Source organism: Rhea pennata, chromosome 9, assembly GCF_028389875.1.
Source record: "Rhea pennata isolate bPtePen1 chromosome 9, bPtePen1.pri, whole genome shotgun sequence".
In the NCBI taxonomy this organism is placed as follows: Eukaryota; Metazoa; Chordata; class Aves; order Rheiformes; family Rheidae; genus Rhea; species Rhea pennata.
In genome coordinates this window covers 15,717,285-15,789,373 of record NC_084671.1, presented here as the reverse complement: position 1 = coordinate 15,789,373, position 72,089 = coordinate 15,717,285, and positions in this window count along the sequence as shown.

The window sequence follows — 72,089 nt, the reverse complement described above, 5'->3', positions numbered from 1 at the left end:
CTGTTATGAGCAAATTAAAAGTAAACAATCCACTCTAGACCTACACTATGTCAGACTGCTTGTAAGGTCACACAAGAAAAGTAAAGCATTAAATAGCTGGTTCCAGGAGTCTTAAGATATTTGTCTGACTTTCAAACTGAACTGTGATTTTAACTGGGAAAGCACAAAGCATAACAAGAGGTAAAGAATAAAATAAAAAACTTTTAAAATAAATTTTTTTTACACTAATTAGGACCTGAACAGCCCAAGCTTAATCTGAGGGGACAACTTTGCTTTCAGCAACGATATGGGCCCCAAACTCACCATTCTGGCTCTGCATCCTCGCAGACGGAGCCTGACTTCTCTCCGAGGGGCGCTTGGTGAGGGAAGGGAGCCCAGCAGCTATTCAGGCACTGAACGATTTCATCTAGGGACAGAGAATATGCATCATTATAAAGCAGGAAAAAGGAGAAAACACTCATGTTCGCACATGGTTTGGGAGGCTCTGGTGTCATCACGTGAGGGATGGGTGTCCCTGAGATTTCATGAGCGTAAGCTCTATCCTGCCATCAGTTGTCAGGCACTGGGTGGGTAGATTCAGAAAGAATTTGATCCAGAGAGACCATTTATTTCAAGAGTCCAAATGTAACTGTACATACTCATATTCAATTACTATTTAGGAAAAAGATACAAGGTCAAAGTCAAACCACCCATCTTTAAAATATGATAGCAATTCAGGATGCAATTTTTTCTTGCAAGACTGCAGTTCACAGACACCGCAGAGCCTGTGACTGCTGTGATGTGGGAAGACCTCTGACCAAAGTGGAGCAGGAGGACCCTGATGATGACTGTCTGGTGATCATATCTCAACGTAGGAGTCCTGAATAGTCCACATCCAATGTGTCCTCTGCAATATTACACTCTATCAGGTGTCTGGAATTGGGAATGCTGTTTTTGTTATATCAGATGACCACAAATGAAGTGAATCTGGTGCAAGTTTGTCATCAAATGCAAATCCTGAAAACTTTCCCCACTCTCTCTGGCCATTTCCTGCTTCCTTGTATAATTGTCCTTCTATAAAATGGCCTTAGACAGCCTAAACATTTGTTTGGAACTTTTTTCTTTCTTTTTTTCTTTTCTTTTTTTTTTTTTTTTTTTTATGGTATACCTAATAATGCTATAACTTATGGGTATACATCTTTAGAGACAATTCAAACATTTAAAACTGGAATGGAGTATAATGCAAGCCACTACAGCGCTGATACCAAGCCTTGAAGTGCTTTTAGGAATACATACACCACATTTTAATTTCAGCTCCTATTATTATACTAACTAGTCACAAAATGGCTTCCTATTTATGCAATATGTTATCTGTAATGTCACTTAAATTGAATAGATGAGAACCTTCTAATAATGTATGTTTACTTCATGAACTTGTGAGCAATTACATTGTAATTATGTCTTTTGTAGGTCCTTTTTTTGCTGACACATAGAGCTCCAGTGCATTTTAAGTGTAATTGCAGTTCTCCCTAGCATTTAGGAAAGCTGAACATTGTTGAAGGTTGATAAATTACCTACACTTAGGCCATAAGCAGCCAGGCAAATTAAATGGCAGTATCAGTAATATTACAATGCAAATTGGTGACAAGCATAAGCCAAGGTAGAAGCACTTTACAGTAGAATAGTGTTTATGTAGCACCTCTAAAAAGCAACAGAAAACACAGATAAAGCCAAACTTGCAAATGTGCATATCCCTGATACCTGAAAATTTAGGCTATACTTGCACATACACAATATGGTTCACACAGCCACCAGCTATTCAAATAGGTGAATATATTTTTACATAAATATTTTGAGCAGAAGGGGAATGTATACCCCAATGCTACATCAAAATGCCATCCTTTCTGCTTTCTCTGTGATCATGCTTCACTGTAGAAGCAAGAAAATATTTTCTCTTGTAGCCTGTGATGCCTCTGGGGCAGGAGGCACTTAGACCATCCTGGTAGTCAAAAGTGGGTCTTCCCGATTCCCCTCCTGCAAGACCTTGTTCTCATCAGTAGGAAGGAAGCAACCAGCCTCTTGGACCATACTTGTTCCTCCCTTTTTCCTCAGGACAAAGGTGTAGCACCACGGGGACTGACAGTAGCCTGAGGCAGAAGGGTAACTGCATGTTGCTGGCACAATTTTAGCTTCTTGACGAATCTGTAGAGCAGATCTGCTAGTAAACCTAAGTTTGGGACCCAGCGATATCTGACCTTGCTCCTTGCAGCAAGAGGAATCTTTTAAGTCTAGTGAAGAGGGAGGAATCTCTTTTCTCTATCCTTACTTCTGCTGAGCAGTTAGCTGTATCCCCCCAGGTGACTTGAAGAGGGCAAGTGGAAAGAAAGCCTTCCCTCGGCGATGCAGTAAAGGCATGTCATCTCCTGCTGGAGCCCTTAGACTGCTTTATTGGGGTGTGAAATTTTAAAACGATGTTAATACATTTTCAGCCTAATGCTTTAAACCTATTCTCTGTATATTGCATCATTATTTTCAATGTCTGGATCACATTTCACTCCCATATTTTCCTCACTTTATACAGTTATGAATAAAACAGAAATTTCAAAGCAGGGAATATTTTTTACTTGCCTAACTTCTGCAGAGATTCATGAAGTACAGTTATAAGAATACAACTTTTTAATTACAGTCTGGTTATACTGGTATTTTTTTCAAGAACAGAAACTTGAGGAGTTGAGATGTTTTTTACTATAGGAGTTTGAACTATCATCATATGCATAGACATGTCACTACAGAAATTTTTTTTAATGTAGATTTATGTCGCCCTATGGGGCTTAAGGGGATAGTGATTATTATACACTGAGAAATGTGCATTTAGCTTACAAAACCAATGTCCCACAGAGGTGACCACTCTAGAAAGACCAGCAACATCACTTAAGTAAATTAATTTTGAAGTACTGTCCTGTCACTTCATGCCTCTAGGCCAATCACTCACTGGTGGAGACATCCCAGTTTTGGATTAAACCAGCTCAACCATGCAAACTGTGGCCACTGCATGGGAATGAGCATCTGGGATTGACAGCTCACAGATCTTGGCAATAGAGGCCACAAGTCCAATGACATAATTTTTTGTTTAGAGTAAAATCTTAGTGGCATTTTGGTAGAATTCAATCTTCAGTAAATATTTATCACAATAAATGCAGGTCTGCAACTCGGAAGTAGCAATAGAATTATACTAGTGCAAATCAGAATATATCCTACAGCTGGATATACAGTATGTATTATACATACAAGAGTATGTATAATAAAATAGAAATTATTATATCGCCAGGCCCAGCAAATATATCCATAGTAAACTGTGTCTCGTTTTGCACACTCAGAGCTTCCAGGAATTTTAAATTCTTCTCTTTGTATTTCTAACTACGGGTGAGAACTGCGAAATATGTAGTATAAAACAAAACCACTGAGTGGCTGGTAGCCATTTCTCCATGGATAGGTTGCTTAGAAAAAAAGAGGCTTGCAAAGCAGTGGCAGAACATGGATATGCTCAGATTTGAATTGTGCCTGGCCTTACAATGGTCAGCAGAGAAAAGGCACAACTCCCAGTTGCCTTCTACAGACACCTTTAGCTGTGGTATATCCCTTCTCTTCTTTTTTTCCTTTTTAAATGTGTGATCAGCAGCAGGACATATTGCTTAAATTAAAAGATCCTTATAGTCTTATTAGGGGCTTCCTGTGTGATCAGCTGATTCAGATCAGCCAGCCCTTGCTCCATCTCCTGTAAAGCCTATTTGGCTGGAATATACCTACTAGTGCTATAACTTTTAAAGAAGTCAATTGTATTTTTGAAATCTGACAATTGTCACAGGCACAATAATGTTCATGTACTCACAGGCCTCCCTGCACCTCTCCTAGACCACTGTTCACCTTTTAACACTAAACACAAAAGGTTTATCAGTAAACATCAGTGCTAACTGTTATTCCATTTAAATGAACATAAATTATTCAACTACTGCAATTATTGCAAAAATGTAACTTTTAATTTGAAGAGAAAAAAAAATTAATTGCTACATTTGGTAACTATTCTTCCATACTCACAGTGGACCAAGATGAGAACGGCAAAGTAGCATGGAATCCTATTGTCAAACACAAACCCTAAATTACTGCCATCCTATGGAGCTTTATCTGTTAATGCACTTACAGGGGAATAGCTCGTCATTAATGATTTGGAGATACAGGATCACATGGATCCTCACTTCAAAGTTGAATGGTAACATTACTTTAAAAAATACATTATTTCTCCTCCCCTCACATTTTAACAAATGTTAAAAAAAAATAGTATTAATAACATCAAAATACCACGCGAAGCGCAATGGTTTCCCTACAAACTCTATCACCTGTTTATCTCTCACCCATAGTACTAACACTAAATTGGGCCTCATGACTTATTCATGAGGGGCCCTTTAATGGGATCATTTTTCCTGGATAGCACTGACACTAATGCTAAGAAAAATCTCTTGACATTAATCTTAGGTTGAAGAAAGCCCCAAATACCTAGTTTTCTTCTGAATGTTCCCTTTCCTCCCATTTAACACATTGCAGAAAACCAGCCATTCTGCAGCTCTGTTTTGCATGAGTATGAGCATGGGAGAGTAGAAGGGAAGATATGAGGCTGGAGAGGGAATTTGTGGCATTAGGATTCTTGCTTTGGAGACTCAAGGATCTAGTCCAGCTCACATTAAATTTAAATGAAAGTTTTCCATTCCTAGTACTGGGTAGCTGACTCAAATCCCAAGCTCTGCTCTCTTTGCACACATGCATAATCTCACTGAAGGAAATGTGAATATCTGCTTAAAAAGACAAGATATGAATCTGTAACTACATTATTTTAGACAAACTGTCTAGAGTTGATTAAAGTTCCTTCTTCTTTTTTTTCTTTCTTTCTTGCCTTTTTTTTTTTTTTTTTTTTTTTTATTTCATTAGTTTATAGCTATTCTGAGGATGAAGTGATCCAGGGTGTTTTCTAGGACTTATTACAAGCATAATGGGTTCTAGTCTTGCAATTGCAAATATAACCATTGACAGAGGTATGAGAAGCCAAAAGAAGGTTTTAGAATGTCCTAAAGACAGAGTTGTTTTAAATTTATGTACAAAGAAGATTCCTGTAAAATATTTGCCAAATTATAGCCTCCTCCCCCAAAGAAAAATCTCTTTAAGGTGTCCTGAGATTAAAAAGAAGCAATATTAGAGCATTGTGAATTACAGGCTAAAAGATAGCTTGCTAGCTAGTGGCGTATGATAGGGATCTCCCCCCAACACATATACACTCCTTTGGTCACAGTGATAAAACTCCTGACTTTTCTAGTTTTTCTAAAATAAAATACCTAAAAAGCAATACATTTATTTTTTCAGTTGTAGCTTTTTGACATCTATAATGGTTTTGTGTCTAAATTTGACAACATTTGTAACAAACCGAAGTGACTGTTACTGCTGGAATGTGTCCTGGAGGCTTTTTCTGTCGGAGGAGATGACAGTAACTTTTCCCATGCAGATTAAGCTGGTGTTTACAGATTTGCCCTGGGTGTGCATTTTTATCCAGCTGTGATCAAGTAACACTGCCTGATGAGTGCCAGACAGATCTCCTGATACAAAAGGCTTACATGCCCATCACTTCTGCAGAGAGCATGGTTCTAATCTGGATACCCTGGCAAAGATCATTTATTATACAATTTTTATTTTTCCTTCATTTGTATTCCAGGGATTAGTACTCACGTGAGAATGCAAAAAGCTTAATCACTTAAAAAGTCTCCTTGCTATTTTACACAAAATAGCACAACATGAATTTAAAAATATTTCTCTTCAGCCTTTCAGTTCCCACCACAAAGCCAGGAGTGAGAATTTTAAAATAATAAGCAGGAGGTTAGGTGGTTTCACATTTCAGAATTTAGGATTTCTCTTTTTTTCTGCTGAATAGACATATCTTTAACTTGCATGCTGCACATAGTAATCTATGATATGGCAAACTATAGCTTTAGTAGCGTATAACCTTTTTCCAAGTCAATGAAGGCGTGAGTTCAGCAGGCTGTTAGCCTTTGTGGGACCTGAAATTTATGTAAATACCACAGATACCTCGAAAGTTGCACGTTGCTTTTTAAGAATTCCTAGCTGTTCAAGTTGAGAGGGAAGAAGTTCCGTTTCTTAACAGCTGATTCCTTATTTGGAATCTTTAATTCATGAAAGGACGAGGGAAAAAAAAATACCTATGCCAATATTAGCATTACCTTAAACATTAGCAACTTGTGTCACAATCACTATATGGCTTGAAACTGATACTAAAAATGCACAGAGATGCCAAAGTAACTCCCTTACAAAAAGTGCTTGCACTAACGGATCATTTTCTGCTATTTTACCAGTATTTCCACTACTTCCAAACCATAATTATATTGATGTGTGTGAAAACAACACTTGCCATTCAGTTTACTATTTGTTTCAAAATGCCATACAAATCTTCATACATGTTCTTTTTTTTTTTAATTCCATTCTTAACAGGCAAATGTTAAGAAACTGATCCCCTCTGCCATGCAACAGCTAGTTCTACATCATCTCTTTACCCTTTTTAATTTAAAAGGCAGCTTTTCCCCAAAAACTAGCAGTGAGGAGGAACACACACCAAAAAAAAAAAAAAAAAAAAAAAAAAGAAAAAAAAATCAGTGGCTTCTACCCAAAGCTGGGGTAGCTAATTTTTGTACTGGTTATACATGAATTTATATTTGTACTGACGGTATTGAAGCTGCAGAAAACAGTGGAAAAGCTGGCTCCAGAGTCTGATTCATAAAACTGGCATTGTCTGCAGAGTGTTTTTTAGTCTTTTCTGACTTGATTCATCAAAGTGTGAACCAGTGAGGTACTGGGTGGCTCAGGGGAGTGCTGAGTTGTACAGAACCTTTCACCTCTAGGTCACAGGTTCAAATCTGGACAGGTCCTTAGTGACTGAAAGTCATTACCATCTGATGGCTGACTGGTGACCTACATGAAACATGTTGGTGGGCTCATCCAGATTTAGTGGACAGATGTTCACGTCACAAAGCACACCACTACAATTTGTTCTCTTCTTGGCAGCTGTAGCAGAGAAACCAAGGAATACATGGGCATAGCCTCCCTGACACCAAAGTACTTACTTTCATTCAACTGGCAGGCTGTTTCAGAGGAACTTGCACTTGGAAATTGCAAGAAGAAAGAATATACTACAATTTTACTCGGTATCAAGTTCATTGTTCACAACACAAGCAGCTGGCAATGCCAGTTGCAGGTTGTTCTTTGGAAGGCACAGTCTGAAGCCAAACCATCACTGGGGAGGAAAAGAGCCCTGCTACCTCACAGGGCTCCTGACATGGGGCTTCAAGGCCCTTGTGCAGAAGAGTAGTGCTACTAGGACTTCTCTAAATGCATGCGTGAGCTCTGAAGGCCACTGGGTGGGGATAAGGTCCATGGCTCTTCTCCCACATACTAGCTCACCCCAGAATCCCTCCCCAGGCCTAGACTGTGAAGAACAAGGAGAGCATGGGCACAGGGCGGTGTTTCTCACTAGACTTCGGAGTCATATAATGGGGAAACATGCACAGCCCCAGAAATCTATAGGAGCCTTCTTCCGTTACCAGCCAAAGCTGTACCTATGTACAGCTCTTGTATATGTTCTCTATATAATGCACCTGTATTATGTTTGCTCACTGAATTTCACATGATTCATGAAACCCTGCTGATGATTGTCTTTTTTGCCTGTTGTGTTGGTATATTGTAGGTTAAATCCTAAAAATTCAAAGTCTCAAGCTTTTGCTCTAGACTTTTGCACTGCTCCCATTCAGGAAGCTAATAGTGTCCCTTCTTCACTATTTTCTGAAACCTGATGGAAAGCCCTAAATGTAGAATCTCATTAGCTGACAATAATTTGGCTGTTGCATAAAACTGGAAACCAAGGTGTTGCTTGCATTTTGTCAACTTATAAATAGCTCATGAAAAGCCTATCAATTTTTGATAATGAGTTAATAACTAACTCGTAAAATTCATAATATTCATTGAACCTACAAAGAAGAAAAAAACCTCAACTTGTTTGAATTCTAACCAGACATGAATTAATTTGTTCTTTGACTACAGTCATAAATATGGAAACTTGGAAGGCTGCTTTCCTCTGGATTGTTTTGTTGGCTGTACTGAAAGCTCAGTATCGTGTGATCATACGATCATGAGCAATTCTTTAAATAGATAGTAAAACACTTACAGACCAGATTTTAAATGAACTGTGACTAGTTACCCAAATAGTTTAAAAGCTGGCTTTAAATCATATTAGTATCAGATTTTATTTTACCGGAGGGCAATGATGTCTAGAAATCTGCTCAGACAACCTTGTGTTCATTTCAGAGCTTTACTTCTGTTATGACTGAACCCATCTAGCTCCCAATTCATGTAAAAATCAGATGAATCTTTTTTTGAGCCACACACTCAGCTAATGTAATAAATGAGACTGGATTAATGACAGATTTAGACTGCCCTGTAAAACAAGAGTATATTTCGCTACTTTATTTACTGCAGAAAACACGCATTGGAGCTAATCAGATGGGCCATTCAGCTAAGAATTTGGCCCAGAATCATTGTTATTGTTTCAAAAGGCAAGAGGAACACATAAATACATATATTTAATTCATTTAGTTCCCCACGCATCTCAACAAATAATGGATTTTATCCTTTAGTGCACAAAAAAATAAATCTCTATAGAGATTTTTATAGCACTTACTGATTTCAAAGGATTTTCTGTACTATTTAATGTTTGATTTGCAAGGGAAAATGTATTTTTAACAGTCACCTGTCTATTATTCATTTAGCTAGGTGCTTCTATGAGTTTTGCACTTTTTAAAATCCTTTTTAGAAGACTTAATTTTCACCTGCGTATATGCTAGTTGACAGCTCCCTGTTCTTCTTCCCTGTACTGACAAATAAACTGAGAATCCCTGTACTCATTTCATTATAAACATTTTATAAGCACCCCATAAAGATTACTTCTGAACACAATGGTTGAAGTTAGATATGAGCTGCTTTTCCCTGTGATGAAAGGCCAGTGACTGATCAAATGAGCCACCCAGGCCCTAAAATGGCTTTAAAAAAATAGTTTTAATCTCTCATTGTCTGACTTCACGGCATGGTAGTGCTGCCCTTAAATAGAACTTACATGAAAATGGTTAGTACAGCTGGTCAGAAAATGTGCTTGAAGTTTAAAATCACATATCATTGTTTATACAGATGACTATTTGGGATAGACTTCAATAGAATCTGACTTTGCTAGCAAAGGAGAAGGCTTTGGCAATAGCATAGGGTGATCAGCAACAGCAACTCATATTTTCCAACTGAGATCAATGTAGACTTTAATCCATTAATGCAGACCTAAATATCACCAGAGAGATATGAATAGATGACAGTGAAAATGTGAGGAAGAAAAGTGTGGAGTAGTCAGATTTAAGAGACTTGTTTCATATTCCAATTCATTTTAGTACTCTACAGGAAAGCAGCCTGATTCTAGATTTTCAATTAGCATACCCTAGATATGAACTGAAAATACTTCTTTTCTGCTAACACAGATGCTTTTTTGTTCATCCATTTTGAGCCTGTCTTTACAGAATTGGATTCTTACAAAATCCTTGGAAGCATGTTAGCAATGCATCTTTTTGAAATGTCAGAGAATGGGCTTGTTTGGAACGGAAAGTTGCCGACAATCACTCCAAGTCATTCAGATGCCAATTTAGATATTTAAATACTAATGCCAAGCTGGGGGAAAGAGAGAGGAAAACCCCAAAACAACAGAAACACAGCCCAAACTGAAAAAGCTCCCAGCTTTCCGCATACTAAATTAAACTAAAAATAAAGATGACGGCAGTATCTGCAAGCAATTTGGGTGGTCAGAAAACAATGGTACCCTCTGGTTTGAAAACAGTGTTTAGTGTTTGCACTGTTCTGTCTTGTCACAATAAATTTGGACAGGGTTCCTGTTTCCTGAATTGACTAAAGCTTTTCATTCTTTAAATTTCTAATGTGTTATGTCACATCTTATTGTATTTCATGGTGTCACATTGCATTATTTTGCATCATTGTCTCTGAAGTTGATGAAACACAACACAACAGCACATGGCAAAAATGAATAAGCTGTTGGTCTCATGAAGTAAGTATTGTAATTCAATATTTGTTAGATGTGATAGACATTGGAAATAATCTCAAACTTCAAATAGTTGTAACAACTCCTCAATCAGAGAGCGAGAACTCTGTTCAAATTACTGGCTTACCATAAAGGACAGTCCCTCTCCTGGGAAACACAGGGTTGTCATTATTTACTTCATATCAGAGTATGCTGCTGCTGGTTATCAACCTCTACTTTGCTAATTTATAATGATTAGAATGAGATTTGAGACATACTAGGGTAGAGAATATCTCAGAATGCAATAATGAGAGTATCCATTTGAGACAGCATTAAAGGCACAATATGACTGTTTTGATTTTACAGCACAAATACTGTACCTATCCCTGGGACTATTTCCATTCATTATGATTAAGCCATGCCATTCAACAGAGGGAGCGAAAGAGAGCACGAGCAGGGCACTTCCTTATCCTCTCCCCCCCAACAATTATCACTCTTCTTGATAGCAATGCCATAAAACAGAGAAATTCTAACTTAACAATTGTGGTCCTGTTAAGAAAGAGAATATTTATATTTCAAGAAACTAACTAACTTTTTATTAAAGATTAGCATCTGTAATCCTCACAGAAAAAAATCCCTAGTGCCTCGAAAGTATAATTTTTCTCTGAGAAGGAACTACATGAATATAAGAACGTAATAATAAACATAATGGGTCATCATGAAAATTGTTTCGTCTATGTGCTGTGAAAATTTTGAAATATGGAAAGCACTGGAGGCCTTTCCAAAAATTTGGAGGATTGTGCAAGTATGCAGAAAGGAAACAAAAGCTTTCAGAGAATTTGGTTGTACTTTTGAATGTGCTTTTGCACTGAATGTGACTCAAAATGTTTATTTTCTCCTCTACATTCTGACTTTAGATTTTTTTGCTGCAGTATAACAAATTTTTTGCAAAAAAATATAGCACTTTTATTTCTGTTTCATTCCACTGTTCTGGTCATTATTGCAAGATGTGAGCTGCTATTGCTGTTTGCCTCTGAGAAAAGAGAATAGTTACGTAATACACAAAAAGATATTATGTAATATCTGTATTATATTAAGGAAGTTTTCATGTAAAATATCTACAGTTACAACCAGCAATGTACAAGAAAATATAATAAGCCATGCAAAGGGAAGGGGAAGCAAGATTCCTTAAAAAAATAGGGCACAGAACTGGAAGGGACTAGGAGTCATCAAGTTCAAACTTCTGCCACCATCTGAATCACATCACGGAAACTCACTTAAAAAAAAATCTGCCTAGCTCTGAGTTTTCTCCCACATTCCTATTCTTACAGCTTTGGTGTTTAGAAACGTTCTTCTAGTTTCTGGTCCAAATGTATTCATAGCCAATTTATGCCTATTTGTTCTCATGTCAAAATTATCATTTAATTTCAAGAGTTTTTTTTTTTTTTTTTCTCCCTGGGGTTTACCTCATTGTGTATCTATAGACAGTAATTGCATCTCCTTGCAACCTCTGCTCTGCTGGGCTGAGCTTCTTTTCAGACAAGTCATCCTTTCCCCTAGTCACTATACTAATCACTCTTTGGACCTGTTAAAAAAAAAAAAAAAAGGCATTTGCACCCCAACCACAAGGGTGAGGTCTGAAAAGTACCGTATTCAGTGGCACAAATACTTACTTCCCATGCGCCGTTAAAAATATTCTACTCACTGTATCTTCAGAATGCATTTTTTTTTCATGGTCTATCTGCACTGGTATTTCATAGTAATTCTATGATTGACTATTCAACTAGATGGTTTTCCTGTCTGACATTTCCCACTGATGAGCCTACAGCTCATAGCACATACTTTTCATTAGTCCCTAAGTGTGTGACCTTGCAGTGCACGACCTTAAATTCCATCCCATTTCTATTACCCAGTCTTCAAGGTCATTTAATTCTTCCTGTATAATATTCCAATTCTCCTCTGTATTCATGACATCTCCCAGTTTTGTATCATCAGCAAATTAATTAGTACACTCCTACTTTTTCTGCCTAGGTCATTAAGGAAAATATTAAATAAAATTAATCCCCAGACCAATCCTAAAGGAACTCTGCTTGTAACTTTCCTCCGGGGAGAGAAACAAATCCTTTCAGCAAAACCCACTCCTGTCTCCTTTTCAGTCAATTCTTTACTTGCAGTGCTGATACTTGTCTTTATCTTTTCCAATTTAACTAATAATTCCCCATGTAGTAATGTATTTAAATGCTTTACTGAAGACCAGCTAGGTTGAATCTATTGCGTTTGTTTTATCTCAAAAATCTAGTTGTTATTAAAATAAAGCAGATGAGATAGTAAGTTTATCTGCATAATATATATATATTTTTTGATAAACCCACGCTTCATTTAATCCCATTTCCTCATTTGGAGGCTTTTTTCTGATTTCAAAATACAGTCAAAGTCTTCATTTAATTTTTGTGTCAGACCTGGATTATCTTTAATTTCTGCTGTGTCCTCAGTGTGTAGTGATTCTTTGGCTTTTTTCTTTTCTTTTTTTTTTCTTTTTTTTTTGTTTTTGCTTTGACAATTCTATGTTACGCAGTCCTTACTGAATTCCAAGATACATGTTTTTTTCCTAATCTGTCTTCTTCCTATCTCTATATTTTATTAAGCTCTGCTTATTTCTTATATACTGCCTAAGTATATAAGAATAATATAATATAATCTATCTATCTGCCAAGGCAGCGAGTCCCACCTGTTAGCCCTCCTGGCTCAGGACATGTTGGTTAGCAATCATCTGACGTGGAAGCCACTTGTCTACCAGAGTGAGAAATATCTGGATATATTGCTACTATTGCCCAGCTTAGTGTTGCCTAGGCTGGGCAAAAAAAGGTCTTCCACAAAAAAAACAAAAACAAAAAAAAAACAAAAACAAAAACAAAAAAAAACCACACACACAGATAGACTTTATCACGTATTTCAGAGCCTGCTTTGCCAAACTAAGTGCATTCCTGGTGCTCTGCAGTGCTTGTCCCAGCAGAATCTCTTATGCACTCCTTGTGATGGCAAATCAATTTACCACATTACCATGTTTTTTTTTTTTTTTTTTTTTTTTTTTTTTTTTTTTAGCTATCACCAATTTATAGTTCACTGAACCATTGCTGCATATCGGTACCATATTGTGTCTATCTTTGCTTCTAGATTTACACAGAGATTTAAAACCCGAAACCTAGCAAAGCCTGAGTGCCAAAAATGGCAAAGGGCTTGTCAGCAGGCAAGGCTGCTGCTGCAGTTCTCCCAGTGTGCCCTCAAAGCTCTCATTAAGGAAGAAGATCCAGTTTCATTGCTGTGGGATTCACATACAATTACAAGTGCATCAATTACACCATTGACACATATTTCCCTAGCTCAGGCAAGACAAAATAAATAAAGAAAAAATTACATGCCTATATACTTATATAGGTGTGTGTGTATGTGTGTATGTGTGTGTATGTGTGTGTGTGTATACATGCAAATATATATGCACAATTGTTTGAAAATTTAAAATACTTTTACTGACATTTATTAGTAAAGAGATCAATAGCTTTTACAGTAGAAACGAATCAAGATTTTTCTAGGAAACAGTCATACCAAAATATTAGGAGCCTACTTTATTCTGTGACTTGTTTGCTTATGGTTCACATTAGGATTTTGGCTGTGACAGTAACATCACCTTGAGTTGTCATGATTTTTAATTTGGGCGCTGGCATGGTGTGTCCTCAGTGGCACACTAAGCCAGAGCTGCAGCACTAAAGACTGTCAGTTGATGTCACTCCCTTTTGCAAGCAGGCTCCTATTTACCTGGATGAGGAAAAGCTCAGAACAATCATCTCAGATGGCAGGAAACATCTAGTAGGCCAGTCAGGGAAAGCTGGTTTCTCGTAAAGCCTTCCTAGTGGCATTTGATTTGACACGAGCCCTGTACAGCTCACTCGATGAGCCAGACTGCACAGATGCTTCCTCCAGTGGGACCTGGAATATAGCTGAATTCAAGACAACTGCCTTAAGCAGCCTCTAGCGAGTAAGAACAAGTTGCAGATGTCCCTGGCTTGATGGAAAAGGCTGCAGAGGCGTCTGAGCAGGGCAAGCACAACGCTGCAGAGCAGCGTAGAAAGGCACGTGTTTTTGTATGAGAGGGTTTCAGGCACCAAGTGGAAGTAAGAGTTATAAAATAAACCAACAGTAACTCTGGCCATAAAAATCTATGAAGATTTTAGTCTTGGGAATTGTTAGTTTCTGTTATCCCTGTGGTCTAGACTACCCTCTGTATATTCAAATTCAGTATGTGCACCTACATCAGTCATAGTTCCCCTCACATAGCAGCTGTCCTGAACGGTTGTGTAAAGTTTCTGTCACTGCTCAAAAGCTGCTGTCTTCCAGAAGTAGCTCTAATTCAGTGAAGATTTCAGGCTGTTTCTGCAGTCAAAGCTATGAATATAAGGTCTGCTAAATATGTTCTCTGATTCAAAGTTGATTCAGCGTGCAAATATGAGACAATAAAATTTTTTCAGGCCTCTTAGGAGGTTCCTTTGTTTCTCTTAACAAGTTTTGATGTGTTAAAATTTATTCTTATTTCAACTGTATACATGTGGAAGAAGAGACCCTGCATATTAATTCAACAATCTTAAGCTATGGAGAAGCCAGTGCACTAAAATTCAAGGTGAGGGATCTCATAATAGAAGCACAGAACTTGTCATGATGGTTAGACTAAATTTTCTGTAACTGGGCTTCTTTGCTCCAGCATCAGTGAGTGGCTAGAGAAAAGCAGAGACAGCTGCATGCATGAATGAAGTGATTTTTCCTTCGGTTCTCTGACTTAGAAACTAACTGCAGCAGGCATTGCCTCCAGGTTAGCTCGTGTAAAAACCACTGATGGACCAGAACTCCATGATGCTGCCTTGTTGCTTGCTTTTCAGCCCATTTATACTTACAGTCTCGATAGCTTTTGGTTTAAATGATGTCCACAACTGACAGTGTTTTCTCCATTTTAAACCTAAAAGGCATTCATTTGCTTTGGGTGCTCTACATCTTGTGTTGTTAGAAATAGTGAAAAATTATTCCATTAATATTCTGATATTATTCATGTTTTTTACAGTTTTCTGTCTTATCTCCCTTCTGACATGGCTTTTGCAAGCTGAAGAGTCCTAATCTACTTAAATTTAGACAAAAGCAGTTCCATTTTCCAGTCTTCCCTAAAATCCTTTCCTACACCTTTTTTGAAGGTGGGGTGATCAAAACTGAATAAAATATTCATGACATGGTTTTATAGCAGGTTTCTGCAGGAGAAGAATCATTATTCTGACTTTATTCCTATTCCTTTGCTAATTATAATAGCAATTGATTTGCAGTTTTGACCGCTACTGTTGTTACAGAGTCCCATCCACACTGACTCCAAGACCTCTTACCTGAACATTTTGGAGGCCATCTTTGTTTAGGTTTATTTTCCTCCATACATACTACTATACATTAAGAGACACTGAGGACGGGATTCAGTTGCCCAAATATAGGCATCTAAAGTCATCGACAAGGAGAATCTTCCTGTCTCCGGTCTGCCAGCCTCATATGGATATGCCAAGTACCCTAGAGCCTCTAAAATGACTCTATAGTGTATATTCCAGCAACTGGAACTCATCCTGAATATCCTATACCATTTTATCATCCAGTCAGCTTGGAAACCCTATTGAAAGCCTTCACAATCAGCTATAAGGCTGACAGTCTTGAATAATTTTGTACCAGTTACAAACAGTGACATATTCTGAATCATTCCACTCCTTTAACAAAAATCATTTATGAATACACAGACTGCACAAATCCAAGTATAGAGACCTCTGTGATACTATTAACAATATATCTTCGTTGTGAAAATCGTTACTTTATTCCTGTTGTTTGCCTATCTTCAGTTATTAATCCAAGCCTTTGTCTGTTTTCTTCATATGAACTTATTTTCTTAAAGACCTTTTGGGAGAGGGACCCTCTGGAAGGCAGGGGGAAACTCAGCTACAGTATCTTGATCACTTGATCTTAATTCATATTGTTTATTAAGTTCCTATAGAGTTTTATTTATTTTCAAAGAGATTGTATTCATATTTCTTATTAACTCATTTGGTATAAAAGCTAAGCTTTAACAATTTCACATTTGAATTCCACCTAGAAAAACACCATCTGACCCTGACAGTTTGATCCTGTTGATTTTATCATATTTGTTCCAAAATCTCTTCTATTGACAATTCAGTCAAAATAGTTTCTCATGTTTGTGTTCTGTAAAAGAAAATCTGGAAGGGATGAATCTCCTGGTATCTTTAGTACTAGATGCAGACTCAAATGCTTAATTTCTCTTCCCTATTGAGACCTTTTACAGTACTTAAATGCTCCATTTATACTTCTCACATTGAGCCCTGGGAAATCCTTTCGGGAATTCCAGCAGACTCTGCTGCACCCCTGGTACTGATTCTGAGGAGGAACAGACCATAAGCTGAGTCTAGCACACCTACTCAATACCACAGTCCCAATCCACAAGACTCAAGTCACAATCCCCCAAACAAATCTTTCTTCTTCACAAACCACTCCCAGCATACACCTATCAGTGTATGTATTCAACCCAAGAAAAATTAGAAGTAGATATAGGGATAACAGGTAAACATTGTTTATTGATACAGAAACTTACTGACTCTTAATATAAGAGAGAAATAGATTTTAATTTTCAGTATTTCACCAACCTTAACATCCTTGATCTAACACTCTGTAAAACCTTTTTTTTCTTATGTAGCACCATTGTTTTCATATATATTCAATGCCATTCATCTGTTGCCTGTATAGCAAATTAAAAAGGGGGAAAATGTACACATCTGTGCTCTTCATAAAAATGTAAAATGCCTATTAATTATATATTAACCATGTCTCTGCAACTGCAGGTATAGACTTAAAAAGGAGTTTCATGATAGATGTATCATTTACTGCAGCGAATGGATATTTAAATCCCAGTTGTCTGAAGATGGGGGAATTGAGTGTCTAGTGTCTCTCTAATATCTTACTGAAATGAACAATACTGTTCACTTACTGAAGGAGAAAGAAAATTGCTTGGACAGGTAATATGAATTGCAGACATGTTAGCGATTGCTTTGCTTTGTCATTTCTGGAGTGTCAAGTTTTCTAATCAGCATGATTCACCTCTAATTAATAACATCAATACCCTAAACTCAAATTTTTCTTTAATTGCCTTTTTGTGTGTCCTTTCCATATGCTCTCATCCTAAGACAGTATGCAGGTTTGAAAGGCCTAAACCATTTATAGTTCAGCAAAGACCTTAAGCTGTTCTTTTCAAGTTTTATTAACAACAAGTTCCAGTTCCATACTGATTTTCCTGCTGTGCATACAAAAATGCCAAAAGCATTTTTGGTGGATGTTAACAAATTTCAACAGCACAAAACCAATCTTACATTTTGCAGATAATTAGACCATCTTAAATAATTTTGAAAAGGTGGTTTCTTTTGTGATCTGTGAGTAATTCACTTTCATGGACACATATCCCATCTTGGAACTGGCTGGGTAATTTACACATTACAAGGCTTCTAGAGATAGTTGGCCATTTATCCAGTGCTAATAAATTGAAAATGTGTGTGCATGATTTAACAGCGAAGGGAAGATGTGAATGTAATGCAGGTAATTGCTGAACCAAGCTCTGCTTCTGACAGCTAAAGAATACACGAATAGAGCTATCTGGAGGACACAAGTTACTTTGCATCAACTTTCAAAATGTTGATTTTTCTCTTAACTATTTGAAAACAATCACGACTAGTTTTGAAAAAATGGTTTGTGTCAAAATGTCTTTTTCCAGACAAAATTGTTCTAGATGTTCAAGTGTGAATTTGTACATGGGGAGGGAATGCAGGACCATATTTCTCTTTCAGCAATTAAAGCATCCATACTGGACTTTTTAGAGACTTATAAAAAACAAGCTTTGCTTCAAAAAAGTAGGCAGATTCTGATGCAAAATGTTTAACTTTCTACAAAAGTGTTTTATTGTTAAAAATATTTCTAGTGATATTATAATATTTCTCTATCTGTGCCATGTCTTGTAATTCTTTTCTGCCAGGCTTTTCATCTCACTGGCCACTGGCTAAACTGATATATTATTTCCAGTGCCTAACTTTACAAAATGCATCATGGATATTTGATTCCTGTTACTGGGAATGAACTTATGTATGTTCACAAAGAGCAGCTATTTTGAAGATCTTTCTCCTTCAAAGGGGAAACCCTGCCTTTCCTTACCAAGCTGCCATTCCTGTCTCTGCCAGCACCAGGTATTTTGAAAGTTATAAAGTTTATGGGAGAATAAGAAACCTGAGAGTTCTTTAGCAGAGGTAGAAATTTAGGAGAGAAAAGGAAACATGGTTGAAGAGCAAAGGAGTTCATAAAGTTTGTGTGTGCAGCATCCTGGTGCATTGATGATTCAAATTGAATGTTCCAGGAGCTCTAGGTATTTCAACTAACATTAGAAATGGCAAAAGGTAAAGTAGCAGAAGTGACACATTTTTTTTTTTTTGATGCAAGGTCTAACACATGACCTTGCAACGGCAACATCCTATGACAATATGACACTGACCTACTTACCCTTTCCACAATTAGCACAAATTATTTGATATTTTCTCTTCCTAAATTACACCAGTCATACTCAAAGAAAATATTTTCTTCATTTTTTTCTATGCTTTCTTTGCTCTTGCTCTATCTTTTTCATACACTATTTGGTGTTGAATTTCTCCCAGCTCAACCATTTTTAAACCAAGATGAATGAAAAAGTACAAAGCTTGAATTACAACTCCTAAGCAGGAAAAAGGAGAAAGAAACTGAGCTGTGAGGGGCAAATGTCATACTTAAGTAGTGATATCTTGTAAATTCTGTAACACTAAAACCAGCTTGAAATTGTGTCACAGTTACCATTACAGAAATTGAATTGTAATTATTCAGAGAGCGAGCAAGTATAAGCATTGCTGTTCTTATATACAAGCAACATTAGCCACAGTAAAGAGAACCAGGCAAAATACAAACCAGCTGCAGAAACACTGTTATCTCTAAGTTTTCTTAGGTAAGAAGTTTCCTAAAGTATGACCACAGGTTTTAGTCTCCACTCAAAATATGGAAATGAGGAGAAACGTCCCTGACGGTGGTCAGGTAACAAAGGCATGAAACAGGTGTAAAAAGATTGAGACTTAACTGAGCAGGTTATAAATTCCTGTTTAAAAGCAAAATAATCAGAGGAAAGATTTTTTTTTTGTTTGTTTGTTTGCTTGCTATTCAAAGTAATTTCCCTGAAGAATCATAGCACTAAAATTTCCAGTTGTTCACTTTCATTTCCCAGGTACTAGTAGCAGAAACACTATACACATACTTTGTACTGAGCAGACAAAACATTTCAAACACACCTCAACCTCTCCTATCTTCTTTCTTAATTCAGACATTCTGGAAACGGTGTCATTCTTACCACTCCAACTATTACTTCTGCTCCACATCTCATGTGGCTTCAGATCTTCCTGCCGCCCATCCAACATGGTCTTTGAATATCCCTCAACAACTCACACCATCCACCGGCATCAGAATCAGCCCTTAGCAGCCCAGCACTACTTTGGAAAGTGGATGTCACTGTTACCCTTGATCACCAGTGGAGCAGGAGATCTGTGTCTGCTGAAAAGACGCTTAACTCTTCAGTACAGCCTTAGTTCACGGTGGTTTCTTTTCTGTCTCCTGATATTTTATTACAGCAGAATAATTTTAATTGGCACATGCTGGTGGAAACAAAACTGCATCTGTTGAGGGCCAGATTCTAGCACTCTTGCTCAGGTGGTACAAGTCCCTTGTTCTGGAGCAGGCCCATGGAAATCAAGGGATCTGCCCAATTGTTAGAGGTTCATAGGAACACATTGTTCTGATAGGTATTCACTTTTATTCCATAATATGCTTTAAAAATACACACTGTACAAACCATTAAAAAAAAAAAACTTCTATTAAAGTAAGTTTTGCCATAATAGAGCAGAGAAGCAGCAGGAAGTGAACAAAGGGCTACCCAGCACGACACTTATGCTAGCAAACACCAATTCACACCTGTTAACTACTGTGAATAAAATCTTTGGAATCAGTTCCTCAAAAAAGTCAAAGAAAGAAAGTAAAACTGTTCACCATGAAAGAAAATGGGAACTTCAGGTGTGCTGCTGAAAGCTTAGGGAGTCAGATCAGCATTTATAATCAGTCACTTCTGAGACTACCTGAAGGAATGGAAGGAGAGGACTTGGCAGGTATACAAAGTATACATAAACATGTAAGAATTGATCCTCATAATTTTGAAGTGAAATGGAGGATAATCCCACCGGGTCCAGGCAAAGATACAATATTCTGAACTAAAAGTTCAGCAAGAGCTTTGGATCCGGGAGATAATTATAAGGCTGCCTGACCTAACTGACTCAATCTAATGAAATGAGTATGGCTAAACTGAAGAGAAAAGAAAAATATACAGTGAGAATCAAAACAGGGTTCCTGATCTGTGACTGCTATTCATATTCTTGTGAAAAGAGACATACTATTGTCAAAGGCTTTTCCATTAGTAGGAAATAATGGGAATTAGCTTTCTTGGCTATATACAGCCGAGTATAAAAATGTAACTGGACAAAGTCTGATCTCATTGATATCTCCACACATCTGGAGACAGTTACCTGAAACCTGTCAGTAAAGACTGAAGTTATTGTATGCAGGATATCTGCTTAAGATTCTATCGACATAAACTGAATGTTCAATCATTAGTGTTGTTTATCAATCTAAAGTTCAGTTATGCATTCTTACCTTTGTGGGGATCATACTCTTCATCAACCTGCATAAGTGGTACAAATCTGTCTCCTCATTATTAATAATATTTCACCATTTGGAAGAGAATGTAGAAAGACTTAGGATTACTGAAGGACCTATGGGCTTATATCTTACACATGTTAATCTGCTTTACATTAGCCCTGGACACAAAGTAAGCTTAAACTAGAAAATCTAGCTGTGGGAAGTTTGACTTGGTGAATTTTCTAGCAGCACGGGACTGCTTTTCCAACAACTGTTGCAGGAACATGCCACTGGAAAAGGATGATGTGGCTTGGATATCCACACTCTGACATTTCTTGGCTCCCCAAGCTGCCCAAAGGGCCTGCTTACAGCGTAAATCTGGGGACTGTATCCCATTCTCTGTCATTTTCACATAGAAGAATTCTTAAACAAGGGATATTTCAACAGGCAACAGCAAGGTATAGTACTTAATGTGCAAACTCAGTACAGAAGAACTCCAACTGAAGTGCATCAGCCTCAAGTGCTTTTCCCTCAAGCAGTGGTCCTAAGTTCTCCACAGAAGAAAACTTACTGAACTATATCTTTTTAAGCTTTCAAGAAGAGAGCCCCAAATCTAAACTGAATGAGGGTGTAAATAAACGAGCAGTAACTCCACCAAAAGCAAGCAGTTGCACTGCCCTAGGAGAGCTAGAGAGAATCTGAACAACACAGTCATGACAAAAAAGTTCCTATATTTTTTAGGTCTTTCGTTGTAAGACCATTATCCCTTCTCAGCGGCTTTATTCTCAGCAGCAAACTTAATATTGGTCTTTGAAGCTTCTCTTGAATAACTTCCAGTATGGACATATATGGAAACCAAACCAGAACAATCAAACTTCAGGTTTCCTTATTAACATATTTCTAAGCTATTTTTCTTATCCTCAGGCCCCCATTCATCCTTTTCCCAAGTCAGTTTCATTCCCGTCTTCTCCCTGGATGATTCCCTCCCAGCAGGCAGAAAGGGACCACTTTCAACCAGCTCCTGCTGTGCGTCACTTGTTCTTGTGCAGTCTTTTCCTTGAGGCTCCTTTGAGCGACTCAGCCTATCCATATCTAAAAGAACATTTTCTCCTGCCACACAATTGCTTCCACTTTAATTTCCATAATTCCATGTCATTTGGTGGCTGGATTTGGTGAAAATTCATTTTGTTGGAAGCTGATCTGGTGCCTATTCTAAATAATTTTGGACTCAGTTCTTGGATCTCATTGGGATCTTGTGTTTTCCAAATGCCTTGTGAGGTACATCATAAGGTGCTTTGGTTTTTCCAAAAAAAATCCATAAGAATTTGTCAATATTTAACTGTTGGATATCTCCATATTTCCTTTTTACTTCTTTGAAACTATGAGCATCTAGGAAGGTATGGTGATCTCACTCTGGTACAGCAGAACCTTGATGGACTCCTGTAATCAGACAACTTTGATTTTCAAGTATGAAACTCACAAGAGCTCTTGATTGTGGTAAATAAATAAAAATAATAATAATAATAATAATAATAATAAAAACACAGAACCCTCTTGCATTTTAGAACTTCAGTTACTACAACCTCCTGCAGATGACTCTGGGGGACTGCAGGTGAGGAAAGGAATGAAGTTCAGCAGGTGATGCATCAAGTGCCAGGCTTTGGCATTGTTATTTATTAGATACTATAGAGCATTCCCACAGGCTAGTTCTGATTCAGTTCATTTAAGCCAACGTTATTCGTAATCTCCGCCTTATTCAGCTCCTGGTCTTTCCTGACTACAACCACATATAACACACACACTTTCCTCTTGTGGAAACATTTGCTAAGGGAGGAATAAACTTATTACTGGAGGCCTCTTGGAAAACAATCCGGGACAGTGGTGAAATAGGAGATGAGTAGAAAGGGTCCCAGTAGAAGGGGGACAAAAGAACTGTAGTCACACATCTGTATGCCAGCACGAGTGGTGTAAAGTGGCTGCGTTTTCTCAGGCTCTATTCAGATGCAGTGTCTAAGTCGGGATTCATAAGACACAGGCTGAAATCCTTCAGTCCACCACCTGTTGGTGCCCTTTGCAAGACACAGTTGCACCTTTCTCCTTGACCTTGATATAATCAAGATTTTGCTTTTGAGGTAAAATTGATCAGCCTCCTTCGGATTCTTTTGTTTGCCAGGCCAAAATGACTCTTGAAAATCACGGAGATCTTTTTGTTTTTCTGTGGTCCCTTTACATAACTCCACTTAATTATGTCTTTGGTTAACATTTTTACTTGACTACTCATATGGGTAAACATAACATGTTTCTAAGTAGACTGCACTTTCTTTGATACTCGCAACACTTTCACCAACATTAACTTACTTTTCCTCAGGAAAGATGACAAAAACAGATGCCTAAATTGTGTGTATATATATATATATATATATATATATATATACATGTATATATATAAAAAAGAATTGGCACAACCAAGCCAAATTAATTTAGGAAAGAATATAAAAATTGAACTTAAAGAACATTTTCAAAAAATTCCTTTCCTAACCTTATGTTTGAGCAAACTACAAATGTTTCCTTTCTGCATTTTCTGAGGATACAAAAGGCAAATATAACCATAGTAAACTTTCATTAGTATACAGTAAAGCTGAATATCCTACGATGTCATAACTGTATTAATGGTATTTTGTGATATTAATTTTAAAAAGTCTAAGAAAACTAATATTACGTATTTATTAGCATATTACTCAAATGATTTATAACCTCAGAGATCCCTGCAGTACTGCTGAAAATTTTACCATTCATTTTACTGGGCAACAGCATAACATGACACAAACTGCTTTTCTTGTTTACTTACACTTCTCGCGAGGTTGTGTAATCTTTTCTTTCTGCCACTAGATCTACTTTCTTTTTGCCCTTAGGACTCATTTACACAATTGCCTGAATGCACTTGTCTGAGGGAAAAAAAGAAAGAAGTAACAATATCGGTTCAAATTTTGGAAGTTTCTTACACGTGCAAGTCTTTCTTTTCACACAAAAAGGCCCATTGTCTTTGGGAGACCTCAAAAATAAGACCTTACAGGCACAAGGCCTAAAGACCAGCCTCGTTAGCTGTGCAAAGATCCTGCAGGAAATTTTTATCAGGACTGGAAGTGGAGTTGGCAAATTGGTTTAAATTAGCCACGCCTGGCTGTATATAAGGGAGTCTACACTTGCATATCCAGTTTTTTTAAGCCAACACTTCTTTTGGACTCTTAGATAAAAGAGTATAAAGTAGGCATTCTCCACTTGATGCAATTTCACTATACAGTGATTCCCATCAATGTATAATTAAAAGTGGATTTCCTTTCCCCCGTTTGGCTGAGTTGGGGGAGGGTCTGCATAAACCTGGTTGATGTGAAGTGAACAAAGAGAACTTTCATGAGTCCTCCTGCAAACAGTCTATCAGTTACAATTCCTAGTGTTCACACTGCTGCACTGTTCAAAAGGAGTTCTGAAAAAAAAGTCAAGCAGGGGGTCCAAGAAAAATTCAACCCGCATGCCAACTAAGGGAAAGAAAGAGAAGGCAGGAAAAAAAACCTAGCTTTTGTTGTAAAAAGAACTAATGAAGCTGCTCTTAGAACTGTCCATGGTGACACAACAAGAGTGCGCACCCACACACATTGTGAGCATGCCAGTCACCCACAGTAATGAGAAAAGGAAACACTGTGGGCAAAGGAAATATATGAATACATTGCTTTTATGGTTTAACTGTAGGGAATCGCAACGCTGGCCCACAATATCTTGTGCCAACTTCAAAATGTGGTAAAGTAATACATAAGGTTGTCTACTTATATTTTTCTTACAGACAAGATGGACTGGTGGGGGGTAAAATCCCATTATCATTATAAATTGCTAATTAAATAATTATCAATTAGATGGGCAGACAGAACTCATTCCAATGAATTCCTTAGAGGGCTTTCAGTAAAGAAAAACAGTAATTTTGATTATTTTTTTTATCCATACTTCCTGCCTAGGGGCTCTAAATAGAGATGATGTATGGTGTATCCCATGTTAGACTTTCACACAGTATATCCCATGTTAGAGCTCAGGGACAAACACTGAACTTTGGAGCATATATAGATCTTTTTTTCAGTTTTTCAGATAAATGGCCTTAATTTCAAGACATTAATTAGAAACCCTGGGTTATTTCCTAAGGAATAAAAATAATACTTTCCAGACTTTTACATGGCTTTGAAAAATCACTTTTTCCAAGTAACTGATTTTTTTTAATATGTCACTGCATATTTTCCCTTCCTTGCATAATCCAGAATTTTGTTTGAAATAAAATATTAAAATGTTTAATACAGATAAATATACAGATATTAGGCATGACTGACTACAGTGCAAGGAGTATTGTTAATGAACCTTGCTCTTTTCATTAATACTAAAACCAATTCAAAATTAAACCATATGCCCATAGGTTTTAGCTGTCAAGTTTTCAGATCAGCCACTTAGGCAAAAATACTGTTGTCACAAAACTGAGCAACAGAAATGATTCTGTCCTGTCCTGTAACCCTCACTCATGTGAGTAATCTTTCCTGAGAATGGCGTCCCACTGGCTTTAACAAAACTTACTCAACCATAACCAGCGATTACTCACATGTGTACAGAGTGATTGTATCTACATTTTTTCTGATTCAAATTGAGTTTCTAGCACAAATAAAAACTAAAATGATGCTACTTATAAAAGCCTTAGAGGTCTGAAAAGGAATATTTTCTAGGAACAGAAGTTCTGTAGACTGAAATGAAGAATCATGCTAATGTCTGGAACATAGTTTTCATTGCCGGCAAACACCAACAAAAAAAGAAGGAACGGAAATGGTAACGTGAAAGATGGACTTTTAATTCTAAAGCCAGGAGCATTTAAATATGAATGGGGCTTGCTGCAGCCCTCTAGCTTTTGTCAGGAAATATGAAGCCCTGGAACTCCTTTTGTTGCCTTCTTTGTTAACAGTATGAGGCTGAAACGAGTTAGATGGTTTGTTTCATTTTCAAGCCCAATCACAATGAGACTCTCAAAAATAAATGCTGATAAATACATGAAAATGCTGAAGCATTGACAAAGCAGAGAAAACTTTCTTTTTTAGAGTCATCTGCCATGAGATGACTTACTAGAGACTTTGAATCATGGTTAAAAACAAACAGTAAGGTACATTTTTAAGGTTTATAAAGATAATTACAGTACAAAAATAAAATATCATTGTGGGAAAATATTTGAGAACAGTGATTATAAAATACTTTTGGCAATATACACCTCTCTTCTTCCTATTTTGCTATTCATCTATGTTAGTTTCTGGAAGACCACAGATCCCAAGGGAAGTTCCTCATGGTGATGTTCTCTAATGCAATTTACTTTGAGGACTACTTAATGGGGAAAGGTGCCTACTACGCTTTGTTATTGAGTTTTTGTTCATGGTTCGGGATTGATCCACTTGAGTCTTTCAGCAGGGAGTAGTTTTCCAGTGTGGCACAGCATGACTCCAAATCAATAAGGTTAATAGATGTGGTGGTCACACAGTCAGAGGTGATGTGCCTGGCATTTTCGGTGCCAATGAAGAAAATTTCTGATGACGAGATGTCATTTTTGTGCCGGCAGTAATGTCATCCTGATTACCTAGAGCACATAGCCAGTTAGTAAGTTAGCAAGACTGCAAATGGCCCATTAATCTGAATTATCTTTACAAGAACCATTTCAAAAAATTTTGCTTGTGCCCAAATTGCTGCCCTCTGTGATTTTTGAAATGCCAACAGCACATTTGCCATAAAAAAACGACATTGCTGTGTAAGAGCGACTAAACGGGAATAGCTAGCCTGGAACTTCCCTGTATATTTTTTAACTCTCAACAACATACTATAAAACCTGCAAAATGCCAGTTTTTAAAAGTCAGAATGAGATACATAATATTTTTAAAAAATAAATACACTATATGGTTTCCCATTCACAAGAGAGAAACAAAAAAATTAAACCACGGGGTAAAAATTTAATGCAATATAATACCACTAAAATAAAAGTAATAATGTCAATACCACGTCTACTAACGTAATGACTTTTTAAAATATGCAGACTCTTAGCAGTGCCTCCCAGAGCATTAACAGGTATACATTCCCAGATGGTCTGTCTTGTGGACTATACTGGAAAGAGAAATATGTTTAATATTCCAATATCTAAACATCAGCAAAGTGTAATTCAGAGTGACACTGAAAGATGTGCTGAACAGAATACAATTTATTGTGACTTTAGTTGATAAATGACACTAAGGGAAGGAAGGATTTCTATGATTAAATAATTAACTAATATGAAACATTGATTTCCTATTTGATATTGCTGTGATATCACTTGTCAGTGATATTACTAACAGAGATATTACTTAGAGAACTCAGTACAGTCTCTAATAGCAACAATAATAATTTGCATTATGATAACACTATCAAAGCAGAGAACAGAGAGCAAGATACTATGTGAAGCTACAGTACCAAAGCATCTCTGTCCTAAACGGTTCACAGTTAAAATTTTGAAGAAAAATAGTAGGATTAATGGAAGGGAAGTCTGTGCAACAGACTGGATAAAGTGATGATTTATATGAGGCTTGTTCCACATTAACTTCCTCCCACTATTTCTACGACTTGATAGCTGCCTTGGAGTGAATGTGCTCTACATCAGCTATTCCTAGCATCTTTGCAGTGCTTCTAGGTAGCTGTTTATCTGAAGAGCTAAATTCTATTCCAATTTACATCAAGAACTCTCATTTTCTAAGAGAATAAGTTTGGATTTTTTTGGCTGCTCCATATATATTAATGTTGTCCAAAGGAAGTTGAGCATGCACCATGGAAGCAATACAGCACATTAAATGACGATTTTACTTATATTCTGGCATGCTCATTAAACATGTTAAATAGTAGAACGTATTAACTTAACTTGAAAATGCTGAAGGACTGGAAGAGGCTAGATTAAAAAAAAAATTACACTGAAAAGATCCTCCTTAATTGAGTTGTAATCAGTTAGTATTGATCATTAGTCCTTTTTTATCAGCATGATGAAGATAATGATGATAATAATGATGATGATGCAATGTGCAACATTTGGATCATAAAAGAATGATGAAAAATTGTTTAAATATTTGATGATAATTCTTTTTTGGTGGAAGGTGATATAAGCTGTACACCATCATCTGTTACTCTCAAATTCATGATAGAGCTTGGAAACATGTTGAATAAGCAAGATTTCCATTTTTAGTATACTTTTTCCATGTCTACTTTTAAAGAATCAGTCAATTCCATGCAAAAATGGAAAGTGGGTATATTTGGGGGAAAATACTTTAAAAAAGTGTTATTTTCTACCTCAGTATTTCAACAGGAAAGCAGTTCTTTTGCCAGTTAAACATTCAAAAATCATGTCTCATTTGAATAAATTAACATATTTTGTGGCAAAAATTAATTCCAAGGAAGGAACAATAAATAGGAAAGCAATTTAAATTGTGTATTTTACAGGGAAGAAAAAAAAAAGAAAACCCAACATTGTCATGCGCATGACAGCTCAGCTAATTTGATGGGCTTTGATGTTAATTTAGGGTTTACTTTAATTTCAAAACATATTTTTTCACTTAATAAGGGAAACAAAAGAAACTTTCAACCAGTTTGTTATCTGGGAATGTTTTGGCTTCTCAAATGTGAGAACATGATTGTTTTTATTTCCAGGAGGAGATAATAACACTGAAGCAATAAAAAAGAGTCAAGGCAGCTTGCACAGCACAGGAAGTTCACAGCCAGAGACTTAATTTCCCACACAATGTACTGTGCAATGGGCCCATTAACATAGATGAATAGGCTCTTTAAAGGGTTTTTTTTCCAGATATGCAGCTGCCGCTGAATGGTGCTATGTTAATAAGGTACTCACATGCCTATTCTTCAGGTACTCTGGCATTCTCTACCTAGGTAATCTCCATATAGGAAAAGCTATTAGGGGTTGTATCTCCTACCACACCTTCAATTATTTTAACACCTGCACTGATAATCCAGGCAAGGTAAACTGGTAGGGGGCCAGGGGTCTAAGTCCGTCCTCTTCCCCCTAAAAAGTCACATCTTGGGGGGAGGGGCTGAGGGAGAGGCAAAAGGAAAAAAAAGTAAAGTCACTTTTATTACACATCAGTGGGAACATTCTGAAAAAGCTTTCATGCCTAGGAAATTGTTATTTCTTCAAACAACTGACAGCCTGCAGAGGAAACTCTAATGGAAATCCAGCTCATGCATTGTTATGCATGGCCCTCATGTAGATACATGGGGGTGGATTAAGTTAGCTTCCAAAGGCTCTATTGTGTGCAGCATTAATTTGCAGTGCTCTTGATATTTGAGTTTGAAGGTTTTACAACCTTTGTGTTTACTTAGATGCACTATATCCTAGGTTTGTTTACTTCCTTCCACGGTCTCCTATTACCCTGCAAATGTTACATTTATCTTTATTAACTTTCAGTGCGTTGCTATCAGTCACAGAGAAGGAAATAATTACAGCCTCCTTGAGATGTATTAGTTTTAGAGGTTTTTTTTTTTTTTCCTTCCTGGTCAGTTCTGAGTTATCCACCTGTTAAAACACTGGCCTTCTTTGTAAATCCAGTAGGTTAAAGATAAGAATAATGTGTCTATTATTATTATTATTATTATAAAATAATGATTAAATCATAAATATATTACATTTTCTATGATGTCATATATGTACAAATAAATAAATAAATAATTAGTCTTCCAACAGATTGCAGATCTGACACTGGCACTTCACGATGAGCACAATCTTTCCACCATTTCCTAAGAATTCATTACAAAATTATATGCTATAATATAGAGCTCTTCTTCCAATATTAAGTTGCAAAATACAAATGAGATTTTTCCTATGATGCTTTAACTTGTGTTATTGTTTTCCTATAAAGCTTCATATACACTGTAGACAGGCATTTTTGTAATTCTACTTTCCAGTGAGATTTAGTCAGAAGATCCTAACAGCTTTTTATTTGAACTTGTCAGAGATGTCTAGAAGTGTTAATTTTTCAACACTGAACTAAGAACTCAACTTGTACACTCAGAAGAAGCTAATCTGAAGTAAAGAGCTCAATTGAATAAAAATACCTTATGCTCTAGTAACTCAGGCTATATGCGGCTCCCTCCCTCCTCTCCCCTTTTGTATGGAAGTCAGCCAGTCAGACATTTTTGTATTTTAATAACATAAAACTGATTTCTTATGGAAATAAGTGCATCACAGTATTTTGGGTCCAAGTAGCATCAGGTGCACGGTTTACTCAAACCCTAACACGAAGGGAAGACCTCTGAAAACTACAGCAAGTTTTGAGTCCAGGTGTTGATGCCACATAATATATTAAAAGAAAATAAATCACCTTCTTCAGGGCTCATTCATTAAGGGCACTACCATGGAAACAGCTGCCTTTAAGACTCACTGGCTTGTTAAGTTGGGAGAGTCTGTTAGTAACCTGTCTCTGAGTGAGAAGTGCCGACCAAATGACAGGAGCCACTGACCTCAGCTGTTGAAGGAGTGAAGATCTCAATCCAACCTTTGGGGCTCAGGTTCTTTTCTAATGTCCTAGGAAATGATAAAAGCAGGAATAGAAGTAACTGCATTTCACAGAGCTGTTTGAAGTACTGTGGTACTACTGGCATTGTATAAAACAATAGCACAGCTTCCTCTGGAACATGATAAAAGTATGTGAAACCGTGGCTGGTTTAGAGAATATAGATCTAGTGCTTCTGTTCTCCTTGTTTTGTAGCACAAGGACAAGTGATAATAAAGAGATGAAAATTCCAAAGAAAACTCTTTTCTTTTTTCTTTCTTTCTTTCCTCTTTTCTTTTCTTTTTTTCTCTTTTTTTTTCCTGCTTCTCTCTGGATATTTAGGCTGTTGATATGCAATACCATCACTGAAGCCGGATTAAATTTAAATAAATTAAAAACAGAAGCCAGATGTTTGCACAAAACAAGAATCTACAACATTACACGAGTTAAGCTGAATTACTAGCAAATAAGGAGAAAACTGTGTTTGGGACAGCATAATCCTTATTGGCTATCACAAAATTTGGTGTCTTTAGCTGAACATTCTTGACTCCAGCTGCCATCAGAGATATGGTGTTGCAATATACAATATTGAACTCCTACCTTGCTGTGTTCCTATAACATCTCTTATCCTTAATCACTACTAGTCATACTCATGCCTTTATCTTGACCCAAACCATAAGACCTAGAGAACTATGAGAACTATTTGCTTTTCTTTTTCAATCATAGATAACTGAGGTTTTCAAAAAAAAAAAAAAAAAAAAAAAAGAGTGAGAGAACTTAGTAAACATCAAAAAGCTCAATCTACTGTCATGAAAGTTGGTAAAGTTCATCTGGTCACAGGTAAGTTATGACATTTAGACTTTTCCCACAAGTTATCAAAGACTGGATTATTAAGGCAAAACCATTCCTTCCCCCTCCAGCAAAACTCACCTCTATATTAGAAGTGAAAGTAGGGGCCAGGAGTGATTGCTACAATTAGGCAGACATTGCAGGCTTTCCTATGCAACTTTTGCAATTGTGAATACATTTTTTGATCCCTAATCTCAGCTCTTAAATGGCAGATATTATTCTGTAGGTCCGTTGACAACAACATATTTGCAGGCATGTGAAGCTGCCTCCTACTTGAATATTTTTGGAACATTACCATATACTCTGTGTCTAAGTATTTCTCTAGGAGAGTGACTATGTATTTAATATGTGAGGCATGAACTTAACCTATTGCATGTTAATTTTGTGCAATTTTTTATAGCCACTCCATATTCCACATGAGAGAATCTGTATATAAAGAGTACACTATAAATCAGAACTGGACTCCTCTATTTTTTTTCCTGTGTTCTTCCAAGAAAGATGTGATCTGAAATGTGGTGCTGAATCCTCAGCATATTAGAGGAAGGAGCCTGATTTGTCCTTGCTTTCAGAATACACACAGTGTTTTGATGAACTAGGTCTCCATCAAGCCTTTGCCAACTGAAAGATGGACAATCTACTCCAGTGCTCGCAGTCACCCAGGCCTATCTGTTGACTGCAGTCACCGCAGCAGGGGAGCTGCAGGACAGGCTACACCAAGAGGCATGGAGGTAGCCTTGTCTTCAACTTCCCATCTCTCTAGACCCAATGAGGAACAGGCCAAAGAAAAAGCTTTTGCTATTTTGAGCACCTTTTAAAGATGAGAAGCAATCTCCTTCTGACTGATATAATATTGAATATTGAACGAATACCTGGGGCTAACTGTGGAAGGGAGGAGGTTTCTGTTTAGGGAATGAACAGGCACCATGAGCCTTTGGAGCAGATTACCTTCCCGGAGGTCTCTGAACATGATTAGCTGACAGATTCCCAGGAAACACAGTGGTCAGAGGAACTATAGGTCAGAAGAAGATGAAGATAATTTGAGGTAGACAATTTGTATGGCTGAGATGGGAAAAGACACTTTTCAAAGCTGAGGGATGGTCAGTTAGAGTTTTGTTACTAACCTAGGAAAATCAAATATGGAAGAGTATTTAGAGCAAGAAAGAGAAAGTAGGAGGGATATACAAATACTGATGAGAGAGTAAAAGCAATTAGAAAATAGCTAGTCAAGAAGAGCAAAAGGTTTAATAAGAGAATCATTGTAAGGAAAAAAAAGGGAAAAACAGAAATCAATATATCAAAGTAGAGAAAAGAAGTGGAGAACAGTAAATTTCTGCAGACAGAGTACACTACAAATTGTGGAAAGAGGGTGCATGGGTGACAATTAAGAGCACATGCGAAGGAGCACAGTGAAGGGATACCTACCTCATTTGGAGAATGATACAACTCTTGCAAGAGAAAGCAATATCTGTGTTCTATGTATTGATGTGAAATGTGAAAGAGCAAATAATCCTCTGTCTCTGATTCTCTTTTCTGTTCATATTGCCATTGCTCAGAGTCATAAGCACTTTGTTAACCAGGCTACGTCTTCCTGAAAGCTTGTCAGGCACTGACCCACTGAACACAACGAGCCTCTTCTGGGTGCACCAGGTTGCAATGACACCTTCCTGCAGAGCGGGACTATCCAGGACTTCACTGAACAGAAAAGTGGGAGAATAACATAGCAAAAACAGCCAAGCAAGAGGAGTCCCAGTGACAATCTTTTACACATGGAGCATGCTAGGGTGCCATAGATTCTGCTTCGTTTGAAGACCGGACACTACAGCATGTAAGCACACACCTGCACCCACACCCACTGCCAGGTCTTTTTTCCCTCTGTGCTAGTGATTGCTTTGCTCTGAAGACCTAACCATAGCAGGCCTGTACAAGCTTAATTATAACTCTCCTGTTTTCCAGTCTTCAAAACAGCACGCTCTGTACAAGTTGTTATTAGTCAGATGGGAGGGAGACAGGACCACGATCGTCTCCTTTCCTACTGCACTGCAGATCCCTGCTCTGCTCCCCACCATAAAAGCTGGGCTGTCATGAGGCTCCCGTGATATAATGCAGGAATGTTTTTCCTGACAAATCACCCCAATTTTACATTATTTATTGATTATTTAATGGAAAGCTGCCTTCACTAGGGAAAGTTGTAGCTAATTAACTATCAATCAATTAGAAAAAAAAAAAGTGTTTTGTGCAGATTTTAGAGGGCAAAACTGCAGCCTCAGACTCTGCCTTGGAGCACTTACATTTGGGCTGTCCTGTAGATAAACTCTGTGGGTCACTGCTTATTTTTGCACTTCAGTAACAGAGGGTCTATGTGTGCAAAATAGGCCCATGCTAGTTCCCAAAGGCAAACCTGCTTCCTCATACAGGCCAAGACAGGTTATCTTAAAATTAAAGCTTATTTCCCTATCACTGTACTGCATAATGCCTACAAAATTTTAGTATAAGAAGAGGAAGACTAGATAATCCATTTTCTTGTCTGCCAAAAGATATTTCAACAATAACTTGATTTCTTAGGGACCAATGAAAAATTACAGGATCTCTCTCTTTTTTTTTTTCTTTATTCCTTTGTAAACACTGACTGACACATTAACAAGCGAAGGAGCAGTGTGATCCCAGTAGTCTGCATCTTTAACACTGGAGTCTGCATCTCTATCACTCTGCTGCTCCTGGAGGCAGCTCTTAACTGCAAACTCCAGTGTGATGTGGCTCAGAGACAACCAGCCTCGTTGCTGAGCACTCTGATTTTTTTGCAGCAACCAGGCAGCTTGCTCAAACCACCACAGAGCAGGGGCAGAGCTGGCAGGAAGCTGAGGTAATAATTTTTACACTAAATATCTGGCAAAAATGTGGGGTATATGTGCAGGGAGAAGGGACACAAGGGAAGGGAGGAGCTGCAGAAAATGGCAGTAGAAAAATAAGAAACAGCCGTTTAAAATATTTTCAGCCTTTTCCAGGAAGGTGTGACATTGCAGCCATACTAAAGACATAGCCAGGAAGGGAGGAAGACTGCACAACTTCATCCTGCACATTTTGTTCTAATGTTTTTTCCTTTTTCTGTTTGTTTTGTTTTTAGGTTAGCTGCAAAGTTTTGCAAAAGACTCTCACTATCAAAGTCAACTGCAAAGAGTGGGTGCTTAGATGGTGCTTCTTATCTCTGGCCATTTTTTTTTTTCTATTTTGTTCTTTTGACAAGGGCTGCTAAGGAAATAAGGCCCCATGTAATTTCCAGCAATGACAAGTGAATCGGTTCTATTGCTTAAAAAAAAAAAAAAAAAAGAAAAAAAAGAAAAGGAAAGAAAAGATTCCCTCATTTTCATATTTCCATATTTGATTTTTTGCACTTGCATGAACGTTTCTGTTATCTCTCAGCCACATGTTGCTATTTGTCTCTGTAGTGGAGGATTGCTTTTCCCCCACCCCTTCCTTTTTTTTTTTTTTTTTTTTTTTTTTGACTGTGGGCTATGTGAAGCCTGACTTGCATGTAAAAGATGCACAGGAAAAAAAAAAAAACAAAAAAAAAAAAAAAAACAAAAAACAGCCCTCCAGTCCTCGGTGAAATAAAGAGCATGGCATGCATGGCATGCTGCATGCTTTGTGAGACGTGTGAGACGGCTCCACGCTCACGACCACCTCGTGCAGCACGTGACGCAGACGTGCAGTACCACATACTTCCAGAGCTACGTCATGTGGCCAGCGCAAAGTCCCACAGAAGATCAACAGGCATGGGTGAGGAAGGGCATTGGGAGGCTGAAAAAGCTTAGCAGCCACTGGCCATTCCAAAAATCCACCAGATTTGGCTGACTCAACGCTGTTTAACAATCAGTCAGCCACTATGCAACTTCCACAGCATGCAAGCTCCAACTCTTAGGTAGGGGGAGAGCTCTGAGATTTACGAGTCCATTCTGGGCAATCTCACTGCGTTTAGACTGTTATATATGTGAGTCACCCTTCAGCTATCCGACTTTCAATGAGATTCAGGCTCCTAAAATATTTGGGTGCTTTCAAGAAGGTTGCACGCAGCCACGAGCAGCCAGCCAAGACTCCTTCATTCAGTCAGCATTAGTGAGGCAGCTCGTTGTTGCGATACATCTGAACCCAGCTGCAGTAGAGCTCGGACAGACATTATTTTTGTTGCGCTTGCTGGCAGACAAGGTTTCAGACAGACTCTGTTTATGATTTAGTTCTGGTCTACATGTTCAGGACTCAAAATCCTTCTGCAGCCAAGACAGGGACTGCCTTCAACAGGAGAGAGAATAAATGCAATCAGTTTTCTGTTTGAACAGTATTTGGGTTGTCGTTTTGTCAGTGGAGCGCAGCCATTAATGTTCTGCTCCAGTCTGCAGCCAGCCTGCAGACAGCTCTGGTTTGTCCACGTAAAATGTATGCACTGAATTTGTCCTGCCAGTTTCTCTTCTGCAGAGAGGTCATACCTCCAGCTCCAAGGTCTCACTGTTGCTGCTGCTGCCTGATCCATCAGTGGTGCTGCCCTATAAAAGTCATGCTCTGTCCCTGTCTTGGGGGAAGGAATGTTTGAAATATATTTCCCCCCCCCCCCCGTTGACAGATTTGGAAAACGATACTCAAGAAACACAACAGCATGTGGTGTGTACTCACCTGATCTGATATTGACCTCCCTCCTGCTCCCATTCTTAGTTTTCTGAATCTCGATATTTACAAGCCTTTGCTTCACAGTACCCATGTGCCAGCCAAGTCACCCATCGGTGGTTCCCAAAGTTTTTACAGTAGAGTCACCTACCTTCTCCCATATCATCCTCCTTCCCTTCCTCCCCCCCTGCTGGTTGGCCAACTTCCTCCCATTGATTTTGGCTGCACAACCTGACAGTTTTATTACATCAGGCTCTGCCATGCCTTAACTTCAATAAAGATGTCATTTGTCAAGGTGCATTGCACACACAGAAGTACCACAATTTTGACATCACGTACAGAAGTGTACTATCATAACGCTACGTAGCCCGTGATAAAGGTATCTTCCAAGCATTCACCCCCCAGAAAGTAGGATAGATTTTCTACTCCAAATACCTTCCCTGTAGCTTAAAGCTTGGTACCAATTTAGTGTAATTGGGAAGGAACTTGTGACACCAGCTCACAAAATGGTCTGCCATTTGGTCTGCCAAAATATGATAATTCTCCTAAAAATGATTGCTTATTCTCTGCCCACCTGACATCAGCTGGCAAACCTATTGCTTATATTCAGCATGATCAGCATACATCAAAGCAATTCACTGTCTTCTTACATGGCATGACACCATTATGATATTTACGATATGAACATGACAATCTAAAAATATAGCCCCAAACTCTTCAGAGATCTCTGCAAGTACTTTTGCCTCTATGGGGTGTTTTGGGATTCTGAGCAAGCATAAAACACATCCATACAGGTCTCTGTGCAAGAACAGGTCTTGGGTATCACATATTTTTATGATGAGCTGCAGCCGTGGGTAGATCTAAAAGATTCTTTGTATTTGCTGAATAGGGGGACGTGGAAGCTCTGGAGACCTGAGGACAACAATCAGCAAATATCCAACAAAAACTCTGTGTTTATACAGTCAGCAAAGCCAAAGAAAGTGCTATGAAGTGAAATTATGAGATCCAGTAGGTAGGAACCAGGATGTGTTTTGACTATAAAGAGAGAAAGAAAATAAACTGGTAGAAGAATATCCATAATGTGGATATTGGGGTTTCTAGCCATAGATTTATAACTTTACTTTTTCCAGTTATAATAATGCTCTGTGCAAAGAAACAGATTCAGTTCAATGCATTTAGTCTAACTGAGACTAATTTATTGATAATTTATGAACACTGTATTTTCTTGCAAGGGAATTACCAGGTTTTTAGCTTAAATAGACAACAAGCAAAACAAGTGTGAAAGCGAGACACTATAAAAGTATTTGATGCCCTAGGGAAAAATTAATGGGCTTTCATGCAGTTCCATCGACTTGTAAATGTGAATCTACCTACAATTAGTACAGAGTTGACAGTAGATGACTATTTATATTAAGTTTTTCTTTATTTTTTTTCTTTCTTTCTTTTGTAATTTGGGAATTTAAATTCCTATAAAAATCTTGAAATTCAGCTAACACCACCATGGTAATACATACTTTTCTTGCACATCTCTATTCATCTCCTATGGAAAATATAGTATTTCCCCTCTGGAGCAGTCACCATAAAATACCTAGAGTAAGAGAAGCTTTTCTCTTGCAAAAGATAATCTGTCTTCAAAGTTATAAGTCAATCAAGTGGCCTAATTGCTTGAACATTTACAAATAGTTCATAATTAAATTTGTGCCAAACTATGTGAAAAAGATTTGCATTCCACTTCCCTCAAACTGTTTTGCCCTCTTTTTTTTTTTTTCTTTTTTTTTTTTTTTCTTTTTTTTCCCCCATGTGTGTGCATGTGTGAACTGAATCTTTGGGAACTCCTTCCAGTTGATGCATCATTGAGGTGGTTAAACACATTGCATTATGGCAGTCTGTCACATCAGTGTTTCACACTGAAATACTGGACTTGACACATCAGTAGAAAAGGAAGTCAGACTATCCAAAATCTAAAGAGTCATGTTTCTTTTGAAACTTGAGATTCTGAAGATAGAATTTTCACTATTTAATTTAAATTGTAGTAAAAATCTGAAGTTTAAACAAGTATAATAGAGCTTTTTAACACTAAAAATAATTTGCATGCAAATTAATAGAGTCTTGTTGGTCCTGCTTGTGGGTAGAAGTAGCCAGTACTCTATAAATAGCCCTATTTATTTCAGTGAAGCTCTGTAGATTAGTTATAGCAGGAGAGGTGACAGAATCTGACCCTCCAGGAAACAAAAAAACAATGCACTGCAATATTTTTATGTAACAATGTTTTGAATATAAGGACTCATAAAGTTTTCACTAGCATCCAAACTCTTACCTGCTTCCTTGATGTTGGTGGGAGTTTTGCCTATAGGCAACCTGCTTGAGATGATGTTTCTTTCAACTGCTGAATGAGCTAATGCTCAGATGAAGATCTGCAGTAGCTTCAGGCTTGTTTCTTGTATTTCTAAAGGAACAGTAACAAGTGCATTGAAATACAAAGCTTAACTTCTACAGTCATGCAGAATATGCTCCGTTCTGGTGGCATCAACAGCAAGGCAGGCAAAAGCAGGAGATTTTGGGTATATAAGACAGCAGTATTCAAAGAATCATTTTTCTGTAATTACAGAAAGAAAAATTATCTTTTACCGTGTTCTGCAACATTAACTATTTTCATGCAGTGCCAAACAAAAGATTCCGCTGAACATACAAAAGATTGAATGTAGTCACCTTCAACTTTAAGCAGAATTTCCAAAGTATCTTTGTTATGCTTCTATCACCCAAAAAGGTCAAGATTATCAACAACCATATTTCTACATTGTAATGAAAAAAAGGTTAGGAGTAGGACCTGGAAATTCTACTTTTTTTAGCTTTCACCAGCATACAATAACGTGCATGAGTAATTAACATGGAAACAAGGGTGAAGATGGATTGCCACAGTTTGGAGAAAAAAGAGTGCCATCTGGACAATATTGCCAGCTCAAGATTATATGCAAGACTCAGTTATTTAGTGTTTGTCTATAACATTGGAGCAAATGTTAACATATTAAATCTAACAAAAAAAAGACAACGTTTATAAACCTTAATAATATCAGATGATCCTTGAAAATATGACACATTAACTTTTATTATATGTATTACATGTACTGTTTTTATTATTTTTATTTCAAGCATTTTCAGGATCTAATTCATGATTTTTGACTATCTTAAGGTTAACTATGCCATTTATTGAAATTTCTAAAATCTGCTGCTCTTTAGTATGATTCACAGATTTCCTGTGCAAGGAATAAGAGATATTAAAACAACCTTAAATATGCTGTGGATTCTACAAAACATTACTTTTTTTTTTTTTTTAATATTCTGCGGCATACTAGATCCAGAGCTCATGCAAGATCTATTCTCTCCCTCCCTTCGTTCCATCTCAGAATCATCTGGAAATGAATCTCCCTCAGCAGCGACAACTTTCTTGTGATAAAGTACAGCCTCTTCCAGGGCCTCACAGGATTTTCTAAGATTTACACAGCTGTAGCAAACAACTTCAAAATTAACCATCTGACCTTCCCCCAAATGCTCAAAATGTTCAAATTCCTCATTGTGGACAAAAGACAAGCATATTTGAAGGCCCTAGGGCCAAGATGATTTCTTAGCTGCCATGCATCAAAAACTCCTTCCTCTAATTTTCCAGAAGGCTCTATTTCACCAATGCCATTTTATCCACTTTCCATACTCCAGCCTGTTCTCCATCTCTGCCAAGAAACAATCTCAAGCAGAGGGGCAATAAATGACCGTTTAGGGGAGAGTGGTCATACCTGTCCAGAAGCAAAAGAAGTGCTTAACTAAGACCAAATTCACAGCTGAAAGCTGTGACTTTGCTATGAGCAGTCTACCCATTGTCCCTAATTGATAAAACCTTTTATGAATCTGTTCCTATGTAGGTGCAGACACTTTTCATATCCCTCTAACTTCAATCCAACTCCCAACTCACTATAGGGTAAGGCCTAAATCTTTATAATATTCAGATGTTAATTATAATTTGTACTGAACTATTACAGTGGTGAATATCTTCACTCCATTCTACCCTACCTTTGGATTCATTTTGCATTAACGAAGGTTCTGAGAGAAAAGCTCTTCTCTTTCTGCAGAAATGTACACGATAGGGTCCTTTACCAGGGCACTCCCATGGTGAACTGAAGAGTAGACACACACTTTTGGAGCACACGAAGGATCAGTGTTCCAGCACTATTCTGGCTACATACCTCTTCCTAGAAGGGAGGAAGCTGGAAGTGACACACAACAGCAGGTGCTTCTTGTATATCCTTATCAGCTTGTACTTGTCCCATGTATGCTAAAACATAGAAAATTCATACAGTGGGCTTCGTCCCTCAGCAAGGACACAGCTCTTGTCCAGCTCTCATCAGCTCAGTAAAACAGCACTGGTTTCTTTGCCAAATTGCCTTATAAGGCCACAGCAGGGTCTAGATTTGCCCATTACCACAGGGTTTAATGACCTTAAGCACAACACTGAATTACACCTCCAATTACTATTTCCATCTGATTAAGCACTGAAAAATGCAGAAGGCTGGATACATATATACAACACTGGTAAATAAGCTAACACATTGAACCATAGCATGCAGTATTTAATCCTCACTCAACACAACTCATTATTATTTACTGAGGCATTCAGAAAGGGATGTGTTATTACAAAGCTACAAAACTAAAGAAGGTGTTCTGTTTTATTAAAAAATTTGAAAACTTTGCAATAAACTTTTAGGAAATCTATTACTGAAGTGATCCTGTGAAGCCACTGTTCCCACTACCCAAACCGGGGCTCACTAAAGTCATGACTGCACATAACAACGGAAGAAACACGTTCAAAGCTTTGCTCTGAAAATCAGAATGCTCTGCTGTGGCCAAAGCCTTGGCCACATCCTAAAGGAAAATAAATGTGAACTTCACAAAAACCAATTTGAAAAATACCTGTGAATTTTCCTGTAGTAGTTTAAGTGGCTGCAGTTCAGCCGAATGATAATTGACTAGTACAGAAGTTTGTCTAAGCTGGGCATCACAGTCATTAAAAAACTCAGTGAAAGCAAGAGGTAGGGTATGGATGCAGAACAATACTACCATTTTTAAATGACTAAAATAGAGCTTTGAGTTATAATAGGAAGCAGAGCTAAAAGTTGAATGCCAGCTTTTTTTTTTGTTTTGTTTTAAGCTTTCATGTTGACCTCTGCTCTACACAAACTTAAATCTGTTTTACATCAGAAGCTGCAGGGACAGGCGAGTACATGGGAAAAGAACATGTCTGGGAATTTAGAGAGGACTGGCTAAATTTTTTGAGCTCCAGTGGGATTGGTGACATAACTTAAAAGCAACAAACAGCAGGTGAGAGGAAGGATTAAATATAAATAAGGACACTTTGAAGCCATAGGTTTTTATTGATCACATTCTCATTTACAAATCAAAGTCACCATTTTCAAAAAAATACGTAACTAAATAAGGGTCTAAAAGCCATAAAATACCAGTCTGGAGGAAGAGAAGATATTAGAGAAGAGTAAAGGCATGGGATCATGTTGACATATATTCCCTGGCCAAAAAAATCTAACTAAATACCCTATTTTCTTTAATTAAAAATTACTGAATTATTTAAGTTGTCTGACTAAATTAAATATTGAAGACACATCAAGGTCTGCCTAGTGGTGTGATTAGTCGTTTACATAGTTATTAAGATCTTCCCATTTGGACCCAAATTCAATCTCTAATTAAAAATATTACTAGAGATTCAGTCCCAGAAACCACTCAGCGTATACATACTCTATGTTTTAAAATGTTTAAATATATTAATTCACACAATTCATCCATTAGTAAAAGTTTAGAAGTTATTGTCCTTTTGCAGGGTTCAATACAAAGAGACTATGACCATTTAAACGGCCATGGCTTAACAGATAGCATTTGTCATCCTACTAAAGGTGCTGTTCACACTCCATCTATGGGATCAGAGTTCAAATAGCAACACATTCAATCTGGGAAAAAAGTGGTAGTTACAATAGTGTAGTAATAACAGTTGCAGATAACAACTTGAAAAGCTGAAACCACTGAAACACGGTGGTTTGCAGTTAGAAAATGTTTGTCTCTTTTACCAGAATGTAACCCATTACCCTGCCAACTGGGAAAAATAAAAATCCAGTCGGAAGACACAAAATTAGATCAGAGCTCTCTCTCAAATGAAAAGAAATCCAGTCTTGCTGAACTGAAATCCAGTCTTGCTGAACTGAAATGTGATTATTTGAATGGCATTTCTATCAGCTCATTTGTTTAAAACTCAATTTAATGGTATGTTAGAAACTTTGTCTTACAAATGCTAATGGGTACGTGCTACTCTGCTCACAGGAGCAGGCCCATTAGCAGGTCTGAACAGACTGTCCTCTGCGGGGAACCCACAACCACACATTGCAAACAGAGCCAGAATAGAGCAAACGTTTAGTGATATTTCCCCCAAATTCTCTTCAGCCTCTGAAAATCTGCAGCTTAGAGATCTCCTCTTTCGTAGCCCTTGCTGGATTTCTCTTCAATGAACGTGTCCGGTTGCCCACTGAACCCCCGTAAACTGTTGGTATCTGCAGCACTCTGGGAGGTGGCAGTTCAGCACTTAACTACATGCTGTGTCCAGAACCACTTTGCTCTGTTTTGAACAGTGTCTGTTACTTCATTTCTGTGGAGTGCCCCTCGTGCCTTCACACCCCGCTTTTGGTATCTGAAAAAATAGTGGGCATTTCTCCCTCTCTGCAGCACTCTCAATCTTCTAAACCTTCATCATATCTTCCCTGCACCAGTTGTTTCCCAGGCTGAAGAATGTGGTCTACTCAGCTGGTCCTTGTGCAAAGGGCATTAGATCAAGAACGGAGTCATTCGAGGTGCTTCCTCTGCTTCACAGAGAGTTAATACATCTTCAAATCTTACATGGGCTCAATCACTCTCTGAATTTTTCTTTCTGTTGAGGGAGCCTTGAAGACTATTCTAATCTAAGACCTAATTTAGATGCTAGGAAAATTTTACTACATTTATCAGGTGAAGATCTGAGTGTATCTGTGCAGTGAGATGGAGAAATTCTTGCTATTAATGGTTACTATTGGGCAATGGTTTCTTTTCAGTACATGAAATGAGAAAACACAGCCAGTTCATTATGAAGCTAGTGAAAGTTATAATAAGGCCAATATAGGCAGAATCCTACAAGTGCCTGAGGGGAATGTAATATAAGAAAATGCAACATCAAAGACAGATGAGCAGGGAATGGAGGGCAAAGAAACATGTAATGAGCCAAGTCAGACTAAAGTCTAAGATAATTGGTTAAGGTTACAGCGCTTGGAAAATCGTATCCTACAGCAGAAGTAGAAAGTGGATTGAAAAGAATGAGACTCAATAGATTTATAAGCACTTTATAAGGACCAGAATAATTTTCCTCATTTTTCAGGTAGAAAAACTGAGGTGCTGAATAGAGTCAGTAGCAACTGCGTTACCTGGACCAGCTGTCCCAGATCTGGGACCAGACTGGACCACAGCTCTCTTAGGAGGCAGGCTAGTGCTTTGCTTACAAGTCTATTCTAAATATTTTCCTTATTAACTCTGAGGCTAGAGAGAATTTAACAACTTGTCAGTGTGAAATTATTAACTCTCTTAATGGCAAAGGCATGGTGTGGGGTTTGTGGCCCTGTGCAAGTTCTTGCTGTTTGTGCAGTGTTAAATAAGTCAGTTGATCAATGGTGCTCTGATGATTTATTAACGTCATGATGCGAATGAGAACTCACACTGAAAGTTAAGATAGATCAAACTTAATTTTAAAATATTAAAGTGAATCCGTATCTTTCAAAACCTTATAGAAGTAATTATATATTTATCATATTTTAATATAGAAAGCAAAATACAGTTGAATAATAAAGCATGTGTCTCTTTCACTAGTCCAAAACAGTGCCAGCAGCATCAACAGCAAAGAATTGTGTTTTATCGTATTTTGCTGCAGTTCCACAGAAATGGCTTGCTATCCCAGTGACATAAACAATTCCTATATTGGGTACTAAGTATCTATGATTTTCAATAAGAGAAAAAAAACTCTAATTTCATTTGGATATGTGTACATTGTTTTCACATTTCAACGTAAAAATCCAAAGAGCAGTATTTTCTTAGTGAAGAAAATTTGATTATGATTAAAATAGCTGAAAAAAACACTGCAAAGAATATATTTCTTCTTTCATGAAAGATCCACAATGCTACATTGCCTAGGTGGTATCATTATTTTAAATATTTGATTTGTGATTTTTACCTCATATAAGATGAGGCTGTACCTACCTGATACAGATTTATTTAGAAACAAGATCTATCCAGCCTTTCATCTGAGATGTGTATTGTTTGATAAAGATGGTTAAGTACTATGTTCACCATTTCAGTCTTTAAGAATCTGAACCACAGACAGACTTAGCATCCTCTGAAGTTACCAGAAAGATTCTTTCATACTGCAAGAAAAAGCTCATTTGAGCCCTAAGGCTATGTCTATGCTAGCAAGTTGTGCAGACCAGCAGAAGCAGATCTGCAGGGCAAAACAGCTGATGGTGAGAACCAGAGGATCTGCATTATAAGCATTACAAGCCTTTTTTTTTTTCCTTTTAAATTGAGAGTAGCTCATGTCTGACCCCACAGACTGAGTGCATCAGATATACTCCTGGAGCACATCTTCTGGTTTACTTTTATCCAAAAGCAATTCTAGTTCATGCTCTTCCTCGATGTGAACGAAGCACAAAAAGTAGAGATGGTGACAAGATTTGCTTTGGGAGCACATGCCTGATCCAAACTAAAATATTAAGGTGGACTCATCCTTTACACTGTCAACAGGACAGAGACTGATTCAAAGCACAGTGATGCCAATAGGAAGGTGAGGAGAGGGGGCCTTCTCAGAAGCTTCGGTAAATCCTGGTTTCGGGCCAGCAGGAGCCAGAGTTCGGTTGCCAGGCCCCCTTGGCTGTGTCTGTACGGATATGCTCTGCAGCTCCCGAGCTTCGTACTCCATCTTACAACATGCAAAATTTGCTTCATACCACACTTCATATTGTGCGTTAAAACTACCCACATGACAGGCAGTCTTCCAGTGATAACAGTACTCTTCAGGTGATGCCAACAATTTGTACTTAGTTGATGTGTGCGGCGCTCTGCTAAGCCCAGCCAATCAACACAGTCTGCTGAGCAACAAGAAAGAGAGTCTCTGGGTCTGTTATGCTCTGTCAGCTTTCCTAACAACTTCAAGAAATTAGTTTTGAGGACTTCACTAATATATTTACATGAAAAGGCAATGTACTTTCCAGCTCCCTGATACGTGCAGTAGATTATATTCACACATTATATTCTTGGAGACTGCTTGCAAGTCTCAGATATCAGAGAGTTTTCTGTGCTTCCAGAATATAGAAGTCTATGAAGGCAGCAAAACGTAGACCTCCCTAGCCAGTCTCGGTGGGTTTACATGCCTGTGTAATAAAAATGAACAATGAGCTATTGTTTGTCATCAGAGACCCGGTCTGTCCATGAAGCAAACGGGATCTTTTATTCATCGTTATGTTTTCTTTGAATATATAGACAACAAGAAAAGAGATTTAAAGCTACAAAAAGAGAGTGATCAAAACATATCAGAAAAACTCTAAAAGATTTCTGGGAGATTCTAGGTTTTATATGTAAGCAGAATATATAACTAAAAATATTGTGGCAGAAAAATAGTTTAATTACAATGTTTTGGCTTAAGAGATTGTCCTTAATGTGAACACAGCACACCTGGGGCATGCTCCTGCTGAGGATTTTGTCCCCAGCTACTTTTTAAATCCGATATAGATCATGATTACAATTTGCTATGAGCTTTGTCCCAATATCCCAGAATTCCTAGGGTCGGTAAAAATTTTTAGTAAGCTACGGAGGTTTGAATGCAAATGCAAAACCTGTTTTATATGGAGACATTCCAGAGCAGGTTAAAGTATCTATATACTATTTAGACATATCTCTTAAGGCTTTTTAAAAATCAAAGAGTATAGAAGTATCATTTAAAAGCTGAAGAGGATTTAGTACCACATTTTATCCTGTTATGCAACCAATTGCTTCCTTGTACCTCATAGTATATAGCAGAGCAGGAGCAGGCAGTTCAAGTTGATCTGCAGACACTATAACTCATACTCCAAATCTATCTAAATATGAAAAGTAATAAATTACAGTGAGTGATCCTTACTTTTTAACTGGCATTCTAAGTTCATTTGCCTTTCTAATGCATTTTGGAAAAGATAAATGCCTAACACTTATGCTGCACATAAGGTCATTGCTCCTTTATATTATTTCCTATAAATAAAAGTATAAATGCTTGTGGTCACACGATTTGATCTTTGAGTACAGAGTACTATAAATCTAGTCATGATCCATTTCCCTTGAAAATAAATATGACCTTTTGTTTAAAAAAAATAAGTGAGACAAAAAAGTTCTTTCTTAAGGACATAAACATCTAATAATCTGAATAGCAACTTAGAATAGTAAAGGCATTGCTCCTAGGCAATTGTGGGTACATGCTCTCCATGCTTCTCTTAGGCTAAAAGTCTTTGGGACAGAACTGTGCTGCTATCAGCGCAGAGTGAACTCATACGTTATATTTATTGCAGGTAAATTTGCTATGCAACTAGCCCTCTGTATATCTTTCATTACATTTTCTTGCCTTTCCTATTCTTTTTCCTGTATCTTCTCCTGCCATTCTGCTTTTATGCTTTCTACCACACTAACATCAAATCTCCATTTCTTATCAGCCAGTGTCTCTACTCTCTTGCAAATCAACCCCTTTAAGCTCACTTTCTTATTTCTTCCACAGTGGCAGTCTTCTCAATCAGGATTACCTGAGCTCCTTGACATCTTTTGGGAGTTTCTGCTTCAGTCACTTTGGGACAAGCAACATGTAATATTTTCTATTTGAACATAAGTATTGTTCACCTGTCTCCTAGGTAAAACTTATATACTCCTTTTTAGGATGTCATGAAAACATAAACAACATTTCTTTTATTACCAAAACTGTCAATTCCTGCAATAATTTTCCTCAAAGGAAAATTTCCTAAATCTGCTGTAGGAAAGGTCTCTGATTTTGGGGACTTTTTTTTACATGTACCATAGCATATGGCTGCTGAAATATTAGTATGTACGCTATGGAGTCACTGCATCACAGGAAATTCCTTGATGAAAATTCTTTGAAGGCTAGCACCTACCTATTTTCTCCTTCATAACATTAAATGACATGAACTCTCTGAATTTAGCCTTTTCACTTGCCCACCACTGCAGACATGATGTTCTGAGTATTTAATTTGCCGAACATATTAACCATGGTTATGGTCTGAGCACGCAGAGATGTTTACCTTGCATGCACAAAGGTGTCTAAGGCAAAGGTAAGTCAAAGGGAAATTAAGAATGGAAAATGGAACAATTTTCATGAACAGGATCAAAAAGTTATTATATCAAGGAACTTCTGTATTCTGTGTTGATTACTTACTCAATTTTGAACTTAGGTCTTCTGATTCTCAATATAAACTATTTTTTTCTCTTCAACTGAAGTTCCCAAAATATAATCTTCATCAACATTGATTCAACACATCATCATCTAAAATAAGTTGAAAAGCTGGTATTTATATCTATCAGGGGACTGGCTACAGACAATGACAACAACAACTATGTCCAAAAGGTATAATTCTCGGCCACAGTGTATATCAGTATTTTTCTTAATTATTTCTGACATTTTATCTATTACTCCAAGGACTTTCTCAGAGGGTGGAAATAAAGTGGAAAAATGGCTTTTGTGCCACAGATAAGAAATACATCTTCTGTAAGTAATTCCCAGAAGAAATCTTGGAAACCTTACGGGGTCAGGAAGGATGCAAGAAAGTAGCATTTGTCACCCTTGCTGAATTGGTCATCTAAACTTACAGTAGCAGCTTACAGTAATCTGAGTTACTTATCTGCCACCCCTTAGGCAGGAAGAGGAGCAAGGATAAAGTAGTATAGAAAACAAAAGAGCATTGTAGGAAAGTATCATCTGAAAATCTACCTAATGATTTTGATCTTCCAGATACCCCTCTCCTCCCACCTTAGCTGATATCCTTTCACATCTATTAATAGAAATCATATACAGCAAAAATGAAAAACTGTAAAGCTGAGGTTATGGCAAGGATATCAGCATACCAAGCTTAGGACCAGAGACTAATGGGAGAGTCTGGGAGAAAAATTTTCTGTCTGAAGAGCTGTACAGATGCAAAGAGAATGGCCACTGAACACCAGCTACAGAGAATAGAATGAGTCACAGATGGCCCACAAAGCCAAAAGATGCCTTGAAGAAAGCACATGAGAAAGCTTGTCACAAGTCACTGTTTCAAACAGGTTTGATGCAGAATGGACAACTACATTACAAAGAGCAACTCATCATATAGCTCTAAAGAAATTTCAAGCACAGTTGGCTGCTCAGCTTAATGACATCATTATTAAACTCAAGATAAGTAAAACAGGCTATAGCAGACACCAGCTTCCTGTTTTATCATTGCTCTTATCTTAAAATCCTGCAAATGCTGCAGCTGTCCCAGAGCAATGCACAAAGAACTCATCATCTGGTTTCCAGTCTTGCAGCTCATTTCTAGACATGTCATGTCTAGACAGCCTTCTCTCACCCTCTGCCTCCTCCAGCATCCTATGTTGATGATCCACCAATGTGAGCATGGTGAGCAAAGCATCACCGTAAGTTTCTCATAGCTATTTGACCCATTTTATTTTGCATTACATAGATACGAATCAAACTGCACTCCATAGAAGTTCATAACTACAGAACTAGTATTGATAGGTGTAACAACATTTAAGTTGTTACTTAGGTTATGGTTACTCAGGACATACCAGGAACATGGAAATTATTTTGTACTTTACAGAATGAAACATGTAATTCTCAGATGTTCACTAGTCAGGTGATTTGTCCATATTCAACACTCAATCAGAAATTAAAATGTCTTTTTCCCCTTCTTCTTGTGTTGGCTACGTGGTGGCCTGCCTTTAAGAAGGCATTTACTGCCTACCTCTGAGAGATAGAAGAGGAAGGGTGAGTGATTTTCATGCTCTGGCACTCATTGTAGGCTGTTTAATTTGTCAGGACTACTAGGCCATGGTTTTGTGCTTTGACAGGTTTTTGTTATTCTTGCTAATCCCATTTCTGTTGTGTAATGTGCGTGGCAGCATCTGGTGACAACAGAATAGAACACCTAATTGTGAATGAATACAGAGCGCCCTGTTCTGCCACATTGCCTGTTGCACTATTTTTGCATTTTTATGGCTGAGGGTGGGCTTCCAGGAGCTGCAAAGCAGACAGCCCATCGTTGTAATCAAATTTGCCATTTGCATGTGTGTGTTCTCAGCAGCCTTCCTATTTCTATGGCCTCCAGGATTTCCTGAGTTTGGCTTTCTGGCTCCCTCTTCTGAGTGGAGAAGATGATCCTCTTACTATTTACTTATTTTTTCTTTAAAATCACTTTAAATTGAAGTCATAATGTAAAACTGATGATTTTAAATGCATTTGGGTGTCATTAAAATAGGCAGAGGGTGAGGCGGGTGCAGGTGGTACCTGCCTGACTGCTACTACCCTTTTCCATAGCACGGCTTTATTCACTTGCTCAGTGCAATGACCAGCAGTTGCCTGCAGATCTCCTCTGTATCTGAGCATCCTTTTTTCCCTTTTCTACCCCTTATGGTTTATCAGTGGCTCACTGACTCCAGATCCTACTCCACTTTGCCATTCAGTGTGTACCGTACAGTTACAGGCTATGCTCAGCGTTGCTTGTTTAGCCAAGCTTAGCACCTTGTGGGGTAATGGCACAATGACTATACTTGTTTCCAAAATGCAAGAGTAGAATATCTTATTTTTAAATAGTTGTCTGAAGAATTTTGGAGGTAGGAGAATTTCAGTTCCATGCTTTTACACCATTCTGAGGACAGATTACTGATTTAGTCAAATAGTTAAACAAATACTCGCCTGGTAGTTATGGCTTTACAAATCAGATGGCTTGATCTGTGTATAAGCTAAGCTGGCTCAAGCTAATGTCAATATTGTGCTTAGAATGAGAAGTGTTGAAAAACATCCTTTTGCAATAAATTTGGTTCATTGCTGACAGTTGGTATGATATAGCTACCCAAGATACAGATAGATAAGTGCAATATTGAATTTGACAAAATGAATCAAGGCTATTTATTTTAGAATTCTGATTACTTAAAACCATGATATTTTGCAAATATATATATAAAGCCTTTCTGTCCTGAGGACTTTGAGTATTTTAAATTCATATTCTTGTCAGTCACAAGTATTGCAGAGCAAGACTGACAAAATTCACTGCCCATATCAATCTAGCAGAACCTTTCAAAAGATTAATTAAGATGAACCTCTAAAAACCTAGCAATCCGAAGTGTATGAATAGTAACATCAAAAAGAAAGACTTTAAGGAAGATGTCAGGAATTATCAATTAAAGAGCAAGCTTGAATTTTCTCCTGGTCACACTCACTACAATTTTCCTCCTAGTAAACAGCACAGGCTTTCTGTATTTACCATGATAACATAGAATCAAAACATGAAACTTGTTGGATGTGGCAACCAGAAAAGATCTAAAGCTAGCATCAAATTTAAAGGATTATTCATACATTTTTCTGATTTTCCTGTATTATAGGATGTTGAATTTACAAAGTTTAAAAAGGGATGTAAAAATACAGTAAATTTGAAAGCAGTTTCAGGACTGAACCATGAAGTAGTGTACAATCCACATATGAAACTGAGATCTTGTCTTATGCTTTCTCTTATCTGCTACAGTTCAATTCTACACTGAGTTCTAAGGAAAAATAAGATAGTGCAAAAGCAAAAATATTTATGTACACTATGCATACAAAATAGACAACCAAGGGAGAAATGTTCCTCTGTATCAAAGACTTGTATTAGATTTAACCTTCATCTAAGCATCTGTGGACAAGTTCCCCAGAAAAGATGCCTTTCATCAACTATGGGAGCTGTTACTCGTTATCATCATCTGTTTATAATCAATGAAAACAGTTGGATGCTCAGCACTCTTGAAAATTGAACCAATTATTTAGGTCAGTAGTTTTTAACCTTTTTCTATTTGTGGACTTTTAAGTGTTTTCCAGTGGAGGTGAGGCTCCATTAGAAATTTTGCTCATGTAGATGGTGGTCACTTTCTTTGGCACTTACCACAACCTGTCTAGAATCTATCCCTTCACCTTTCACCCTCTTATGAAAATATCCTTGGCTATCAAATTTGAAAAAGAAACACATTTGCCAAATTTATACATTCTTGACTAACTTATAAAAAGGAGGAGAGCTGAATTCAAGTGTTTTTAAGCACTATCATGAAATAGCTCTGGGAAACTTTCTCAGTTTGTGTCTAAACGTCTAAGTACTTTTGGTTATACCACAGGCAGGATGCAGTTCTGCAGACATTATCTTCAGCTGGTTGCCACTTTCCCTTAACCCTACCGAGCCTTTCTATACCTGGCTGCTGTGCATGTAGCCCTCTCTGATAATGTCAACCCAAGTTTCTTTCGGGGTCAGTGAACTATGCTGTGGGACTAAGGGCGGTCAGGTGGGGACAAGCACCTTTAAATCAAAGTTGCTATCAAAAAGTACATACTGAGCATCACACCCCAACAGCATTATTCATGCTACAGTTCTCAAAAATTTTGAGCATGGTTATGAACAGGGAGGGAAAAGAGCAGAGACATGTAAGGAACAGCATGAATCTTCCCCCATGCATAATTCACTCCCAACAACACAAATTAAAGAGGTCTCAGTTACATCCTATACTTGACTTTAGGTTCTCAAGTGTGCTTTAGAATGAATGTTAAGACGAATTGGGGCTGTATGAGGAAGGAGCTCTGGGTGAGGTTTAACCACAGCTAGCTTTTGGCTTTTCACCTAATGGTACCTTCCATCATCACTGGTGTCCACAGGAACACTAAACACTACTCACAGTACATGGACCACGCTTGAGAATTGTCCTACTCACACAGAGCACTGCATCAGTGGAGAATCACTCAGCAAATCCAACAGAAGACCTCAGACCCACAGAATGAACAGAGATTTGTCTATATGATCTTCAAATATTTCTAATGTCATTTTAATGTTTATTATAATAACAGAGATATACCAAGATTATGTGATAGCCAATGTGCCTATCACAGGAAGACTTGCAGCTTAGGCAACCAAACAGTGTGCCAACTCAAGTCAGCTGTATGGAGGCTTCAGTGATCCCTGACACAAACCTACTGGGAAATGCTCTAAATCAACAAACTCATTTTGTACCTTGGAAGCCACCAAACTGACAGAATACATTAATAAAATAACTGCTGAAAAATTGCCTAAAATAAAAGCAGTGTGGGAAGGAGAAAAGACCCTTCCTAATGCTAATGAAAAAACCTTTAGGCCTGACTACTGTATTTAAATGAAATCTATTTGGTTTTTACACAGTTCGAATAGATGCTTTTTAATTATTGCTAATTGTTTAAGATATTGTTGTATGCCCCTGAAGATTTAAACTGAACAAATTTAATTCCTTTAAAATCTCCTTCAGCTACAGGCAATACAGTAAGAAGCCCCATAGGTATGGCAGTAAAAATAACTATAAAGGCATAAGCATTTAAATGAGAGGAGCATGGAATACATCCCATTAGACAAAAAAAAAAAGAGAGAGAGAGAGAGCGAGCGCGAGAGAAACAAGCTATGTGTTTTGGAGACACAAGAACCAAACCATGAAACACACAGTTGAAACATTTAGGATGACTATGAAAAAGGTCTATGTTCACTTGTTAAGGAATGCGCTAAGGCAGACTAAAGCATATGAATGGCCCTTTCACAGGTCACAGATTCTATTCAGTTCTTGGACATTGTTATTATCCGACAGAAATAGATGGGCCTAATTAATATTCTGAACATACCTGAGAGAACATTCTTAAGGAAATCATCTTCTGGTGGTTTAGGTTTGTTGTGTTTTGGGGTTTTGTTTTTTGTTGGGGTTTCTTGGGTGCTATATGCTTTGGAGGTTTGTTTTTAACAGTAGATGTTACAAATAGTGTTTGGTTAGTAGACTATAAGCATAATTTTGCTGTTAAAAGTTTAATAAAAAGCCTACTTCTGAATATGGTTGTTTTTTCAAAGACTTGGATTTTTTTTTTTTTTAATTTTAGTAAACAGTTTTGCCATGTAGATTAAAGCTGAACTGCAGTCATTTGCAAACAATTATATTCTTGGCACTTTTCTGAACATAATATAACAATTACCACAGCAACTACATTTTTATCAGAGCACTCCAAGCACGCAGCAGGTTAATATCAGTGTTCGGCAACATAAGATAATATTTCTAAGATGCTAATGTTTAGCTAATTTCAAATGTAGCAAATAGCTTCTGATATGAACCAAGTTCTGTGTTTTTAAGATAATGTGGTTATATAGGCCCTGATCTTATATGTAGCTGGACGACTGTCCCTCTTACAAAATCCTGCTAAACTTAATGGGAGTCTGTGCAAGAAAATCAGAATGCAGGACCAGCTCCACAGCAAGAAAGATGAACTCTGATTACAAAGTTAACTTTTCAAGGAGCATAATGCACTATTGAACTGAGTTAGGATCTCAGCTCTGCCACAGTGTGATATTGGGTTAGCCTCCTACTTTCTGTTTGCCTGTGTTTGCCTGACACTAATAACTGTGCTAACATGATACTGTTGTTGTCAGTATAATGTACACTGGATTTTAAAGATACACACTTTGGTTTCAATTATTTCACTTCTTTTAATCTACCTCAAAAAGAAATAACCTCATTTTGGAGGCTTGGCTATTCTCACTGCTGACTCTCGCAGCAGTTTTGCTACTGACTTCACAGAGTGGAAGCCAGCCCAGAAAATGGATAATCACCGTAAGTCATCTGAGCTGTATCACAACATTTGAATTCAGGACACTGCTTCAGCACAGCAACTTGTTGTTCTCATCTTAAATGTCTGGATGGCATACAAATATAGATAAAAGTAGATGACTAATTATCACATCTATTCTCCAGGCATGCATGGAGGGAGGCAGTAAAGAGGAGGGGAAGTTTGTGGGTTACTCCCACACATAAATCCTCTATGTGTCAATGGGTGAATAGACACTACTTTAATCTATTGTGCAAAGCTGTTTTATAACAACAATAAGCTGAAACAGAGAAGAAACTATATTAGAAAGGCAAATATCAAAATACATCACTAATAACATGCCTGCAGGTAATCAAATAATTCAGTCTCATAGTAGACCCTGAAATAGGAGTCAAGTGTTTTGTACTCAAACCTTAATATGGCATATGTGGAAAAAAATCCCGTTGAAATAAATAGGCCTATTCATTTCAAAGACAGTGAAAAAGAGACGAACTTTCTTTGTCTTGCCACTTTAGAGCCCCTTGACAGCATTTTCCTTTTTTTATTGTCTTTTAGATATAGATGCCCCTCTGCTTAAGTATCACCAAAGCTACTAGTAACAAATACCTAAATATATAACAGATGCATAAGTGCATCTTGGGATAAATACATTATGGACAATTAACTGTCATCATACCCCTCAATTACATTTTCACCCGCTCCTGTAGTGTACACCTGTGGCTTGTTAGTAATGCAATAAGTGTTGTAAAGCAACTCCAAGGTTCAAAGGTAGCTCTGCAAAAATCTGTTTTCATATTTTCTTAAATGCACTTTACATAAATGTAGAAATAGAGAAACAAACACTAGAAAAAAAAAATAATTTCTTTTACCAGCTGATACTATTGATCAAGTGGAAATTTATAATTTCCTGTTATGTCACACATAAAAGACCATTTACATGAAGTATTTGGAATGATTCTGATTTCACTTATATAGAAATTAACCCAAAGAAGTGCCCTAGTGAAAGTGACTCTGGCACACTTTCTAACATTATTTTCAGTGTCATATTTCTCAGCTGTGAGGGGATTATCTAATCACAAACAGTATTTGAGAAAACTTTGTAACATCATTTTTAGTCAGAAATAAAAAGAAGTTGTTAGAAGCACAACTAAAACTGATACAGATATGGTCTACAGTATAATTAAGTCTGCAGCTTTGCAAAATGGATATTTGTATAAGTTAAAGTACTTGCTGGATATCTTTACTATAATCACACTTAAATCCATAATAGTTCCTGTAAGGATTATTTGTTATTAAATATGTGAGTGGCATAATTCAGTAAGCGCTGTATGACATTGATAGAGTGCCTGTAAAGAAAAATATTAGACACAAATATATTGGACAAATGGTCTCATAATTGTAGCTAGAGGCAAATCCAGCATAGATATACCTCTCTTGGTTAATATCCCAGTGGCATTGAACACTTGTGCAGCTGAAATATTTGTTTATGTATTAGACTGTGGCTTATATTGTCAACATTATTTTTTTATAGCTATCCTTTATTTTTCCAACCATAGTTATTACCTCCCTCTGTTAATATCTCTGGACTAATGTGTAACTCGTTCAGGGTAAGACATATGTAACAGACAATTGGAGGCAATTAGGAGCATTTTTTGAGATCTGCTTTCAGCACTTGCTTCAAGATGAACAACAGAGTGATCTTTGTAAAGCTGACACCAGCTATTTCACCGACTTGAGCATTTGCATTGCTTTATCAATATGCAAGGCTCCTCCTTCCCCCCCCCCCCCCAAAAAAAAAAAAGAAAAAGAAAAAAAAGAAAACACCTCACATGCTGAAGTCCAGACGTGTGTCTACGGTGCGAGGTTGGCTGAAGCACCCCAGCTGGGACATCTATTGCCACCAGGTGCCTGCGGTCGTGGGCTGCACCTTATAGCCACTGAAACCAAAGAGTGCTGCCATCAGTTTTGGCTGCTGCAGTCATTAAGTTGTGTATCAAACTATGGTCCATTGAGCAAAGCAAAGCTCTTCTCACAAAATTACCTCACCAATCAGAAGAAAACACCATAATTCTTTCTGGGTTGAGTGTCTCTATCTACCCAGGACATATCTGGAAATATTTCCAGATAACTATTCATACCACTGGTACTGATCCGAAATAAACTCTACTATTACAACTTTGCCAGCTAGCTTGTGACTCCTTTCCATCTGACCTCAGTACTATTGGGTTGAATCAGCTGAGTACAACTAATCTCACTGCTATAGTGAGATTTCTTGTTGGCCCAGTGGCAGTGAGATACTTACCTACTCACCAACGAATTTCAGCAGAGGTTCTTAACATATTTTCCTTTTTACTCCTGTCAAAAGAAAGGCATCTTTTCAAGTCTTTACATAGCTTTTCTCAGACAATTTATATATGTAAAATGTCATCAGCTTCATCCATATAATGAGCACTGGTACCAGCTGACAATTCTACAGCTTTTGGTGGCTTCCTTTAATCTTGTTGTTTGTTCTTTGCTTGTCTTTGGTCTGTGAAGCAAAAACAAGGGACAGGACAGTGAGTTATTCACAGATAACACTTGAGAACTGCATTTAGTTCTAAGCCCTTAGTGACTTATCTGAAAAATACCAGGAGGCGAGAAGATGGTCTGACATAATTAATGAAAAATATTATAGGCATTTACCTATAAACAAGGATCTAATAGTCATGGCTTGACCAGCAATGACTCAGGGATTGTCAAATGGCAACATTTCAGTGTGCTTGACAATCCTGTTAAGAACTGGGTTAGCTGACTAAATGATAATAAGAAATGGCCAGTCAGCATAAACTATGGTGAGTTATATCATCTTACTTTACTAAATCCATAGTCTCCAAAGAGTTTAATCACAGTCAGATGACACCAAGCCAAATATAAACTGCCCTGCTTAGCAATGACTGTCAGCCAACTTGCCTTTTTGCAATCATATGTGAACAAAATATCATCAAAGAGACCCTAAATGGGTAGAATGAAAGGAAGGAGAAAAAAACACAAACATTTGCAAAGTGTTAGCACTAACTGTGGGGAAAATATTTAGCAGAAAAAGGAAAGGTAATTATAGTTAAATTTCAGGAAAACCTTCTTTTGTTATGTGGTGTGCACAAATTCTCTGATGCTTAAATGCCTCATTGTTTGAAATGGTGTAAAAAAGTTATAAAGAACCAAAGAGCCAAATATGTGCTATGAGGAGTAATCCCTCATGACTCAGAAACTGGATCAAATAGGGTACCCTTATTTCTAGCATATTTTTTTCTTGAATGTGTGAACCTCTTTTGAGAAAAAAAAGCTGTCTCCTGTCTTTCTTGCTGCTAATATCTTTTTTTCTTTATGTCTGGAAAATTTATCTAAAAGCAACTTTTAAAAAAGTCTTTCCTTCAGTCACAGAACTGCAGTAGCTGAACTGCTATGCTTGGGGATCTTAACTTCTTTGATGATAATAGGAAACGCACTAATGCCTATTGTCTAAGCAATCCTATTGCCTAGCCAGGGCAAAATTAGTATCAGTAGCATTTACATTGTTCTATAAATGGCCTGTGTGAAATCTCATAACAAATCCACAGCGTAGTCGGAACTCATCTGTTGTTTGCACTTCCTACTCTGCAGATGAGACAGTCTCAAAAGGCCGGGTAGGCTGAAGACTGGTTGGACAACTCTATAAGTGAAGTCTCAAGACTCTTGTCATTCTAGTTGTCTAAATTACTTAAACAGGACTCAGAGGGATTTAAAGGGGAGAAACGACATGACAAACAATTATATTCTAGCACACTATTTATAACAATGCCCTTTCAGATTATTGTTCCACTCAGACTGACACATTACTATAATCCCAGGGATGAATCAAGGGACTTAGAGTTAGATCGTGCACAGCTTGTAGGCATAAAAAAAAATACAAATAAAGAACTGACATTCAGGAAATATAGAGCGACTCAAGGATAAATTCTGCTGGGATGAGCTTAATTTATCAATGTCAATAACAACGGTGAACACATCGCAAGAATACATGCATATTAATTGAAAATAACTCAGATTAAATCACTGCAGTTTGACATTTTGAGATAGGCACTTTATCTTTTCAAGAAAGAGAGCACTATAAAATCTTTAATCTGAAAACACATCTTAATTGCATGTTATCACCTCCTAATTGCTTCTATATTATATTAAACATTTTGCTAATTACTAGCCTGATCATGGTGTAAATAGCTCGAGGCTAGAGCTCATAACCAGCTGAAGACAACTGGGCACAATGAGGGCCACAAAGAAGTTTATCACTTCGGTGTATTATCACGGACTTCCATCATTATCAGTGTCTATCACTCTTTATCTCTGCTTCCCTTGTGAGATAAAGAAGAGAGGCAATAATGTAGATCAGAGGTTGGGTTGCATTTCAGCTAATCCATCTATTTCTAGCTCTAGATTTCTAATATTCCCTGGGGACAAAAGTTGTCTGCCTACTGCTGTCACTAATCTACTGCTTGAAGACCGAGGCCAGAATGCTATTTGCTCTATCACAACGCTGGGTAATGGAGATGCTCCTGGACAGCTGGAGGTGCACTCTGCATCCGAAACTAAAGGACGTGGATGAAATGCGTTGCTGTGAGCAATCTACCCACTTAGTTTCAGACCCTGAGTAATACACACACAATATTGTAGGCAGCATTTGAGGCAGCAGTTTGTGAAATCATCAGAAAATTATTTATGTATAGGCAATACAAACGCTCATACAAAAACGCCAGGTGACCTAACAGTGCAGGCATTCATTTAGACTGTAACTAATAATTTAGGTACAGTAATCATTTAGACAATTACTACTACCTGAAATGAACAGACAAAAACATTATTTTTAAGTTTTTTAGAAAGGAAAACAATTTTATCTGGTGTCACGTTCAGGAATGGAGTGACTTTGTGGGTTCCAATCTGCAAGGCAAAACTGAGCTTTATAAAACATGACTTGTATTTCTCAATGAAAACTCATTTACTAAGAGCAAATCATTTAGCCAGTACATAGGTAGAGTAGCTTTTCTCACTGTCCTCTTGGCAGAACGTAGGCTTGGTCAGTGCAAAGAGGAGGTAGCAATATGTGGTGTATGAGTTTTGCTCTTTCTATTTAAAATTAGACTTTCATTACAACTATTTAGTCGGGGCTTGTCCTAAGAAGTCAGAGGTCTAAGTCTGTCTCTCTTACTTATTCATACTCCTTTGCATGGTCACAGCGGCAAAGGATCATGGCTGAGTTTTAATTTCTATTTAGAGCACTTACCAAGTAAGAAGTTTACAAGTCAGGTAGAAAGAAAACAGACTGCAAATGAGGGAATACAATGCACAGATGAATTTAGGCTTGAGTCATGAGATGCAAAAGCCTCAGCTCCAGACTATTTTTCTCACTGAAGACCGTGTTTACTGCAATTGCATGAAACTTAATTAATCAGAAAGTAACTCCCAACCTTTTATCTGAGCAAATCCTACCCTTGCCTGTACAAGGAATTGGGATAAGAGACCCTTTCTCCAGCGAGATGAGGGTTTCAATACCTATTTGCCAGGGAGTGAGGTTTGCCTTTCCCATCCAGAGCCCTTCTCACAACTCCTGGACGTGGCTCCGTGGTATCTTGCCCATAGCAAAGGGCTGTATGACTCTCTCCTTACCTCAATTTCCATCTTCCTCTCACTCACTAAAGTAGGTTAGAGAAGTGCAGTTCAGTAAGAAGAGTTAACACGGCCCCCGCTGGTGCTTGTTCCCCACCTTGCTGGGTCAGTTGCTCCTCTCGCCTGGGGTCAAGGCGACTCTTCGCCATCCCAGCCTGGCATCGCTCCCGTGGCGGCGTGCTCCATCCTGCGACCCTGGCTTCAGCACGACAGAGACAGGAATCTCCGTCTCTGAAACACTTTGTGTCGAAGCTTCGGAAACTGGGCTTTGTGTCATTTTTTTTTCTGCTGCTAGCATGCACGGGAATGAAATACAGCACAGCTAACCTAAAGGAAGCAATGATGCACAGCTGTTTTATTGCGTTGTACAGGTAAGACGTTTTAAGGGAACATCTTCTGTCTTTTAATGAGCCCATAGCAGAAGGCCTCAGATTTATCTCGGCTGCCAGAATCCTCTCACTCTCTCAGGTTATTATCTTTCTCGTTTTCATTCTCTCTTAATTTCTAGACTGTTTAAAGCTTCCAAGCCCCTTTCTTCGGCTCCTAAGCAGCCTCTCTGGGTCCCGGGGTTCTCCCCCAGAACCCCTTAATTTGCCTCCTTGCTTCCGCCTCAGGCTATTGCAAACCTGCGCTGCATTCTCACGTTCCCATGTATCCGAAGCGAGGAGAGGGAGCGACTTCCCAGCTGAATAACCGGTCTGCCATGGCAGGTTGGTGCGGGGACAGAACCACTACCTGGTGGCAAGGGATTTTAGGAATATCTAATATTTAAACACAGGGATGAGCTCAATTAAGGTAAGTCTGTATCACAGCACACGCAACTTTGCCAAGGGCTCATTTCTGTGGGTGTATTTTAAACCCGTGCTGCAGATGAGTTTTATGATAGGTGCTTGTTTGTGTTTTCTCCTCTGTATTCACATATATTATCATAACAGCCACTAATTCTTGATATAAATGATGCTAAGCAGTAACGTATGGTCCATTAACTCCATTTTTAAAAGTATCTAAAATTTACGCAGTGATTTAAATAATAATATAAATTATACTAAGTATGTGCAGCAGCAGAGGCTATGGCCTCCTAAACAGAATGAATTTCTCCTTAGAGAACACTGATTAGTTCATTTTTCCTAATGAATCTTTCCTTACAGTCAGAAGTTCCTTTTTTTCCTTTGCTTTCTTGCTTATGTGTATACGTGTGTATACATTATACATATATATAAATTCCATTTATATAGTTGATAGCTAGTAATATGATATTTTACCTTCCAAGGAGGCACAGCACATCTCAAGGAGGCAGCTGTGATTTTCTTTTTTAGAGAGGGGAAACTGAGGCCAGAGCAACACAGCTGAGGCACCCAGCAACCCATCCATGAGTTGCAGTCCAGCACTCAGTCTGTGAGCTTACCAGATGCACGTGTGTAATCCACTTGCTAAAATACAGTCTGTAGAAAAATACTGCTGCATCTGCTGCTCCTCAGTGGAGTTTACCATGGAGGCCAACTTGGAGGTGTAGCTCATGGAGACTGAGCTAGCTGTGATTGCTCCTGCTCCATCAAAGAGGTGCAGCAGACAGCTTTCCACTGCCAGCTTGACTCCCAGTTATCCTGGGGAATAATTCCTGTCCTGGTCCCTTTTGAGGGTCTAGCAACACCTCTCTGTTTCAACACTCCCCTCACTCTGCGTGTTCACACTGCTCTTCCCCAGTGCCAGGCTGAAGGAGAGAGAAGCCCCTCTGCTCCCTCACACGTACTTTATGTGCGCCTAGAAGACAGGCTGCCATCTGGCCTAATGAGTTTTCAAACAAACTGCCTTTAAGAAAACTCTCCTTTACTTGCAGTGATGTTCCTTTGGTGGTTGTTTACTAGCACCCTGGTCATTTAGGCTGCAGTCTAAGATGCATCATGGTTGTTGGTTTTTCCTCTAGAAACATCAATATAGGTAGGCGCTTTCCAATAAGTGGACATTAATTCATCCTAAATTACAGTGGGATTCCCAAGAAATTACATCTTACATCCACATGTATACTGGAAGAAATCATTATGATTAATGGTATAATTTATATGTGCATGTTGATGAAAGAATTATAATCTAGAGTAAATTAGCAGAGATTTATGTACCAATAATTTTGTTGTGCTCTAAGGTCCAAACGAAGACCAACTAAGTGATGTTGTATTGACAACCAGCTCAAATTAGCATATCTTAAAGGGATAACATAACAGTACCAAATAAACAATTTCTAGTGCATATTAAACGTATGTCACCTTTTTTACTCCATATTTATGGCATCACTAGGTGTAAGGTTTTATCCTGTTCATCTTCATATATCTGCCAAAGAGTCAGTGCATACGAGATAGTTGAAAATATTTAAACATCAAATAACTGACCCTTAAGAGAGGAAGCTAAAGGAATTGATCCACTCTGCCCACGTGTAACTGAGCGCGCGAATGCCACGTGGCTGCATGCAGGGAAGAGGAGTTCCTGCCTTCCAGGACAGCTGGCGCAGCCCTCCCCGGATCCGTGGTGCCCCAGCTCACAGCAGCACGATAGCACCCTGCGCACAACCTGGCTCCCCTCAGTGCTGCCCACTGCTCGACTTCCCGGGAGTCAGGCACAGGCGAGTTAAGCCGAAGGCAGAGTGAGCCTTTAAAAAACCCCGTGTGCGCTGTAGAGACCACGTCCCACTGTCCCACCGTCACCTTGTGGGTTTCAAATACCTGCTGATGGCAAATACTGCAAAGTAAATTTTATTACTCAATATTTTACAGACATGGCAGTGAATTCTTTCATAGTAATCACTAAGGGAAATGTTTATAAAACGTATCTCTGTATAATCACTATCTGATCCTAACTATGAAATGCTTATGGGAAATAGGAAGTGGAATGTAGGTTAACTCTATTTCAATTTCTTTCGAAAAGAGGAAGAAAAAAATGCTGACCTAGCAAGATTTTTTAATAATTATTTCCTAGAGTTCTATTAGTATTTTATCATTTTCAAAAATTTGTAAAAGAAACAGCATAAATTAGTCAAATATATTCTTATGTTTTGTAGTAAGTTACTTTATTAACTTATAGCAAATCAAATAAGACTCCTGGCCCAAGGAGTTTATAGACTAAACAATTAGCAATTGTTAGACTTAGCAATTTCCTTGAAGAAAATATCCCCTGAGCTATGTGCCTGAGACTGTGGTGATGTGAGCCAACAGCAGTACTACTACTGTACCTTAGTAATTTAAACAAGATTCAGTATGTTTTCCCTCTGCAACTTCCCTTTTAAATTAGACACTTTAACTTCTTGCTGCTGGGGACATATTTTCTCTGTAGCGTAAAGGTGAATACTAGCAGCAATCTTCTAAATTTTGTACAGTCTTGGATATACTGGTTGGTGACAAAGCCCGCTGGAGGATTAACTCTCTTCTAAAGGGAACCCAATGTCAAAACTGCAAAGGAGAAATTACTGGCAGGAACACTGCTAATGACAACCAGCCTTTTTCTATGCTTTTTACCTAGCTTTTGCTTATGAAACCTGGAGCCACTACCATACAATATACAGAATACCTAACTAATTTTCAAAATCCTTGCTTAAAACTTAATTCGAGGGAAAGACCTCTTGATCTTACAAAAGGCATTATTGCCGGAGATTAAACTGCTTGATGCTATGTATTGTTCTAGCTGTAGTCAAGAGGGAATATTAATTGAGATGTTCCATGGATTACAGTGTGTATTCCACAGTGGTTCACATGTTTCCTGGTGGTCTTTCCAACAGCAATAGCACAAATGAGGGGAATAAGAAGGATCATTTTGAACCTTAGTTGTTAAGCCATTGTTCTGTTGTGCACAAAAGGTAATGCTTGGTTGATTTGCTTTATTTCTGAGCTGTTCTGATTTTTTCCCTGTGCACCTAATCTCTGCCACTTCCTCTGTGAGTCATCAGCAGCTGGACCCAGTGAAACCACAGGAACTGGCTCCTGGTAAAGAGCTTTAATGGTGCTATTACTCAAGTTCAATTCTCTTCAAGCCTAGTAAAGAAGCATCATGAGTCATATGGTACAGACAAGAGTTCTTTTGCATTTGCTTCTTTAGGAAAATCAAAACCCATGCCTTGCTTTTTCAAACTGATTAGAATGGGTGTCTCCCTTACCTATCTTTCTTCTTCATTCCAAGGATGAAATATAACTTTCCTTTGAATTCCTCATTATACATTAATTTTTCTTGTACTTAGTATTTGTACTGCCGATAATTTAAATCAAGGTCTTAAGAATAAAACAAAACAAAAATCCACAAGCAAATATCTAGCTCTTTTCTGCTTGTTTTCATTGTACAGAAGTGCAATGTGATTCACACCCCCGATTCAGTTGATTTGATTAGTTGTTGCTGCCATACACCTGCTGCTGTCACGGCAGTAGGCTGTATTTGTGGCATACATTCCTGCTGTCTGACAGAACAGGTGGATATTGTATAGTAGATTGAAAAGAATGGTTTGAATGGTAATTGTTCTGCATCCCCGCTTACATAAATCCAGCAAAAGTTGGGTCCATAAAACGAGTCTCTCATGATTTGCCTGCAGTAACTAGGATGGTCAGATGTCTTATTTTAGACTAAGGCCAAATTTTAAACTGCAGAAGAGAATAACCGAGTCGGCTGAAACCTACGTTAAGATGGTGGGACATTTTTCACAAACTTCTGTTCGTTGCTGATTCTCAGGCTGCTCTATAGGAGACAGTTTGAAGACTTCGAAGAGCTCTGGAGAACTTCTTCGACTTTTGATAGAAGCTCCTTTCCCTTCCTTCAATTAAAACATGTCATCATTAACATTTTAAAATGTCCCTTATTAAAATAATAACTCATAATTATTATTAAAAGAGTATTAAATAATACCTCTTAGACTAGCTGTAGGCCTTCCGACGAAGTCTGGCATGTTGGTTGTTGGAGCTCTACTGCATTGTAATACAACATGGCCCAGGGACTGGTTATCTGGGACTGGGTAGTCGGTAACATGGAGTAGCATAAAACACTAGTTTGTTGTTCAGCACACAGAGCGGAGTGAACTAGGCATCAGCTGGAATGTTCACGAAGACCCTCTCACAAAGCGGAGGGGCTCTGCTGACCATAGAGATCTTTGAATTCTCTTTTAAATATGAAATGGGGAGACTTTGAAATCCCGTGTGCTTCGTGAATCAGAAGTATTTCAATGAAAAGTCAAGGGATGGTAGTATTTAACTCTTAGGAGAAACTGGAGAACCAAATACACAAAATATGAAACCTCCTAAAGAGAGGAAAAATGAAACTCTACTCTCTAAATCAGATCCTTTATTTATTAGCAAAGTTGTATTTAAATGGATTAAGAGCTCCAACATGGGCATTCCCAAATTGCAATTCACAGACCACAAATGGTACGCAAGTGACTGCAACATGACATGTGACCCCATGTAGAGCTGGAAGCCGACACTGCTGTCACCACTGCTGCTGATGGCAGTACTTGGCAAGAAGAAGTTTGAAAATCAGAGCTCTAACAGATGCATACTTTTCCCTTTCATGCAAGATATTCATTTTTAGGCTAGTAGTGTGTCTCAACTAAAGTATACACATTATTCCTCTAGTTTGAACAAAACCAAATGTTTTGATGTTTTTATACCCTAAATGCAATCTAAATACCAACTTGCCAGCACTGCCAAGATTTAGAATAGGTTACTTATGCCTAAACAAAGATAGTGCTATTTCTCTTGAAGTATTTTTCCAGTTAGCTATTAAATTAGTCACAGATTGTAAATCATGATTCTATAGAATAAAAATCTGACAAATATTTGAAGCCAATACTGTGCACACTTTTAATGTGCTCTTTTTCAATGTGCACATATTAATTGCTGTGTTATGAAACAATTTATTTTTCTAAATGAAAAATAGCATGGATAAAATTTTGAGAAGTTACACTTCAATCCTGTATTTTGGAAGTGTCCACAAAATTTTATGGCATCTCTTTCAAATGAAGACTTGATTAAAGTTCATTTGTTTTCATGTATAATCTTTAGAATGATTAAATTGGTACTTGTGTTCAAGTTTTAGGTTTTATCTATACAGCCCTGGTCAGTGTTTTCAAATTGCACTGCTGACAACTTTCCAGCTTTCAGGTGCTTAAGAGGATAGGATGGAACCAAAGAGCTTTCAGTTTTATCCAGTTCTAACAGACGTATTTATTTTACAGTAGAAGCTGGTTTCATATTCTTAAAAATGTTAAAAACAAGTTTGCAGCTGCTTGATTTCTGATGCCATCATAAATATTCAGGTTAATTTTCCATGATCTACAAATATAAAGTGACCTTAGGCAAAAAATTCAGGCTTGGGTGGTACTGAGTATAAGCCGTCACTTTTTCACCTTTCTAAGAATTACAGAGACAGCTGCAAAGTTGGTGCTCAACATCACATGCAGCACATGCTTCTGGCAAATGTTTTTCCGTGTATTTTAAGCAGAATCAACAAAAAGCCATTGCACTAAAGTTGTGCTAGTGTAGAGTCTGATAACACTGTTTTGGCACTAATGTAATGGCCCTGCAAGAAGTCACTGGGTGTTTAATCGATAGCTCTGAACACTACTCTTAATTACCACAGTATACATTTGTCAGTGTGCAACAGAACGGTTTTCTAGCCATAAGAATGGAAAGGAAAGGGAATGTCAGCTGGAAAATGAATGGAAGTATAAAGCAAGAAAAGCACAACTAGCAAAGCTAACTATTCTGTTTGCACACAAACTAATTGTTCAGTAAATAAGATTGACAATTATAATTCAAGTCATATAAAAGATACATTATGTTGTATGGATACCTTACTATATGATAGGATACTGTATTATCTATGCAACAAACTATGCAAGTGATAGGTAAAACATATTTTACTTACCCTTAAGCAAAGTTCTCTCTTTTTTTGTCTGCAATTTTCTCCTTCAGCTTTTCCACACACCATCTATAACAGGTATGTTTGTGTTTCAGATTAAATTTTTATATTTTTTAAACTAATAATGGGCTGTATACGGAGACAGTAATTGCATCAGTCCCACAAGCCAGTCAAATAAGCCAGAGATGGGAAGGTAGGGGGTCCTGGCTAATATGTGAAGATGTTAGAAAAGACTTGAGAAGGTGAAATAATTCCACTAAGGACGATGCAGGACTTTGAGGGGGTTGATCTTCAGTGGCATAAATTGCTTAAAGTGATGCTGAAGCTTGCCAGCTTGCCTTAAACGTTTGGGTCATCTGATATGTAATTTAAGCATGGCCTATGTGACCCAGATTTCTAATGATACAGCTCAGCAGTAATGACTAAAATGATACATTAGTGACAGAAAAATGAGATTTGTCCCTAAATTCAGATAAAACATTTTCTACTAAAGGACTACAACACACTTTTTTTCCTAGGGTATTCACAAGGTGTAAATAAATTACAGGTAATATTTTCATAACTACATATATGATTTAGAAATCCATGACCCATTTTTTAAATTGACTCAGGAGGAAAGAGTTTAAAGAGATTTTGAAGGGAGTAAGTGCTGAAGCACTGTAGAAAATCCTACTTGCCTCCCAGTTACATTCAGAATCTGACCATAAATGCTTAGATGTCCCTTTGAAGGTCAGTGAGATCTAATATACTAAGCAACCAAGCTGCTTTCAGAACTGTGAATTCGACTCCTAAATAACATAAGTGCTCTTGAAAATAACATCTAACCAAATCCTGTAGCAGTGTTGGTTTTAGTAAGGGTACCTGCATGACTTACCTGTAAGGTTTAATAGCTTTAGGAGCCCTTGACAAAAAAAAGAAACATATTCTTCATGTATCAGATGGGAATGTAACACTGGAACAGGTTGCCCAGAGAGGTTGTGGAGTCTCCTTCTCTGGAAATATTCAAAACCTGCTTGGATGCAACCCTGTCTAACATGCTCTAGGTGACCCTGCTTGAACAGGGAAGTTGAACCAGATGATCTCCAAGGTCCCTTCCAATCTTACCGATTTTGTGATTCTGTAAACTAAGAATAAAATATCATAAAAATAGAGGGAACAATATATTTTTTTTCAATTTATTCCCAAATGTAATCTGAAAGCAAAGGTAAAAGAAATCAAAACAATTTCAAATAAATCCCATTTATGCAGCGGCGTCAGTGTCATCTGACATGCTTGGAGCTGAGCAGCACAGTGAAAATTGTACCATCAACCAATGCCACAGACCTCATTCATTAATTCCTCCATTTTCAGGTTTTAGAAAACATATATTCTTCTCAGAGTTTTTCCAGTGCTTCCTCAGTGAAAGATGAAAACTGTTTCCCAACCTTTTTTTTAGCTACTCTGTGAACATACTCAGTAAAAACACATGATAGTCGCTCATAATAAATACAGTGAAGCCTGAGATGTGTGTCAGTACTTAGTTTTCAAAACAGACCAAACGCCTCATCGATACAAATGCTCCTATCTTAATCCTATGTTCACATTTACAGTCTTAGGAACCTTCTGCAAGAACCTCTGGGAACCTTTGCATATGTAACTATAGGTTAATGTGGCTCCCCTTGATTTCAGGTGACAAAACCCCTACCAATCTTAATAGAAACATACTGAAAGTAATGCCAAGTACTTTTCAAAAGCTTCATCCCAAATAAACAAATGAAGAATAATCTACTAGAACTGAAAAAAAGATTATAATATGATACATTTCTATATTTTTTTCTGATCTGAATTCTTATAAGAGAAGACAGTGACATATGTGTTACATACATCCAGCTGATAATTCATGTTTATAGGATACATTCCTCTTGTAATACTCCCGATATGCATGTTTTAAATTTCCCTTTTCTCTCCTTGACTGTAACACATTTTGTCTTATACCTTTGAAACCTGGAAAACTGCAGTACATTAAGCAAACAAATTTGACAAGTAGGTAGTCATTTTCCAAACCAACCTTTAAACTGTGGATATAGGAATTTTTTTATGACACTGGACACTATCATAGAATGCTCAAAAAATGTAACTTTTTTTGGTATGAGATTAAGGGAGCACTTCTGCCTGATTTTCCTTGAAAACATTAGTCAGGTCAGCCTCACTTGGTGCTGAGGTTGCTCTAAATGGATATATTATTTGTTAATTCTTATTTTATAATATGTATACAACATGAAATACTTTCGGAGATAAACATTTAACCTGAAACCATATCTAGGCACCTTTATGACTTTTTTTCCTAAGGCATCTAACACATTATTTCATGAAAGCTACTTTTGGAAAAGGAAAAACTATACAGAGTGAATTTATTTTAAAATAAAATCACATTTTCAAGCCTGATTTTCAGCAAGTCACATCCTTTTTACATTTCACAGACATGACATGTCATTAGGAAATGGTGCTACTCTTGGTTACATTGGCATGTCATGTTACAGTACATTAGAAAACATGATGTGCTGACATAACCATGCATGACCATTATCCAAATGACACATTAAATCCTGGCAGTTCAAAAAGAGGAACATTTGGTTCTTAGTGCACTTCTTCTACATGTATTGTAATCTGCACGTAAGTAAAAGATTAGAAAAACTAAAGGAAATAGAGCAAACATGAAGCTAAATTATGCTTTATTCAGCATTCACCTGAATTCACATCTCTGTTCCCCCTTGTATTGCAATACAGAGTTTTCAGCATAGTCCCTGATTGATAATTTATGCAAAACAAGCCTCAAACAAATTACAAAGAATTATCTTTGAATATTGAAAGAAAGCAGAATCACCGTTTGTTATTTCCATAGTTGTTACAGTCGATCTTTGTATTTTATTCTGTTTTTCCACTTTGGGTGTGTGTTAACATCTGGGACTCATCACACTGTCCGGCATTTCAACAAAGATGATGTCACCAGTGCCAAATACTGACAAACATGGCTACCGCATAAATCTAAAGAACTGAAACACCAGACAATTTATGTTTATGATTAGAGACAATATGAATCGCTTGCGCTGTGAGTTTAAGTATGTGAAGCATAGGCTTTCTCTCCAGAGGCAAGACTGAAAAGTGTAAAAGTGGAAATTCTTTTTTTCTCTAAGAGTTTTGAAGAGCTTTTGATCTTCCAGTGTCTGTTACAATCTTGGGGAAGGTTAGGTTAACCCTTTGAACAAACATTCCTAGCAGCTTCCAATTCACTTGAACAAAGTAACTTAATCACCAGCTAAATTGAATTCAAACTGTTCTGGAGAACATGAACTGACATAGCTTAGATCTGATGACAAGGAAATGAAAAAGAGCGAATTTGTTGCTGACATGTACAGAGGGGCCCAACTCCCAGTTCCTACTCTGGAGGCACGAGACAGCATGATTTTGCTGCACAACAGGGGTGTTGGTGCGTGATATGCCAAGGTGCAAGTTGTGCATCTGCGGCACAGAGTGCCACGTGAAATTTGAGCGTCTTCCGCAACGACACTTGGAGGGTGACGTGGGGCAGAGCAGCTACAGAGGACACCTTGGCGCAAGTCTGTCCTTTCCCACCCTGCTGAGGGAGCTGAGGCAATGGCTGTGGAAAGCACCACAAACAACGGCTCTTCCACAGCTGCGGGTCAGAGGAGGCATTTCTTACCCTTTTCTTCCTGTGCACCCATCCAGAACCTAGCAGGCCTTTTCGAGAATTGTTTTGTTAAAGACATAATTCAAAGGGAAATTATTCAATTTAGTATTAACTACTCCCACCAAAAATTCCTGGAAGCAGCATGGCTTTACCTGTATCACAGAGCTCCAGGACACCCTTCTAAAGACACAGTTCATCGAGTGGAACGGCAATACAAACTCTCCTGCAATATACTTCTCCTGCCAACACATACTTAGTGTTACAGGAATTGTGACCAATGGTTTCTCTAATAAGAGTGTAAACAAAAAAATGATTAAAGAAGGCACAGTACCGCTAGGTCCTGCTGTCAGCTGAGCCTAGAATTCCAGTGATCCCACCTGGACACAACTGCACTGGGAATTTCTGTGACATGGACACTAATTCACATTAAAGACAGCTTACTCATGTAACCACCAGACAATATGGGATGTATTTACCAAGATACGCCTACTATATATATATATATATATATATAAAAGATAATCTATGATCTAAACCAAGACTCAATACTTCAATCTCTATTTAGTTAGTAAAGTATTCAGCAGAGAAAGATGCATTTCAGCTAAAATACAGAAGGAAAAGAGAAGCTATGGATTGCACATAAAATGGCAAATTAGCAAACAAATTACAACATAACAAAGGAGTCAGATAAGGGTTTGAGTGCTTTAATCACACTGTTAATAAAGTTTGAATAGAATTAAATTATCCATCATTTATTATACCAGATAGAGTACAAGTTCAAATGTTAAGCTAAAATATGATTAACTCAGCTTTCAGCTGGCTCAGAAAACATTCATCTGCACTTGATATTGGTGAATACTTTCACACCGTCAACTATTACTTTCAGCCCTCGGGTATAACATCTTGCACCCAGAAGGAGCGGGAACACATTGGTATTTTTTTCTATGCACAGGAATATTAACCTTGATACAACTACAGTATATCTTTATGCTTAGCTGTGCCAATATTTCCCTTTTGCTTTCCACCACATCCCTTTGTGTAAAATCTCTCAGATAAAACTAAAAGGACAGGGAGTTTCATAAAACAGAATAATCCTACTGAACATGCAATCAATTAACTGAAATATGGAGATGGATATTTTTTGAAAGCTCCTTACAGGCTCTAGACAAACACAATGAGATAACAATGGCAAATTGTTTGGCTTACTAATTGTAACCAAATGTATGCCATTCTATCAAAACATTCTCAGGAGGATGTCAAAGACTCTTTTTAAAGTAAATATCTTGTGTCATCCTTTTACTGAAGTGGAACGAGGGTCTCCAATAAAAATATATATATCAAGGATTCTCAAAGAGGTTTATATATACATATTACTGACCTTTGAAAATGCAGCTTGAGAGGTACATTAATAATTTCACACAGCTGGGCAATAAACATTCCTGCCAAAAGAATTATGTAAAATTACACAAACCCTATTTAAAGAGAATACGTTTCAAGCAGACATAAAGTATAGACTGTTACTTCACTATTTTTTTTTAAGCTGTGTTCTGTGGAAAGCATTTTAGTGTGTAAAATCTCTCTCCTTGTAAAATACTCCAAAGAGAAGCCAAAATTCAAACCTGATTTTAATGCATAATACTGAACTGACATATGGTGCAAGCTACAGAAAAGTTTAGCAGTGAGAAATAAACAAACCTTAACCAAAATAAAAAGGCTTTTCACATCTGAAGCGATTGATAAAACAGCAATGAATAGCTAAAGGCAAATACTTTTTCATCCAGACATACTTTAACCTTTAAATACAAT